The sequence below is a fragment of the Amblyomma americanum genome, chromosome 1, assembly GCF_052857255.1.
Source record: "Amblyomma americanum isolate KBUSLIRL-KWMA chromosome 1, ASM5285725v1, whole genome shotgun sequence".
In the NCBI taxonomy this organism is placed as follows: domain Eukaryota; kingdom Metazoa; phylum Arthropoda; class Arachnida; order Ixodida; family Ixodidae; genus Amblyomma; species Amblyomma americanum.
Genome location: NC_135497.1, coordinates 246,325,626 through 246,393,000, shown reverse-complemented (window position 1 = coordinate 246,393,000; position 67,375 = coordinate 246,325,626). Strand labels below are relative to the sequence as shown.

General features: G+C 45.4%; 1 protein-coding gene across 1 annotated transcript; it reads left to right on the top strand.

The window, feature by feature from the left end:
- Nucleotides 1-7,691: 7,691 nt before the first annotated feature.
- On the top strand, nucleotides 7,692-65,126 carry LOC144114881 (uncharacterized). Its single transcript, XM_077648885.1, has 29 exons — nucleotides 7,692-7,735; nucleotides 8,535-8,588; nucleotides 9,243-9,332; nucleotides 21,898-21,951; nucleotides 23,300-23,353; nucleotides 31,678-31,731; nucleotides 32,418-32,471; nucleotides 33,410-33,463; nucleotides 35,698-35,751; nucleotides 36,241-36,294; nucleotides 37,837-37,944; nucleotides 39,254-39,361; nucleotides 39,895-40,002; nucleotides 43,664-43,771; nucleotides 47,570-47,623; nucleotides 47,800-47,853; nucleotides 47,918-47,971; nucleotides 48,138-48,245; nucleotides 48,359-48,412; nucleotides 49,219-49,272; nucleotides 49,710-49,763; nucleotides 50,825-50,932; nucleotides 53,118-53,171; nucleotides 53,969-54,004; nucleotides 54,635-54,670; nucleotides 54,766-54,783; nucleotides 59,252-59,730; nucleotides 61,101-61,392; nucleotides 64,968-65,126. Exons 3-29 carry the CDS (start codon nucleotides 9,321-9,323, stop codon nucleotides 65,103-65,105), a joined length of 2,415 nt encoding a protein of 804 aa, XP_077505011.1. The 5' UTR covers nucleotides 7,692-7,735; nucleotides 8,535-8,588; nucleotides 9,243-9,320; the 3' UTR covers nucleotides 65,106-65,126.
- Nucleotides 65,127-67,375: the final 2,249 nt, after the last annotated feature.

The window sequence follows — 67,375 nt, the reverse complement described above, 5'->3', positions numbered from 1 at the left end:
AAAGGCGACCGTGTAAGTATGCGCTACTGACTGAATTAGCACTGGGAAGTATTAGGACAAACATACGTTTCTTGAGACGCAGTTACGGCGATGAAAACATACAGCTTTGCATCTTCAATCCTCCCAAGGTTTGTACTGCTTGATGTGCTAGGGAGCGACGCTAAACACCTCAGAAGCGAACCCCTTGAGCTCTACAGCAGGTGCCAATCGGAGCAGAAAGGCAGATAAAGCTGGTCGCACAAGCTGGCCGGAGTCGTGTTTTCAAGGAAATAAACGAATAGAGCGCGCGAGACAAAAAGTATTCACATACCGCAGTGACTTGACAGAAGATAGTGAACATCACGCAGTGCCGTCAGCGACGCGGAGTCTCCAGCGCGGCAAGATTGCTTTGCGGTAACCAAACAAAAGTATGAGATGCTGATGGCAATTTTCTATTGCTAATAACTCCGTTGACACGAACTGCCTTACAAACATTCTTTCGTTAGGCAATTGTACCACATTTTCGCTCGCACACATGGGGCATCATTCGAATTAGCTGTAAGACGTTGATGTTCTGCTAAGTTCGCTGAGAGCTCTATTGTGCGTTAAAGTGATTTGAGCACGCAAGCCTTTTATCTTATTACTGTGTCTTACTTTCATAGCGTCCTCTTATACTAAAGAGCTGAAGTGAAGAATTGGAGTGATTAAATCAATCAACTTTGATTTGCTAGCGGCCCATCGGCTGTGAAAGGTGGTTTTGCTCGCAATAGCAATTGTTAGAACGAGAAGTGTGGTTTGTCAGTGGTAGAGAAAAATCAACCTTACAGATCTAATGCCAGAGGTATGTATGGAGACAGCACTCAAATTAACTGTTGCATGAGGAGCGCCAACACCGCTTCTGAGCTTCGAAACATCTTTTTGGATAGATGTGAAGTCAAAAGGCACAGTAGACCTATGTGTATACATTTACGTGGTAGTGGAGTTTGATAACCTTGATGGCGGTTCACGCTCTGCTGCTTTGGTACACATCTACTGTCCAATATAAGCGCACGCACCTGATAAGCCTGTTTGCTTTTTTCTTTTAGGGACCCACAGGCCCACAAGGGGAGAGAGGCCAGATCGGGCCACGGGTAAAGAGCAAACCAACGATATCTCTTTGCGGTCTAGCAGTAAGCTTTGAACGCGATATTCAGGACGTGTTTATTTTACACTTTGAGTGTGTGCTTTGTTTGTTTATATGTGTGTCCGCGACTAAGACGGCAAGAACACCAACGAAAAAATAGGCTGTTTGCTCTTACTTGTGTCGATTATTTTCAGCCATTAGTGGACTTACGGCATCATGCCTAGCCAGTGATTTTTGTCGGATTTTCGCCTTGAGTGGCGCATCATTTGAGGTTACAATGACCAAGCACGTTGCTTCCTGTTAGTAGAGTGCATCTTGAAACCGCGCAAAAAAGACGGACGAGGAAGAAACCAACAGGACAGAGCGCTGATCTTCAACTGGTTTATTACAACAGTGCGTCGCATTTATACAATCATTGTAATCACGTGGTAACATGACAAACGATCATCACGTAACACTTGTGACCAGGCGTGTAAGAGACATCATGCAATCTAGATATGAATACTCTTTATCGGACAGGTTAACCGAGGTTAACCTCGTCCCTTGTCTTTTTTTTGCGCGGTTTCAAGATGCACTCTACTAATAGTCACCAACTAGCCCGTCTCTCTCTATTGTACTTCCTGTTACTCGTGTTCACTTGTCTTCATAGCCATTTTTAACAGTGTTGAAGCTTAGGCCAGTTGGTAGCAGATGACCAACTGTTTTGTTAACTGACCTGAGGCCGTTTGTTGTTACGATTTTACTTGGAGGTGAAATTTACCGCAAGGCAAAAAAGGCAAAGTGTCGTCAGCAAAGGAGTCCAGCTGTTCTTAGCTGTCCCTCCATGCTTTTAGCGATCCATAGAAATGGCCAGCGGCAATTCGGTGCGCCAGCGGACGTGGGTTCGCCGCCTTTTGCTCTGAAGTAAATTTGACCCTCCACTAAAGTTGCCCTGGTAAATGGTTCATTGGTGTTTTCAATTACTGCATCGAACACTATGAAAGCTGAGCAGTAATACCTACGGTATAATACCCCAAGTTACTGTTTGTGTTCACAGGCCATGTAGATAGTGTCTGCTCTTCATTGAATGTGTTTTCTTTTCTCTCATTTTTTTTCAGGGCAACAGGGGACAGAGAGGAAGAGTCGGAAAAAGAGGGGCGCCTGGAGAGAAGGTGAAGACGAGGAATTCCTGCACACAGCCGAACGCGCTCGCAAAAACAAAAAATATGTCTAGGACCCTACAAATCTGTTGCGTGCACACACACACACACACACACACACACACACACACACACACACACACACACACACACACACACACACACACACACACACACACACACACACACACACACACACACACACACACACACACACACACACACACACACACACACACACACACACACACACACACACACACACACACACACACACACACACACACACACACACACACACACACACACACACACACACACACACACACACACACACACACACACACACACACACACACACACACACACACACACACACACACACACACACACACACACACACACACACACACACACACACACACACGCACGCACGCACGCGCACACACACACACACACACACACACACACACACACACACACACACACACACACACACACACACACACACACACACACACACACACACACGCACACACGCACACACGCACACACGCACACACACACACACACACGCACACACGCACACACGCACGCACGCACGCACGCACGCACGCACACACACAACATACACACGCACAGACGCACGCACGCAAACGCGCCCACGCACATAAAATAAGCCCGAACAGTGAATGTTGCAAAACGTTGCTTCTGCTCGCGGCTTAAACTCAATGTAATGTTGGATATAACGCTTACAGGTCGCATGCTTTTTTTTGTGAAAATATACTATGTACGCGCTGCATCAAGGTATGTTTGCCGTGGCATTGTTATTACTGCGATAGTCTTTATCAGACCTCAGAAAAGAGAGAAAAAGACAGTGTCGCTAAAAAGGCGAGAAAGGGTCGTTAACTATAACAGAATCCGCAACAAACGGACGTGAAGTCAAAATAGGCGTCTGAGCCGAGGTCATGTATGCATTTTATGTTCTTTTTAGTGATAATGAGCATCCGCGGTGGCACAGTGGTTATGGTGCTCGGCTGCTGACTCGAAAGACGGGGGTTCGAGCCCTGCCGCGGTGGTTGCGTTTCGATTGAGGCGAAGTGCTAGAGGCCCGTGTGCTGTGTGATGTTAGTGGCCGTTAAAGATCCCCAGGTGGTCGAAATTAATGGAGCCCTCCACTACAGCCTCCTTCATAGCCTGTGTCACTTTGGGCCGTTAAACCCCATAAGCCGTAATTTCAGCGATGATGCTTCACCTAATTCAAGCTGTAAAAACAGCGCCAGTGATATCTCAAGACACTGTTGGTGTAGAAACTTCGTATCTCATTAACATGAGATAGCGAGCTTTAAAAGGAATAAACACAAAGGAGAGACATACGTGCAGATGCCTTCGTTTTCGTTTTATTCTTCATCTGAAATCCGGGATAAAAAATCTCGCATTTGAGTCGACGTCGGGTACCTGAGTAGGAAATCAAGCGAAATTTTAAATTTTACAGCTTTCACAATTCGAGTTACTTCAGGCATTTTTAGGAATGAATAGAATTAAACAGAAACACTCATTTTATAAGCACGACATGAAGTGCATTGATTAAACGAAGAACCTACGATGGCCGGCTTGCGCCAACGAAGTGTTAGCCTGTCACACGTCTCCGCTTCTTATGATTTGAATAATTTTGCTCCGCTTTCAGTAATGTCGGCATACGTATCATTTGTACGCATTTCATAGTCCTGCCGGGATGTACAACCTTGGTCAAAAGGTAGTTATTAGTTTTTAATCAATTCCCTAGTTCGTGCGTTAGGAGTAGATAATTACATTTCTGGTTAGCGGTTTCGTATAGGATACGCAGTGAACCCGAAGTACACAAACCGGAAAATTCGATTTCGTCCAAAAATGAAGAGCCCTGCATATGTGAACAGGGTGTACTGAAAGCCGTGTTCTTTTTGTTCACCAAAAATGCACGTGTGACAGTGTGCAGATGTGGAGCATCACAGAAGCGGGAAGACGTCTCGTGTTGAAGGAGCTTTTGTTATCCATGTCAGCGCGTACCACAGGTGATAAATGACAAAAATATAAGCGGTATATTACCATGCAAAATGACATACCCAGCAATGGTTGCGGTTGGTGGCAAAGCGGTATTGAGTACAGATACTTCGAGATGAGGCTACGTAGCGCAACTTAGCTCGGTCAACTGAGCACCAGTTCCCAGCAGGTCTAGGTTTGATGAAATGCGTGCAAACGGACCCTGGTTAGTCGGTTGAGCTTGCGCACGGCACGCGTTCGGAGCAAGAGGAGTGCCGTGTGCAAACTTAGGGACTAACGGGGGCTTTTGAGAACTAAACATATCTTTCCTCCCCCCCCCCCCCCCCCCCCCCCCCAAAGGCCGATTTTTTCTTAGAGTGTAGAAATGATTTGTAGGCTTTTGCTCTGCTACTCGTCCGAATCGCTTTGTTCTCTTGCTCGCAATATTCTCAGGCATTTTTGTGTATAACCTCCTGTACATAGTCTTGTTTCCATTCTCTGTCACGGTTGACAATATTTAAAAATTTCGTACAGTCGTCACGTACGTACCAAGTTTGTTTCGTGCAATTCCAGGGTAGCTCCGGCGAGCCGGGACCCCCTGGTATGCCGGGCGAGAGAGGCCCCCAGGGCCCCGAAGGCGCAAGGGGATTCATGGGAGTGCCTGGATCACCTGTGAGTCTCAGCGCTCTGTTGCCTTCATTCGTGAAAAAAAAAAATCGACGTAGAAGAGTGCCGCTAGCTCGCACTTTGCTTCCGTGTTATTCAGAAAAAACAGTAAGTGGCATGCATTAGGGCTGCTCGAGCTTTCATCAGTGCATTCCTCCGTAAAATTAAACACAAACATTACTGTGAGATAAGTATATATCAGTCTTTTTGAGGCCAAATTTAAGGTTTCTCATCCACGCTTGGTGTATTTGCTCACTAACTGAGCTCGAGAGAGTCGTCGATGTCAACTACCTTCGACCGCGCATGATAATCTCGATTACAGTAGAAGAAAGGTGATTGAGTCGAGGATTGGAGTCCATTACGCTTTAAAATAACGTGTAGAGGCGCGCACTGCGCATTCTGTTTGATCTGCATTGGAATCAAGATCGTCGTAACTTCCCCGCATTTCACCGGGCGGGTCAGGATCGTCTTAATTCATGCTGTTGTCACTATGTTTCGAGCGGATGTTGCAATCCTTAAATGATTGAATGAATGATATAACTTTTATTCCTCAACAGAGGTCTTGGCGAGCCTTGTGGCTAGAGTCCCTAGTCTTGAGCCGGTGCGGCTGCTGCAGCAGCGATACAGGCCCTGTCGGTCATCTATGTTGATCTTCCACTTCATCACGAGAGAGCAGTTCCGCCCACTGCTATCTTTAAAGAACAGCATGGAGATGATGTTTTTGTGGCAACAAATTATCTGAGCGCGAGCATTTCGACCCCCCCCCCCCCCCCCCCCCCCCCCCCCCCCCAGCGGTTCTTCTGGTGTGCGTGTGGGCTATTTCTTGTTCATGTCATCATGTAATCGTCATCAACAACAACAATAAGACGGCTTTTTATCTTAACGGGCGCAGCCGTTTCGTGACTGACTCCCTGAGCGGGCTATGCGTACCATGGAGTCCTTAACGAGGCAAGGAATGTCAGATACCGAAACACGGGCAAGCTGGTGAACTGCTACGTCTTAGCAAAACTTCGGCGGTGCCACCAAAAAGGGTTCTAATTGCCGTAGATGACGAAGAAGCTGCCCTTTGTGAGCTGTGAGCTGAAACAAGGGGCAACTGCACCAGAGGCCAGCAACAACAAGGTGAAAAGATCGTCTGCGACGGATAGGCGATAAGTTGAGGCGCAAAAGGCGGCAGTTTGGGAAGCTCAATGACCCAGACGCAGTAATTTAGACGAAAGGCAGAAGGCGAGGGCTTCTGGATATACGAAGGAACACATCAACGCAGGTTGCAAACAGGCGAGTTCAGAGAGATTTTGTGCCACAGATCAATGAAAAAAAAGTGAAAAGCAACGGCAAGTGTCCACTTGGCATCAGTTTTAAACAATGGGCCCTTGGTGACCTCGGCGATCATTCGTAGCGGAAACGAGATGAAAGCAGCGAGGCAAACACCGCAGGAGCGGACAATTGGTTGGGACTTATACAATTGCTCTTGAAACAGGCCATCCATAGATTTGATTCCTAAGATCAGACAGAGAACCACTCACTTTTCATCCTTTTTTTGCCCTTAGCATCACAAAATCTGCACACCTTGTTTGACTGGCAGTGGCTCAGCATTAGGCAGGTAACGGTAGTATCTGTAAATTGTGAAGATGGCAGTGCAGCGGCCTCTGTAACAGCTGCCACTGTGGCGACATCTACGCAGGGTACTACAGGAAAGGACGGGCCACCGGGACCTCAGGAGAACGAGGACCTCCTGTAAGTTGACGGTGGCGTCAAGTTAGATGTAGATATTATTTTCTTTATTCTTCTACTTGGGCTGGTTCTGATCATAATGTTTTACTAATTTCAGGGGGAAACCGGGACTGTAGGGCCGCCTGGACCACCCGGTGTCATCGGGCCTGCGGTATAATATATTTTGTTGTATCCACGGTGTTAATTATCTGCACTAGAATATAATTTGCCACCGAAATGGTCATAGTACTCTGCGGCCCGATGTTAGAACCTCCGCCTCTCATGTGTACGTTCTAGAAAATGATTTAAAGATAGAAAGAGGAAGGGGCTAGCCTCCTCAGTACTATACTACAGACGTTCACTAGCAGCATTTACGGAAAGGACATCTACGAAACGACTAGTTATCACTGCCGTCTGATTGATTGACCTGCGGACGTAGATGGTCAGTCTTGCTCTTTCCTTAAAACCATGAGTTCCGTGCTGTATCACGCTTCTGTTAATTTCTGTAATCAAGTTAATAAAATCGCAGTTTTGCATGTAGAAATCTATAGGAATCCGCACGCAGCAGGCATGGCTATAGTGTTTCGTTTTCTTATTGAGCTGATCAATTTCTTTGGTCTCTGTGTATTAAGTTCGAAAGTTTCGCGTAGTGAATAAATGGTCATTGGAAAAGCGGGGGGCTGTAGTCGTCTTGCTAACTGTTGCTGTGCGTGGGAGTTTTGTTAGCAACTTAGGTTTCTGCATTTCAAAAAGACGAAGAGTAGCGAGAAACTGTCTGCTTTGTAGAGTAATGAGCTTGAAATCTGTAATATATTGTGCTTATGCCCGTGCGGTGTTGTACTTTCTAACATATAACTCGTATTGAAGGTCCCCCGCAGTTGCACCTTGGGGCCTACTGCTGAATATTACTGTTTCATGCATTTCAAGTCAACAAACAATATAAACTGGTTGATTTTCTTATTTTCTTGAGTGTAGATCAGTGTACTCTAACTTGACAGATCATAAATTTCCATGGTAACAAGACAATGTTATTTTCTTGCAGGGTCCTCCAGGTGAAACTGGAGCTTCCGGAGATATCGGACCTCCTGGTCGTCCTGTGCGTACACGATGAGCTCTCCCATTTTGGATAACGGGAATGTGTTAAGTTTCTGTTGATTACACCTGCTTATACTGTGCTCGTGATAGAATTTGCAACGCTGAACATGGCGCGAAATGCTGATTGTTATTATTAGCTCAGCCACCAGCATACCGTGAAAACACTGCCACCAAACAACGCAAATATCACCAGGAGACCTTCCTTCGCGTCGCACACACCTGATTGTGGGGGAAGCAGTTGTAAGAACTGTATGCGAGGAGTAGGGTGGCGCATTAAAAAAAGGAGAGGCGCTGGAAAAGGCAAGGGGCGATGTCACCGTCCTGCAGGAGTTTAAATTGGCAGGCGCGTTAATCTCGCAGTGCACCTTTTCACATAGCCCTGCATATCTGATGGACCATCATAGTGGTTGCACAGACAAGAAAGAGATAACTCTATCGATCTTATCTCTCAACGATGTTGCCAGTGAATGCTTTAATAAAAAAAATGATAAATATGTTTGTGTGGCAACATCTAAAAAAGTGCAGTACATAAATCACCTCTGGCAATATGTTTTTATCATCCTTTTAACGTCTGTTAGAATGTACTACACGCATGCCCATAACGCAAAGGTGATTAAATTTCCGCGAATAGCAAAATGTGCTATTGTGCTAATATCGTTATATTGAAGCTGCCACACTGTTTTATCTGTACTAGTACGTCTCGTGCCTTTCTTAAAGCGTCGTAATTTTTCATTCAATAATTGTTATGATGATACTGATACTATTTGATATCCGTGCCTTTTTTGTTCTTTCATCAACAGGGTGTCCCTGGCGAGACAGGTTTGCCTGGACCATCTGGCAAAGAGGGCTCACCCGTATGTTATTGACATATGTGCTTTCCCTAACCCCTGTGCTAAACATTTGTGAAAAGCTTACCGTCACTGTCCCCCTGTTTATCATTTCAAGGTTTACTAGTGGGCCATTTATGAAATTTAATGGGACACCTGGTGATATTGGCAATGGTAATAATTCTTGTTTGTGACATTTTTTTCAGCACTGATTGATTCAATTTACACTCTTATTTATTATTAAGATATCAACAAACTGTAATTCCTTCCTAATTTTATTGGTATCGTTTTGTTATAATTGGCTCATATTCCAATAAAACTGTATTGCGCCAAAAGAATTAATTGCAACTGCTGCTGAGACATTTTTGTTTCTGCATCGAAGGCTGTGTTTACCAGTGCTTTGTATCAAACAATGCAACGCAAGGAAACTTTCCTTTGATTCACAGAACCAGCGTATATTTATTCGTAGTTTTGTGGTGAAATGCTATTAGTTTGCTCATTTTCCCCACACATATGCCATTATTATGTGTCGTTCCTTCTATAAATACCGCAGTGCTTGTGCTAGAGAGACTATAACATTGCGTGAAAAAGTATACAAACAGGCCCTGTATAAGACGAGTAATGTTTTCGTGATTATTGCACCTGCGCTTGTTTCTTCCTTTCTATTCTGTTCAACTCCAGGGGCCACCGGGTCCTGCAGGCAGCAAAGGTCCTTCCGGTCCCCCGGGTCCTGCTGGCTTTCCTGGGGATAGGGGCAACATGGGGCCACCGGTGAGCGCGCAGCCAAGGAACTTGAAAAGGAATGCGTGTTCTGTGCTGTTCACTTCGATGCACTTGACAAAGACCGCTTATTCGAATTGTTAAATTTTTGATTGCGACGACCACCATTCTTTTCGATGTTATATTTACAGACTTGACGGCACCGAAAATAATAAAGAGAAAGAGAGAGGAAGTGAAAAAAAGGCATAATATTTACTTACACTATCGCGCATAATGTATGTCCACGACAGCTGTGGTTGCAAGTGTGCCGCCCAATAATTAACGCCGCAATATTGTCATGTAGTGGTGACGGCAGTCGAAGCAGCGATGAAGGCGGACGAAAGGGTCTTCTAAAAGAACTGTTTATTGGGCTGACTTGTACCCAAAATGGACTGAATCACTCGGCGGCGGCGAAGCGACAAGCGTTCTCAGCGGTCGTCGAACAGAACGCCCGCCGCTGTCGGCCGTGCTCAATTTAAAGCTGATAGCGAACATTCGAGATAAAGAGCGCAAAGTTACTAGAACATTCCGGAATAACGTAGAATCAGCTCTGCCAGGCTGCGATCAATCGAGATAAATCTAGTCGCGTCTTGCGTCGCAAACAAAGCGATAAAGTGGTGTCGCGGCAGATTTGAAAAACGAACAAACACTGCAAATATTCGCGGCATTACTCCCCTCTCAAAGAAGCATCGACCCGATGCATTAAAACAAATAATGCGACTAGTAAGGAAAAAAACGGATCTTGCGAAAATAGAGCATGGAAATGCAGCGGCCTTTAGCGCGCATAATAGGGCTTCAGACGGACTACATGGACAACTTCTGGTCGTACGCGGCGTCGCTGGGATGCAGTCATTGCGTCAGGGATGACTTCATAATCCAGTTCACCCAGCCGACGAAGAACCTTGTACGGGCCGAAATAGCGGCGCAAAAGCTTTTCACTCAATCCACGGCGGCGAATGGGCGTCCACACCCAGACTTGGCCTGGCTTGTATTCCGCGTTGCGTCTTCGTAGGTTGTAGCGTCTGGCGTCGGACCGCTGCTGATCTTTGATCCGTAATCGGGCAAGCCTTCGAGCTTCTTCTGCGCGTTGAAGGTAGGCGGCAACGTCGACGTTCTCTTCTTCTGTAACGTTGGGCAGCATGGCGTCTAGCGTGGTCGTGGCATCCCTGCCATGGACGAGCCTAAAAGGCGTCATCTGGGTGGTCTCCTGCACTGCGGTGTTGTAGGCGAAGACGACGTAAGGCAGGATGACATCCCAGGTTTTATGTTCGGCATCGACATACATAGCGAGCATATCGGCGATGGTTTTGTTCAGGCGCTCGGTCAGTCCGTTGGTCTGCGGATGGTAGGCAGTTATCCTCCGGTGGCTGGTTTGGCTGTAGCGCAGGATGGCTTGCGTGAGTTCCGCCGTAAATGCTGTTCCTCTGTCCGTGATGAGCACATCGGGGGCGCCGTGTCGAAGAAGAATGCACTCCACGAAAAATTTGGCCACTTCTGCTGCTGTTCCGTTCGGTAGGGCTTTCGCCTCGGCGTAGCGGGTTAGGTAGTCGGTCGCTATGATGATCCACTTATTTCCAGATGTTGACGTTGGAAAAGGGCCAAGCAAGTCCATGCCAATCTGCTGAAAGGGCCTTGAGGGAGGCTCAATGGGGTTCAGAAATCCTGCTGGTCGTGTGGGGGGAGTCTTTCGTCGCTGACAATCTCGGCATGTTTTCACATAGTGTGCGACATCGGCAGACAGTCGGGGCCAGTAATACTTGTCTTGAATGCGGCGGAGGGTGCGAGTAAACCCGAGATGTCCAGCTGTCGGCTCGTCGTGTGAAGCCTGTAGAACTTCTTCGCGGAGACAAGTAGGTACAACAAGGAGGTTGGCTGTTTTGTTCGCTGTAAAGGTCTTCACAAGGACCTCATTCTGCACACAGAAGGAAGACAGTCCTCGCTTGAATGAAGCGGGGGGTGAAGAAACCTTGCCTTCCAGGTACTCGATGAGGCCATTTAGGTTGGGGTCCGAGCGTTGCTGCTGAGCAAAAGAGCTTGCGCTGATGGGTCCCAGGAAGGCGTCCTCATCGTCGTCCGGCGGCGGTGCATCTACAGGGGCTCGTGAGAGTCAATCGGCGTCAGTGTGCTTGCGTCCGGACTTGTAAACGACGGTGACATCAAACTCCTGGGGACGCAGACTCCATCGAGCGAGTGGGCCAGAGGGATCCTTCAAATTGGCAAGCCAGCAGAGCGCGTGGTGGTCGCTGACCACCTTGAACGGCCGTCCGTAGAGGTAGGGGCGGAATTTCGACGTAGCCCAGATGATGGCAAGGCACTCCTTCTCAGTGGTCGAATAGTTAGCCTCGGCCTTGGAAAGGGAACGGCTAGCGTATGCGATGACCTTCTCCAGCCCGTCACTTTTTTTGAACGAGAACGGCACCTAGGCCCACGCTGCTTGCGTCGGTATGAACTTCAGTATCGGCGTTTTCATCAAAATGCGCGAGGGTCGGTGGGGACTGTAAACGGCGCTGAAGTTCCTTGAAGGCTTCTGCTTGCGGCGCTTCCCATTTAAATATTTAAATGGCACGTCTGTTTTAGTCAGTTTGGTCAGGGGCTCGGCGATGCGCGAAAAGTTTTTCACAAATCGTCGGTAATATGCGCACAGTCCGAGAAATCTTCGCACTGCTTTCTTATCGGCCGGCGGTGGAAACTGTTTAATAGCAGCTGTTTTCTGCGGGTCCGGGCGTACTCCCTCCTTGCTAACGATGTGGCCTAGAAACAATAGCTCTTCGTAGGCAAAGTGGCACTTCTCTGCCTTCAAGGTTAGGCCAGACGACTTGATGGCGTCTAGAACAGTTTGAAGTCTTTTGAGGTGCTCTTCAAAGTTGGTGGCAAAGACAACGTCATCTAAACATACTAGACAAATTTGCCACTTCAGGCCTGCCTGCACTGTATCCATTACTCGCTGATACGTCGCCGGTGCAGAACAGAGACCAAATGGCATCACCTTGAACTCAAACAGCCCATCCGGAGTTATGAATGCTGTCTTCTCGCGATCTCTTTCGTCGACCTCAATTTGCCAGTAGCCGCTCTTGAGGTCCATCGATGAGAAGTATTTGGCGTTGCAGAGGCGGTCCAGTGTGTCGTCGATGCGGGGGAGGGGGTAGACGTCCTTCTTTGTTATGTTGTTCAAGCGGCCGTAATCCACGCAGAATCTAAGTGCACCGTCTTTCTTTCTCACTAGAACAACCGGTGCCGCCCATGGGCTATTTGAAGGCTGGATGACGTCGTCGCGAAGCATTTCTTCGACTTGGTCCCGGATGGCTTGTCGTTCTCGAGGAGACACACGGTAGGGGCTTTGACGGAGAGGTCGGACGTGTTGATCCGTTATAATGCGATGCTTGGCAATTGGCGTCTGTCGCACTTTCGGCGATGTCGAAAAGCACTCACTGTAGTTTTGAAGCAGATTGCGGATCTGGTCTTGTCTGTTCCGGTGCAGGGCTGGGTTGATGTCGAAAGTGGGCGAGTTCTCTTGGTCAGGCGAATCTTCTGCGGAGGGGTTGGAGAGGGCGAAGGAGTCTCGTACCTCAGATATTTCGTCGAAGAAAGCAATCGTCGTTCCTCTGTTAATATGCCGGTATTCTTCGCTGAAGTTAGTCAGCAGTACTTCGGCCTGGCCATTGCGGAAATGTGCGATGCCTCTTGCGATGCTGATTCCTCGGTCTAGTAGCAACTGCATGTTCCCCTCGATGATGGTTTCAGTGTTTATGGCTTTCGTGGCGCCTACGGTCACGATAACGCTTGAACGGGGTGGGACGCTCACTTCTTCCTCCAGGACACTTAGGGCAACGAGATTTTCCCGAGTTTTCATCGAAGCGATGGCTTCGTCCGTCGAAAGCGTGATCAGCTTGGATCGCAGGTCGATGATCGCTTGATGATCATCAAGGAAATCCATACCCAAGATCACTTCGCGGGAGCATTGCGGCAGCACAACAAAGTTCGCAGGATAGGTATGTCATTTGACAGTCACTCGCGCTGTACATCGTCCTGATGGCGTAATGAGGTGGCCCCCTGCCGTGCGAATTTGTGGGCCGTCCCAAGCCGTTGTGACTTTTTTCAGATGCGCAGCGAATGTTCCATTCATAACGGAGTAATCGGCTCCTGTGTCGACTAGAGCGGTAACTTTCCGGCCGTCGATAGTCACTTCTAGGTCGGAGGTCCTGGCTCTTGCATTGCATGTCGCTCTCGGCGTCGGGTCACGGCTTCGTCGCGTATGCGAGTCACGGGTTGGGCGTGTGGTCGAAGCTCCTCTGGGTGGCGGCGTCGATTTCAAGGTAGGTTGCGTCGTGGTCGAGGTTCTCATTGTGTGCGGCGTCGGTGCAGCGAGTGTCGGTTCTTCATGCGGCGTCGCGGGTGCAGCGTCTTCATGGGGCGTGGTCGGTGGAGGATCTTCGGCGTTTAGCTCGTGATCAACCTCACCTCCAGAGGTTGCTGCCTTTAGTTTCCCCTACGGGGGCTGGGAGACCTTCCTCGTACCGCGGCTGCGTAGCTGCGGCGTGGGGACGCAAAGCGCGAGGTTGACGGCGATGGTGAGCGCGAAAAGCGGTTCGGCGTGTACTCTTCTCGACGCAGGTACTCGTCGATTTCGTGCGGACGTTGTCCGAAGCGTGGTCGTGGGGCGTTAAAGGCAAATCCTCGAAGACCGATACGTCGGTACGGGCAGTGACGAAGAATATGGCCGGCCTCACCGCAATGGAAGCACAACGGCCGGTTGTCGTAAGTCCTCCAGGCGTCGCATTTCCTGGGGCTTGAGCGTCGGTCATAGGCTGGGCGGGCGGGGGCTGGGAGGCGGCTTTGTGGAACGATTGGCTCATCTCGGGGAGGACGTGGGGGTTGTCGCTGGGGCTGAGCAGTCCTTACTGCAGCGGCGTAGGTCATGGCCTGGGGTTCTATGGCCGTCGGGGTGTCAAGTGCCTGTTGCACTTCTTCCCGTACCACATCCATCAGAGTCGCTGCTTGTGGCTGTGGGGAAGATGGCAGTAATCGGCGTAGCTCCTCTCGGACGATTTCGCGGATAACTTCCCGCAAGCTGTCGCTGGTGGTGGCCGGCGTGTCCGAACGGATTGCACAGGCAGAGGGAGGGCGATTGTACTGCCGTGCTCGAACGTCGAGGGGCTTCTCAATTGTGCAGGCTTCTTGCATAAACTCCTCGACTGTTTTTGGCGGCTGGCGGACGAGGCTTGCAAAGAGTTGTTCTTTTACGCCGCGCATTAAAAACTGAACTTTCTTTTCCTCGGTCATCCCGGGATCGGCTCGGCGAAATAGGCGCTTCATCTCCTCGATGTAACTGCGGACGGGCTCATTCGGAAGCTGGATCCTGGACTCGAGGAGTCGTTCGGCTCTTTCTTTCCTCACGACACTGGTGAATACCTTCAATAGTTCTCTCTTGAATAGCTCCCATGTCGTAAGGGACGACTCGTAGTTTTCGTACCGCGTGCGTTTGGAGCCATCCAATAAGAAAAACACGTGTCCAATCTTTGCCGCACCATCCCACTTGTTGAATGACGCCACGCGCTCAAATTGGTCCTACCATTCTTCAGGGTCTTCGCCTAGGGATCCATTGAAAGTTGGCGGCACCCGCGGCAGCTGCAGTATGATCGGTGTCGACATCTTCGGCGAGGTTGCGGTGCTGGTAGCAGCGTCTTCTCGCTATCTGTAGCGGTCCGGCAGTTTCCCGAACTCAGGCTCCTCTCCCTGGAGACATCGGCTGGCTCGCTGAGCTGCTGGTTCGTCCTCGGGTGTGAAGCGCTTAGGGCTGGGTTCACGACTTGAAGGGGGCGTCCGGAACATGGAAGGCTACCCAGCACCTCCACCAGATGTCACGTAGTGGTACCGGCAGTCGAAGCAGCGATGGAGACGGACGAAAGGGTCTTCTAAAAGAACTGTTTATTGGGCTGACTTTTACCCAAAATGGACTGAATCACTCGGCGGCGGTGAAGCGACAAGCGTGCTCGGCGGTCGTCGAACAGAATGCCCGCCGCTGTCGGCCGTGCTCAATTTAAAGCTGATAGAGAACATTCGAGATAAAGAGCGCAAAGTTACTAGAACCTTCCGGAACAACATAGAATCAGCTCTGCCAGGCTGCGATCAATCGAGATAAATCTAGTCGCGTCTTGCGTCGCAAACAAAACGATAAAGTGGTGTCGCGGCAGATTTGAAAAACGAACAAAAACTGCAAATATTCGCGGCAATATGATCGAGAAGTGAACACGGATCAAAGTGGTGGCGCGAGCGGTAGGTGCTCCTCTAATCGACCTGTGCAGCTCATTTGCAGTGAGAATGCTCAATGGGCAGCCAGTGATAATCAACCCGAACAACCACTGTGGAAGGAAATAAAACATCGCAGATATGCGGGTGCATTTGAAATTAATTTTTCATTAGCTATTCATGGCAGCGACGATTAACTTGCAGTTACGATAGTATGGCCCCACGGCTTCTCCAGGGGGGATTGCACGAGGCCATTTGTTGTCTACGCTTTTGCGTATCTTGCCGCTGTCATCGTTTTAGGCGTCCTACCTTCTTTGTTGTGAATTATTGGAATCACTGGGGTGGGCCATAAGGGTGGGGCAGTAATTTCATTTACAGACCTAACTCGAAGGTGCTGCCGTTATGTAGGGAGAAGCATTTCATGCTCTTTTCGGTTTGTCTTCCTTTGACTACTTTGATTTATTTTCAATCTTTGTCGTGTAGGGTAAGGGTGCACTTGCTTTAGGCCATAACTAAATTACTGCTTACTTTTTGCAAGTTCTATATTTTACGAGTGTGCATATCTTGCTATTACATCGGTCCCCCGCAGGGGGGCGTCTGCAGCTTGCAGGCGTTGGTGAGTGGCGACACCACGGGTTCCCCAGCATCCGCAGGGATATACCCGAAAGGGGATGATGGTGAACAGTGTGCCACCATGGACCCGAGCACCCGCGCTTCGTCGTGCATGGCATCGCCGTGTGCGGGGAAAAGGGGATCCTGGTGGTTGAGCCAATGCCGAACGTTTGGACCTTTAAGGCCCCTCGGCGGAGGCAACACACCACTTTGGCCTCAGCTTCCTGTAGATGGCACCTCAGGCCTGACCCGACCGGGGGGAATCGGCAGTCGCCTTTTCCTATCCTCCCCTCTATCTTTCACTTTCCTACCCCTTTCTCACAACTCTCGTGTCTCCTGCTCACTTCTAGTTTCTTCCTTTTTTTCCTGGTGGCGAGGGTTAACCTTGTGTGACCAACCACCCTGAGTTGCGTCATATTGGGTTATAGTTGGGGTGTACAGCTGGCGTGGGTAGGACTTGTTTGCAAGTTCCTGTCCTGTCCCCATGTTGGGCTCCATGGTGGTGGCTGGCACCGTAGCCGAAAAACACACGTATCCTATGGCTAACCTTCTCTCAGCAACTGATCGCCCTCACAAGAGAGGATGGACCGAGGTAACTCAAAATTTCATGAAAAAAAAGAAAACGTTTTCCTAAATTTCATGTGATTCATAGTGAACAATGTGACAAATCTGCTAGAATAATCTCCCCATTCATTGTAGAAAAATGTTTGACGGGTGTCTTGGGCTACAAGGTTACAAAAATGGCCAGTGGAGACCTCTTACTGGAACTCCGAGATAGCATGCAACACTCAAAACTTTCCAACATTGTGTCCATGGGTGACATCCCTGTATCCATATCTGCCCACTGATTCATCAATACAGTCCGGGGTGTAACTCCAGGGAATGATTTTCTGCACCTCACGGAACAAGAAATCAAAGAAGGGCTTGCTGAACAAAACGTCGTTGATGTCCACAGGATAAAAATAAGAAAAGAGGGCAAAGAAATCCCAACAAAGAACATAGTCTTCACCATTTGCACATAGTACTCTCTCAGACTCACTTGAAGTGGGTTATCTAAAAATAAATCTGAGACCATACATTCCTAACCCTCGACGATGCTTTAACTGTCAAAGGTTCGGCAACGGCTCTGTGAGTTGCCGCGGTTGTAAAACTTGCATAAAATGTGCTTCAAAAGATCACTCTTCTGATGATTGCGACGACGCCACACGCTGCGCAAACTGTGAGGGAGACCATGCTGCATACTCCAGGGCGTGTCCGTCCTGGAAGAAAGAAAAAGCACTAATCACACTAAAAACTACTGAAACCATTTCGTTCAAAGAAGCAAGAAGGCGATGCACACAAACAAGCACGTTCTCCTTCACAGCAAAAACAAACTTTGCCGATGTGGTGCGTGGGCGCGGCGCACCACAACAGGCTTCGGCACCTGCCCAGGCCACTCGCAGTGAGCCTGTGGTGGGGCCATCCATGCCCCCAGGTAGAGTCGGTAACACTACCCCGCCAACCCAAAAAGAGGCCTCGCAGACCCCCGGGTCCGCGGCCCCCAAGACCTCCTCCCACAGGTCGAGGTCCAAGTCTAACGTTCACGTGCTCTCTGCACGGTCGTCCAGCGCCTCTACAGAGGCGATGGACACGACCCAGGGCAGCCCCGTGCCATCCACGTCGGGTGGTCTCTGGATTGGTCAAAAAAGACGCCCCGAATCAAGGGGCCATAAATCACTTAATCTAGTTTTAACTACATAGGAAAACAAAATTAAGATGGCTTTCATAATGCAATGGAACTGTAGAGGACTTATGAATAACTACAGTGACATAAAAGATATCCTAGGAGCACACGCTCCTGTTGCGTTATGTCTACAAGAGACAAATTTAGGGCCTCAAAACAATAATTTTCTTAAGAATCATGCTGTTTTCCGCCGCGACCGAGAAGAACAGGCGAGCAGGCTGTCAGGTGTGGCAATTATAGTGAAAAACGGTGTCCTGGCTAGTGAGCTTAAACTAAAAAACAAGACTTGAGGGTGTAGCAGCCACTCTGCTTGCACATAAAACGATTACAGTGTGCTCTGTATATATTGAGCCACAGCTGAAATTATCACTCCTTGACTTAGAGGGTCTTTTAAAGCAGCTACCAGATCCATACCTGGTAGTTGGCAACTTTAATGCACATTCTCGTTTTTGGGGAAGCGAGAAAACGGACACTAGAGGGCAGCTCGTCGAGGATTTTATTCTATCCACTAATGTCTGTTTGCTGAACTCGGGTAAACCCACATTCTGTTCCCCATCCTCAGGAAGAATGAGTGTTTTAGATTTGTCTTTTAGTTCACCGTCTGTTTTTAGCGATTTTAACTGGAGTGTTTCAGACAATCCATATGAATTGTCATAATAGGCCTGTCATCCTCGCCAACAGTGATTCCAACAAAACCGCGGCGTTGGAAACTACATTTAGCTGATTGGGCATTTTATAGAAATGCAAGTTTACAGGATATAATTTTAGAAAACCACAGCATAGATTGGATAAATGAAATGTTCACAACATGCATTCTTTCTGCTGCACATGTATCAATTCCTAAATCCACAGGAGTGGTGCACCAGAACCACAAAATTTGGTGCACACAAGAATGCAAGGAGGCAAAAAACTACAGAATAAAGCCTGAGGAGTCTTTCACTGATACCCAACTCATGAGAACCTTATTTTTTTCAAAAAGGCGGGAGCACATGCGAGGCGTATCCGGCGCAAGGCCGAGAAAACATCATGGCAAACTTATGTCTCTTCTATAAACAGCTCAACCACATAAAAAAAAAATGTGGGAGCAAGTTCGAAAATTTAATGGCCACTACTCACCTTTCACAATTCCTCTTCTCACAACACCCGGCACACAAACGAGTTTAGAGGAACAGGCAGACATACTGGGGGAGCACTTCGCTGTAGTTTCCGGTTCAGCACAATATACGCAGTCATTTCTTAAATGCAGAAATATAGCCGAAAAACAAAGGCTCCCAACAAGTGGAGGTACTAATGAAAAATATAATAGTCTTATTACACTTCAAGAAATCAACACTGTACCGTCTGCCGGTAAGAAAACTGCTCCACGACCCGACCAAATACACTATAAAATGCTTGCCCATCTTTCCAAGCGTGCTGTAGAGGCACTTTTAAGATTCTTTAACAAAGTATGGGTATCAGGGCAAATACTCGAAGCCTGGAAAAAAGGTATTATTGTACCGTTCCTTAAGCCTGAAAAACCCCCAATCTCCCCTAGTAGTTACAGACCCATAGCCCTGATTAGTTGCCTCTCAAAATCCTTTGAAAGTGTCCTTAATATAAAATTAACGTTTTTCCTTGAATCCTGTGAACTTCTTGATGCCCATCAGTGTGGTTTTAAAAAGGGATGCTGCACAACAGATCACCTAGACCGTCTTGAAAATACTGTTCGAGTAGCTTTCATTCATAAGCAACACGGTCTCGCTGTATTTTTCGATTTATAAAGGGCATACGAGACGGCCTGGCGGTTCGGGATTCTTCAAGACCTTGCCGAGCTTGGCATCAGAGGTAGAATGTTGAACTGCCTAAAAGACTTCTTATCTAACCGTTCATTTCATGTCCGCCTGGGTACGACCCTTTTGAGAAATTTCATTCAGGAAAACGAAGTACCTCAGGGGTGCATTTTAAGCACAACTGTTTTCGTTGTGAAAATGAACTCTCTTACGAAAATAATCCCAAGATCCGTTATGTACTCGGTCTATGTAGATGACCTTCAAATAGCTTGTACATCCTCCAATGTATCAAGGTGTGAAAGACAAATAAAATTGACAATAAATTAACTAGCAGCATGGACGGATAAAAATGGTTTCCGGTTTTTCCCACAGAAATCAGTGGCAATTCTGTTCTCATTAAAACGAGGATTACAGGCAGATCCGAACCTACATCTGAACGACACTGAGTTGCCCGTAAAAAATGAGCACAAATTTTTAGGTATAACATTTGACAAAAAACGCACTTTCCTGCCTCATATTAATGCATTAAAAAGAAAACTTCCCGATCACTGAATATACTCAAAGTCACCTATAAGCAGTCTTTATGTTGAAACCAACGAGCCGTCACTTACAGACAGAAGAGCCATGCTCACATGCTCGTACATTCTAAAAATTCGTTCACTGCACAATCATATTTCTTACCCCATCGCTACAGAGTGCCGATCTAGAGTACTCTTTGACAATAAATCGCAAGCTACCCGTCCACTGCTCTTACCATCCGAAGACATATGTCAGAACCTTGGCGTATTAGACATATTGACAGGCATTTCTCGAAGACGAGGCCCACTTCCGTCATGGTACAATTTTCCGGAAATGTTTGATCTCACTCTGACAGACTTCCGTAAAAACAAATTCCGCAAGAACATATCATACAAGAATTCCTCATGCTTGAACAAAAATACAGTAATAACACAGCTTTTTATACAGACGGTTCAAAGACAGACGCTTACGTTGGAAGTGCCGCGGTACACGGGAATGGGAATAAAATAGTAAGACTTCCACAGTGTGCTTCAGTCTTCACTGCGGAATGTTACGCTATCTGTGTAGCCATAGAAAAAAATAGTAAATGAGAACCTCGCCAACAGTATTATTTACAGACTCGCTATGTGTGCTCACTGCCGTTCATTCTAGAAATGCAATAACCCCGCTACTTGGCGACCTAATACACAACATTACAAAAGCACTAGCTCAAGGACATAAGACTCTGCTGGGTACCAAGTCACGTCGGCATAAAGGGCAATGAAAGAGCAGATTTGTGTTCTGCTCAAGCTTGTGGCAAGCAAATAAAGAATGCAATTGTGCCCTATAAAGATTGCATGAAATTACTACAATGTAAGGCAAGGAAAATTTGGCAGTCCTCTTGGGACAGCGAAGTAAATAACAAGCTACACTTAATAAAACCAGTGCTTGGTGAATGTAAGTCATGTGTGCATCAGTAAAGTTTCAACGAAGTCATTACCTGCCGCCTCCGTATAGGCCACACACACTTTATTCACAACTTCCTGCTAACAAAAGAAGACAAACCAGTTTGTACATGTGGAGCTGAACTTACAGTCAGTCACATTTTAATTTCATGTTCGAAACTGGAAAAGCTACGGAAAAAGTGCTTCTCTCCGTTTTATAAGCAACGCATCCCTTTTCATCCATCACTGCTTTTAGGTGAAAATGCAATTGTGGACATGTCCTGTGTTTTTAGATTGTTAACAGAAGCTGGTGTTCTTAAAAATATGTAAAACATGACCCAGTACTTTGCCTGATGCACTTCAGCCACTTTCGCATTTAGAGAAAAGGGCTGAGGTTTTTTATTTTGATTGGTTGGGGGCCTCCAGTCCTTGCCCAGCCAAGGATGGCTGAGGAGGGTACCCAGCCTCCTTTGAAACCTTTAATATCTTGTTTTGCTCTCAATACTGGGCAGAAGGGTATAACCTTTTAGGCATTCTACACGGCCATATTTTTATACCTTTGTAAAAATCTACAGAAAACAATTTCTTATACCTTGAGCTTGGCGCATGATAGCCTTAGTCGCTTATGCGCCATCAAACTCAACTCAACTCAACGCTATTACATCGGTGCACTATATCTTTTTTTCTGCAGCAACATTATGAGCAATTTCGTGCATAGCTTTCACGCTTTCGTAATAATCTGAAATATCTTTAAAAGTGGTCATGTCTCATTTGTGCATGCACAGGGTTTTCCAGGTCCTAAAGGTGAAATAGGGCTGCCTGGAGCGCTTGGACCACGTGTGAGTTACAGTTCTTTCTATTCTGCGATGGTGAGCCTAAAACCATGCGCCATTGTTTGCAAAGATCCACCGAGTTTAACAAGTTCTACTGTGTAAATTCCGCTCATAAGACAAAGTAGGCTGCATCAGCCAAAGAGAGAATTTCTTAAGTACTAATTTACGCTAATAGAAATGTTCTGTGCATTTTCTCGGCTCACACGGTACTGTTGTTTGACTAAATCATTCTGCGCCATCTCCACATCGAATATTATTAAAGCGCTCGTAACATGCTTTCGGTGTCCTTGCCATGTTAGTGCTAATACTGGCATATAAGCAACTTCGCGTCATTCTGAATTGAAAAGGTGAGAAGGCGCTAGAGCGAGGCTCTCGTTGCAAAAAGCCTCGAATTACTCCACAATTGGAGAACTTCTTTGTATTGATATAATTGAAGCATCATGTGGTCGGGTAAGGATGCAAAGAACATTTCCACTAAAACAGCGAAAACATGCAAAATCTTTCTTATGGTTGTAGTCTTCCTTCGTTGTCGTATGCACGATGCGTTCATTAAAGTGACATTTTTTCATAATGAACTGATTATTATTTGAACAATGAAGTATATAACTGTATGGCATGACAAGACAAGCCAAGTTGAAAGAATGCGCTTAAATTATAGAATTGCTTTTGAGAAAGCCAGCATTAACAGTATCATCGCAAGCTTGTCAGGCGCCAGCTTGTTGAACGTTTGGACGCTAACAAGGGCGATAGCGTTCTCATTATGCCTTCGAACACTTAAAGATCCCGACGAATTCTAAACAACCTTACGGACACTCTTCAGTAAACCTAACTCAGCAGTGAAATTAATACCGTCTAAAAGCCCCAGCCTTCAAAGTGTTATAGCCCATGCGCAGAAGCTAACACCTTTTATAATAGTTGAGACTCATAACCTGAATGAACAACTGAGGAATGCATATTTCACAACCTACAGGTCACCTTTCTCATTGCAGCAACAAAATACCTATAGTCGACGAAATAGTCACACGGGAGTGTACGTACATACTTCGCATAACTCTACACTGCGTAGTAGTTTAAGCCTCATAGGTTTTTCTCTAAAAATAGCTTTTAATCCTAATAATTATTGACGCTAAGCAGTTCTTGGAGACGAAGAAGCTGCAACATATTTGCCATAACCGTTTGTCTGGAACACTGCGAAGTGATGATGGTCTTTTATATCTCGTCGCAAAGCCATTTCCTGCCGTCATATGTTGTGAAAAATGTTTTAAACGCCAAATCTTTTCGGCAGGCAGGGATCATCGGCAAATGCGTGCGAGTGAAACGATAAAGAAAATATGATGCGCCCGCCTTTTCGCAGGGCGATAAAGGAGACATCGGCTTGCCCGGTGATCCAGGACCTGCCGGTGAAAAGGTGAGCATTTTGACTGACACATTTAAAACCGCGCTTGAAACTCAGGGTCACCAGTTTAATATCGTAGATGAACTAAACGAACAGCATTGACGAGTCGCTGCTAGTGAAGAGGCAAAGACAGCCACATTTTTGTTGCTTACGGTGAGGTAATGGAAAGAAAAAAAAAATTAAGGGGGGGGGCACTTTGTTGACCTTAAGTGCGATGAGGCGAAACCCTTTAGCGCGGTGTTGATGCTAGTGTCACTGATCTGTGGTTAAGGTGTTAATTAAGTACACAAGTGTTTGTGAATCTTAAATACTGGAGACACTCGATGGCGTTTGGGAGGCATCCGTCTTATCCGACGCCTTTCTGCAAGCACTCTTTAGCGTCCTAGACAAGGAGAACCACATATGCGTTGGGAGGAAGTAGCGTAGTCGATAGCACGCTCGGCTGCGGAACGACAGGATTGTGGTTCGTATCCCAACGTGCAGGAAGATTTTTTCTTATTGAGTTAAGAGCGTAACGGATGGACGCGAGCATGTGCCATTAAAGGCTTTCGCCTTAAAGAGAACGGGGCAAGGAGTGATCAACCACGAAACGCAGTAAGCGGAGACAGCTTCTAAACGCGCTCGCGTTTGGTCTTAATGTTGTTTTCAGGAATCTTTTTACGCTTTCAACGGACAAGTACAAAATCATGTTTGTACCAAATATATAATTGCTTCAAATAAAAGTGCTTTGAACGGTTTAGGGCGGATAGCGATTGGGTGGGTTTTCGCAGTACCTTCTGTTTTTCTGAAACTGTAAACAGCATTGTATGTGATTGCCCGTCACTATTAATTGAGTACTGAAGTTTCGAAGACCGGACGTATGCTCACAAGCATATAAATAACACACATCGAGTTGTTCTTAAAAAGCTGATGCTATTATTTAGAATAATAGTTGCACTGATTCCTCGATAAGCTTTTTTATGTTACGGTGCATTAGGGTCATCCAGGTGGTCGGACCATGATGGCTCGGAATGAGGATAACGTCAGCGTCATCAAATATATTGGTTGAAAGGCTGGAGAGCGAAGTAAAAGAAAGGTGAAGGTTTACTAAGAGGAAGATTGCATTTGCCTACAGTGTACCATGGGAGGGAGAAAAGGGATGAGGAAAAGAAATGGATAAAGAGGAGGAGGAAGTAAGAAAATGAACTATTCTAGAAGTAAGCAGCAGTATCTCGACCTCTAGCCGCTGCAAGACGACGTCCCCATGCAACTAAGGTGTATTTGTGGCAGGCCTTTAGGGATGACAATAGCCACGATCTTGGTCGTTATAATTATATATATACCGAGCCCATGTGGGTACCCGTTTCAATTGTTTTGTTTGTATGTTGAAGAGTCAGCTGCGATGGCTCGGTGACTTTGCCGTTCCGAGTATTGTATCTCATGATTGATCGTCGTGTGCACCTTGAGCAAAACCTCCACTGTTGCCTTAAGATATCAGCTGAAGCTTAACATGTATTTGTTACAAACAGAGGTGGGCAAATGCCCTCATTTTTGCTTTTCCTGCCTTGGCCTCAATTTTGAATCCATGGCCCTCCCTCACCCTCGCCCTCATTTTGAAAATGCATCCAGCCCTTCCTCACCCTCATCCTCACTTCATCAAATTTGCTGGTTCTCCCTAGCCCTCACATTGTCGGCCCTCCCCCACCCTCGAGTTATTTTTTGTAGTCGGCAGCTTCTGGCGATATAATAAACATATAAGAAAAGCCTTCAAGGTACTATTGGACGAGAGGCTAGATGCTTATATTATTGCGTGTGTGTGCGTGTGTGTGTGTGTGTGTGTGTGTGTGATTGAGCTAATACGTGAGATAAAACCAAGACAGTTACGAGTTGAGCCCCCCAAAAATAACACTCTGCCTTTATTTCTGGCAGGCACTGTGTGGATGCATGTGCACTGCACTTATAAATAGGGGTGTGCGAATATTTGAAATTTCGAATACGAATCGAATATCAAACATATTCGATTCGTATTCGTATTCGAAAATTGATATTCGTGAATTTCCGAAAAATCGAAAATTCCCGAATACTCGCGAGCGATCGTATACTGTGCATACTTTCATAAATTCCACCGTGGCAAAAGCACAATATCTGGGCAAATTAGCCGATAATTGAGTTAAAAATTCCAGGAAAACAATTAAGAGGTCCTATCCGCTTCCTTCTCCGCCGTTTATCACGCGGACCGACCGCGTCCCGACACCGCAAGGATTTCATCTCGTGAGAATTTCTCCAAGTGGGCTTTTCCACATATCACCCGTGCCGCGAACAAGATGGCCGACGGCCCGCTTCGAGCAATCGCAACGCGAAATCGCGTTTTTTTTAATCCTTCGGTAATACGTTACATATTTGATGCCCACATCCGAAGAATGCGTCCTGTCGCCTTCATAACTCTCCGAGCGTGACTTCCGCCATCCCGTGTTGTCAACCACGCTATGCGAGAAAGCCTACTTGCGGAATGCCGCGGGAGCCTCCTGAAGGGACGCGTCGCGTAGTCACAATAGGGCAAGCGATCCTGTTAAAATCTCGCCTATTGCATGGTGCATTGTAACCTGCACACCTCTTTAGCGTGCGTAACGGCAGGCGTGGCAACAATCGGAAGGCCTCTGTCGCTAGGGCAAAAAAATAGCCTGGCTGTGTAGTTTCGGTTTCTGAGCTTCACCGCTGCCCCGCGTCAACGTCAATTGTCGGCCCGCGCATTCGGTGATAGTCCACTCCCAGCTCCGCGCGGCTTATCACTTTTTCCTTTTTAGAAACCGCCTCAACGCTCCGACGCCAGTGTGTGTTCCCCGGCCCCTTGCTTGCATTTGTGTTGTTCTTCCAGCACTCCAAAACGGGTGGCTCATCACGGGCTTACAGGTGTTAGCGCGATGGAGCCGCCTCATAAGGCCTTACTGCATCTTAGCATTTTCGGCAGCATCTTTTTTTTTTCGGTAGGCGTGGGCAATTTTGTTAACAGAGGCCTTCGGATGAACCGGGCATTTCTTCCAGTCCCTTGAACTCCGAATGAATGAGGTTTAATAGTCATCATGTTATTTTTTTGTTGCCAGTCTTGTCACTTTATGGATTTTGTTTTGCATGACCTCATTATAGTTTGGATACTGTTATGCTGTCTAATAATGTTGTATACATTTCTGTGCACATCTTGTTTTTTTATATGGTACTGAGGCAGTCTAGTTTTGTTTATTTTGGTTGCAAAGACCATACACTCTTTTGAAAAAAATAAGGGCAACAACGTTTGCTTGCTCATCGTTTTCTGAATTTTTTTTGTACTGAACAGATATTCGATATTCGATTCGATATTCGAAGCCATGTTTTCTTCATATTCGTATTCGATTCGTATTCGAAAATTTCAATACTCGCACACCCCTACTTGTAACATTTCAGTGCTATCTATATGCACTGCTAAATTGAGTTAACGCGTTGTTGTGTCTTCGTACAAGAACTCGTGTACCCCATGAATATTTAGGAAACGTTTGCCACGACCGTTAGAATAAGTGCTAAGCACAGAACAAACTCAGAACAAGGAAAGTTCATAGTCGCTTAATTACCATTCCCCGATGACGTTATGATAGCGCTGGGCCTTCTGAATTTTACTGTTTCTAATCTCCCGCAATTTCGTGTGGTTTGCTGCATGCTCGTTTGATGACGCTTCCACGCTCGCGGATGGAAGGTGATGAACGCTTTCAAACTAGAGGTACTGGCAGTTTAACACACGTGAATGTGGGTACTTATGTCACGAAGACGACGACATTGAAAGCACAGCTCAAGAGCTTGGCACTTCGTACAGGCAGGATGTTAAGATTTCTCCCAACTGATTGTTAATCTGAGGGAAGTGTATGAACCTACCTACTTTACACCGGAGTGGCACTCCCTCTTGGTGAAGTGCTCAGCCTTACCTCGCGTCTAGTGCCTTGTTGCTCTGTCTATTTTCGATGTGTTTCCTGGAATTTCCTAAATGTTTTGTAAGTAATTTAGTTAATGTAAATAGAATGTCTTTTTAATATAGTAAACACCATGCTTAAAAAAGCTGAGGCGATGGCGTAGTGGTCTGATGCAGCGGCCAGCGTGACTGATTGTTCAGCGCCGCCGCGGTGTGTCGGATCCCGCTCCACAAGCTATGATTTTTTTATTTCTTTATTGTCTTCCCTTAGTGCGATGCCGGGTTTCCGCTGCAGTGAGGCTCTTTGCAGTCGCTTAAATTTAATAAAACTTTATTCAAGCGACTTCAAAATCAAACACGTCGCTAAAATGCAGCATTTTGATCAATAATGCCAATCACTAACTCCCCCAGTCTTGAGTGAAAAATTCCTGTGGTTGCCATTTTAGTGCCTTTAGTGCCCTAGCGCTTCCACTCCGCCGAAGAGTGTTCACGTGTGCCACGTTGGTCACGTGACATTGTGACGCCGTCACAATCTGCCCACTGGACAAACTGCCCACCCTGGAAGTTCAATTAATTACTAGTCGCGAGATATTCCTCAGAAACAACATATGTCTCACAAACCCCACCTATGGCAGCCCCTGTCATCGCAGGGCAGTGGCGCGTAGCTTAACTGTTGTACTTCTGCGCCAGGAGCGGAATCGGGACTTCCAGGGATCTGGGAATGTAGAGAATGACCAATTCTACCGCAGCGCAAGTCTAAAATGATGAAATATACACAAACTTAAGTCACATGATATATCAACCAAAGTAAGGCAGATAAGCTCAAGAAAACGTCAAGCTAAATCGCCCGTGATTTTTTTTTTCTTCCACGTCTACGCATTATCAAACACTGAGTGTCAATTCCCTACCATGCCTGCAAGGAATTTGGTTTTTGTAAAATCAGCCGCGCCACTACGTGACCACAGGTCTCTCCAGGGACAGAAATAAACCAAGCGATGTTCCTGTTATTTGGAGAGCAGTACATATTTTTTTTTTACCACATTGTACACTGCAAGTCAGAGCGAGCGATGATTCAGACCAAGGTGGTTAAGCTGCTTCTTTATTTCCATGCTAAGATTGCAGTGGTTGGCTTTGCCCACCACACTGCGGCACCGCTTTGCTACACTGGAATTTTAGCGAAAATAGAAAGAAAATACGACTGTGCTGAACTACCCACAGGGTGAATGAAAAAAATTCCACACCACTGCCACCAACAGGCTTTGATTTCGCCGTGAAATTTCGTAGAAGCATTTTTTGCGCCGCAGCTAGTTCTTTGAAACCTCACTCAGCTGAAATTGGACTCCGTTCTTGTAAACAAGGCCCAAACCTGGGAATTAAGAGCATTACTAGGTATAATTTCTACATGTTTTAGTCAACACTCTGATCATCTGACACTAGGGGTGATAATGAACATGATGACTGCGGTGCCACGGTTCCCGTTGGACCGGCGGCCACTCGCACGGCCCAGCCAGTGCCCCCTTATTAGCGCACTATACAGGGTGTTTCACCTGAGACTTTACACAATTTTAAAAATGTGCTTTTTGAGATAGAAGACCACTTTTTTCGGCGTAGCATTGCCAGCGGTGTCGTACATCGCGGCGACGGAGAAGACGTGCGTCTCCCCGCCTTTCGTGTTCGCCTCGTGTACATCCCGACTGCAGAAACTGCGTCTTTCCCACGGAGCTTTAACCTAAGAATCAGGCCTTTGAAATGGGTATTCATAACGGGCTGTACAGAAAAAAGAACGTTAGCCCGGAGTACGATTCCGGCCACCACCCTCGCCCTCAGACAGTGCAGCTTTCCCTCTCACACCCTCACCTCATCATATCTTCCTTCCCTCACCCTCTCCTCACCATTTCTTTCTTCCCTCACCCTCGTCCTCACGAATTTTCATGCACCAATCGTTTCCATCAAAAGGCGATCAAAATCAGTTAGCGAAAATACCTTAAAGACATCAGAATTAGAGTGAAGGCGTAAATCATAGCCAATACTTTTTATATTTAGCAAATATCATAGGAGAGAGTTGATCCCGTATTTCCAACAAACTGCACAGTGAACATAAATCGTTATGCCATAACGCAGTACGCTATAACCAAGAGCGTTTACTATAACTTTGAGTATTGAAAACGGCATGTGGTACCTAATGTTGTAAATCACACAGGAGACGGTTCGGAGCTTTTTACAAACGTGGGATAAGTGATCTTTCCATGAAAGAGCACTATCAAAGTATACTCCTAGGTATTTCACTGTAGTTGTATAGCTCAGGGGTACACATTGACATTGAGAACAATCAGATCCGGACAAGAACAGCTGATGGTTTAAATCTACCTTCTTCATCGGGCTGTGAAAGCATATAAGTTGAGTCTTAGAGCTGTTAACTTTGGTTAGGTTTTGTGAGAACCAGTCCATAGCAATAGTTGCTGCAGCTTGAAGAGAAGAAAGTGAGTCAAAGTAGTTCGGCTATTGGGATACGAGGAGAGTATCGTCATCGTACTGAGACAGGCCGACAGGCACAGCGTTTCAAAGATCATTCACGTAGACGTTAAATAACAAAGGACTAATTATGCAACCTTGAGGAACGCCAGCTTTTATTAGCAAAGAAGCGCTCTTTGCCCGCCCAGTCGAGACATATTGCGTTCTCTGCTGTAAAAAATTTTCAAAAAGCGAAAGAAACACTCCACGGAAGCCTAACCTGGACAGTTTACACAATAACACACTGTGACACGCGCTGTCAAAAGCCTTGCTGACATCCAGAAACAGTGCACACACCACTTGGTTACTTTCAAAAGATCAATTTAACATGTCAGAAAATTCCTCCAAAAACATCTCCGTCCCTTTACCTTGCACAAAACCATACTGACGCAGTGACAGGATTTTGTGCTTATGTAGTGAACTTGTCTTTGTAAACAGCAGATTTTTTTCTAATAGTTGAGCCAAACAGGACAAGACTGAACTAGGACGATAATTTTCATACCTATCATGTGCACCACCTTTGTGAATTGGAGTAATTCTAACCGCTTTCATGTTCGCCGGGATCATGCCACTTGAGATAATGCTGTTGAACAGCGATAGCAACATGCCTTTAGGTATGTCGAACAAGGTTCGCAGATCATCAACTGAAATGCCGTCTATTCCCACAGTTCTATTGCGTTTAACACCAAAAATAATTGAACTTAGCTCATCCTCACTTACCAGAGGTCGGTGTGCAGATTCGACTTAGCTGTTCTTACGAGTACAAAATAAGGGATGCTGTTGCGCACTACTCGAAACTTGCGAAAAAAACTTGTTGAATTCATTAGCTATCTTTTCTTCATCAGTGCCGAAATATGACAGAAAATCTTTTCCATCATTGCCGCGCCTTTTGACACCTCTTAGGTTATCAATCAAAGACCATGTTTTTCTATGGTATCACGGAGAACTTTTATCGTAAACTATCTGACATGACGTTTACGTAATATATTCTCCCTTGACCAAATTAACTAGACTAATATTCTTCCCTCTTCAACTTTCACGTACAATGTATCCTTGTTTGACAGGCCAATGGTTGTACTCTACTCTTTACCGCCTATGGAATTCTTAGGTATTTTCGGTTAAACATCACATTTCTTTTCACAGTCCGTACCTTCCACAGCGGCCCCTCCGAAACAGTCCGCGTCCTGACTGGCCCACTATCTCCGAGTAACCAGCTTTAATGCGGGAGCCACTGGAAAGATAAGACGCCTTATATGATTAGAATGCTGGGCTACAGAATTTTTCACGGACGTTCTACTCTGCTTTATCCTGGATCTCCCTTTACTTCAGCGGCTTCTGTGTGAAATCCTCACGATCACATTAGGGAAGCAAACGATTCTTGACAAAATTCCATGGAAAATATAGCGCCGTTATAACCACCCCTCGTAGGATTCCATCACTGCAGTGCGGAGATGGTTCCCATCTGGTCTGCGCTACTTCTGTCGTCAGTTTCGTTTTTGACCTCTCGCTAAGTTAGTCTCTTTCATTAGAGAGGGATTCCATGCGGGTTTCTTATAGCCGCTTGGTGCGGTACTGACTCAGAGCTTTCTTACTACTTTGCAGTTATTGTGCCTTGTAATAAATCATTCGGCGGGCTTCTCTTTATTTTCTTTTCCTTAATCTACATTACCTGTTCCTGTCGAGTTGAACTAGTCTAGTTAACACAGGTGTCGAACATTCGTTTTTACTCACTTGCTGCAGTGCCAAGGTTTTGTCATATGCTGTTTCACTGCCGGTGTATCTTTGATTGGGGGGTGCATAACAGTCATACACATTCAGCGGTGTGCACCTTGCTCCTGAGTTTTATAGCTAAAATGACTGTTCTAGCGAAACTGCTGACAACGTGTTTATATTCTTTTTTTCCCTTCTCCAGGGGCGCAGCGGCCCTGTCGGCCCAGCCGGGCCTATAGGTCCCAAGGGAGATAAGGTGAGCGGGCGTGTTGATGGCGCTTTTGAACTGCTTGGTTACTTATGCACGTAGCAGCGTGCACTTTCTTATCGCAGTCGTTTTCTGTTAAGCCTGTACGAATATCGTGAAGTGCCTACTCCAGATACCTTATAGTCTCTCTTAATGTTTGTGTACGCTCATTCAAAAAGCTTGATTAGTAAAAAAGATTATAAATGCTTAATATTTGGTCTTGCACGCATAATTTTTTGCTAGATCTCTTCTTTCCGAGTGTCATGCTAGTACGACAGTATGTGCGTAACCCGTAGTAAGAGGCGATCTGTTGAAAACCAGCTGCATTTAAAGATTTGATTTACGTTGACAGCCAAGGTAATGGTGTTCGGCTGCTGACCCGAAAGATGCGGGTTCGATCCTGGCGGTCGAATTTCGATGGACGCGAAAATCCAGAGGTCCGTGTACTGTGCGATTTCAGTGCACGTTAAAGAATCCCGGGTAGTCAAAATTTTCTTTGACCTTTACTACGGCGTCTCTCATAGCCTGAGTCGCTTTTAGACATTAACCCCAAATAAACTAAACTAAACTAAACGTTCACAGGCAAACTGTAAGGTCTCTTTGCACATGTAGTCTGTTGGCAGAAAGTCGTATTAATTACGCCGCAGTGTCTGGGCGGTATGACAAGCCGTTTTCTTTATTTCATTACATGAAAGGGTGACATCGGCGGTCCTGGTCCCCTTGGCCGTGACGGACTCCCAGGGGCAAGGGTGAGAGCTCATGACTATGCGTTATCTTCTCATTGATCTACTGCTTCTGGGGTGATTTGGGCTCCATTGGTAATATTTGCCTTATTGTTAGTATTTGATTCTTAAGCATTATTTTCATAAGTTGGGACCTTCAGTAGACATTTATAGCACGTAAATCAATGGTTTATCGCTCTGCAATATACTTGAGCGGATCATGGCAGCAACACAACAAAGTCTGGTCTAGAAAAATTGCGCGTTGTGTCCTTCGTGTCAAGCTCTTAAATAAAAAAAAATGAAGTTTGACTTTGCTATTTGCAATATATTTAACGACATGGTATATAGAAGAGAAGCTTGGTCCTTTGCATCAAAGGCGGTCAGTGCTATTCGCATAGCTTAGAATCTTTATTGGCAGCGTAAAGCTCACAATTGACCGCAGATGCAGATTCTTTGCTGACCCTTCGAAAGCGAGTGGCAGAAAGGTTTATCAACACAGTTGGTGTGCTACGTCTTATGCCACTTTTTTTGCTGTAATGTTTTTAAACACTTCAGATGAAAACAGCCAATGCATCTCGAATTTCTTATCATGCTTTATGAACTCACAACGCTTTACGGGTTCCAGCTTGTTAGCCGTGGTAATAACTGGATACTTAATCCAACTTCATTCAAATCTAAGCACCCGCCGCAGCCACCGCGCTACGGTGGCCACAACACTAACGTGACGCTACTGCAATCAATGACGAAAGGCAAAAATCGTGGCGCGGGAAGAGAGGTATAATATGTTAATGATGTTTTCCGGTTTTTAAGCATGGCTCTTAAAGTCTTGTGATGAAGTTGAGCGCAAGCACATTGATATGGTATTATGAAAAAAGCAGAATTGCGCTTTAAACTTCATTCGAGCGACAGCAGTGAGTTGGGTGTCACGGCTGTATAGGTATAGAGTCCTTCTCATCCACACCCAGGGGCTTCCAGGTCCACCGGGACCCGTCGGACCACCAGGAGAGGATGGCGACAAGGTGAGCGGAAAAAAAAAGAGCTCGAGCTGCTTTTGCGCAAGCGCGGAATTTTTGAAGAAAATCTTTATGGCGCAGCCCAGACCCCTGAATCCATCAGCCCTTGGCTGTTCGTTACCGTTAAGTAAATCATTTCGCGTGCAAGCTTTCATTCCATAAGAAAAAAGTGTTCCCGATATATTTACATTCTTGTGGGGCAGTTACCCTGGATGATTTTTTAAATATCTTTGGTGCTTCATTTTGCATTAAGTAATGTTTAAATGTACACCGACTTATTTGATTAGACGGTAATTCACATGGTATTGTCGGTCCCCGCTTGATGTGTGCAGGCGTCTTTTTATGTTCATATGAATTTGTAGCGATAAATACGTTGGTAATGATTCAGGGTGATGTTTCAGTTAGAAACTTTCGAAGTCTTATTCAGAGTTTTGTTCAGAAACCCCCGCATAGCAAAAGAAGAAATGCTTCCTTGAGACAAACGCCAAATACCGTTATTTTCAGAAAGTACGCAGCCTTGTGAACGCTTTTACTAGCACGTACTTCCGGAACCCCGCATGCTGCCGGTAGTCTGGCCGCTCGAAACTGCTGGTAGCTAATGAGGCTGCGTTATCTTGCATGCTCCACAACAGCGAGAGTAAATCGGTGCAACACGATAGCTACGCGGGCGAGTTGGTGACACATTTTCAAAAATAGCCGCGCGAAAAACGGGGACGGAGGGTATAAAAACACAGGACAAGCTTTGATTCTACACTAAACTTTAATCACAGGAATCAGGCAGATATAAGGGAACAGGCTACAACCGAACAACAAAACCACAAGGCACGTGCTACTATGTCGGGCCAAGATAGGTAACCTCACTGTCATGCAGGAGCAGGGATGGTTTGCTGACGCACCAATAGAGAAAAAGGAAAGATGGTTTGCTGACGCACAATCTTGTATTTTTTTTCTCGCGGAGCCTACCAAATGAGAAAGAAAATCAAGATTGTGCGTCAGCAAACCATCCCTGTTCCTGCTTGACAGTGAGGTTGCCTATCTTGTCCCGGTCTAATAGCACGTGCCTTGAGGTTTTGTTGTTCGGTTGTTGCCTGTTTCCTTATATTTTCCCATTTCCTGCGATTAAACTTTAGTAGAGAGTCAGCGCTTGTCCTGTGTTTTTCTACCCTCCGTCCCCGTTTTTTTGCGCTGCTATTTTTGAGAATCGGTGCCCAAGGTGCAGGTGTCTTAAAGCTGGCGCTCATCCTGGTACGGATGGCTCGCGTCGACGTCAAAGCAGCCGCCATGATGCTGTACCAGGACTATGTTAAAATTTTGTGCGCTTTTTAACATGCTTATGGCTACCTGTTTTGATGTAGGTGGAAGCTATGCTTGGTCCACTGCCATGGCGCCTGGGACGTCATGTGCAAGCCATCTATAGTCTATTTTCACACGTATTGTTATGAGTTCTTAATTTATTTGCGCTCGAAATAAAACTGCCGATAAAAAATAGCACCACTGAAATCTCTTACCGTGCTGTGTACAATTTCAGTCTTCAGATTTTCAAGGTTTTTGAACACTTAGAAATGCTGAGTATTATAGCTACTGACCGCCTGGTTAAGTAGGAATTGTTTAACCGACCGTCAGCGATACTGTTCTAGCGTTATTCTTGGAAAATCCAGCGCTTGTTATTCTTAAACAATGCAGCAACTCTGGTCGAAGTTACTTGAAACGCTCTGTACATAACGCAATTACCGCAGTGGTGGCTTATAGCGGTTAGAGCATATGCCTCGTATGCTGGAGGTGCGGAGTTAGGTCTCCACTGCCTTCGGGTACCTATCCTTTTTCACTGTTCACCAATGTTTTCCTGGCCTGGTGCTCGACTTCTCTGTGGTGAAATACTCAAGAAAGTTGATCTCTGACCCCTCATCGCGCGTACCAAACATGTTAGGCAAAGCGTTGTTGGTCAAGTAACCCGGTCGCTGTTGAATCAAATTTTCAACATCACCATAAAACACGCGTTCTTGAATTCATTTTCTCTCAAAACGCGTTTTGTACTGCACTGCTGTGAGGTAACGCTCAAATGTATGTCGGTAACAATAAGTGTTGAGTTTCTTGCGGCTATGTAAGGCATAAGGCAAAATTTGAGGTTTGTTGCCTTGAGGTTTGTATGCTGGTCATTGAGCGGAAGTAGCACTTGGCACTTTTCCGACAAGCATGTTGGCAATGGCAGCACAAGTGTTCGTTGTCTTTAATTTATACAGGGTGACTCTGGCCTTCCTGGACAGAAAGGACTGAAAGGAGGCAAAGGAGATACGGCAAGTTGTTTTGTTTCTTAACTGTTTTCTGCAACACACTGCTTAATGCAAGCAGACTTTATAACTGACTCCTTATTTCGTTCTTGTGAATGTTATACAATGCATAATCGTCGCTTTTAAGCAGTGGTGTCCAATGTAACGTCCATAGTGATGCCAAAATCTTGCTCCTATAGTTGTTATGCCTTGTGTATAACTATGTGGAGCACGCTTTCACTAGGTTGGCTCACATGAAATTGTACTTTATATATAGCGTACTTTATATAATCACATTGGTCCTATTTATGCCGCTCTGTAACACCAGATACAGAAAACACCAGTATTTAGGCACGAAAATAAAATGCCTATGTGGACCGTCGATGTTGTGGTCAGTAAACAGAACCGAATGTTTGACCTCTGGAAGAAGCGGCATGGTTATTATGTACTATATGTGTTGCTGACAGTGGCCCGTATAGCAAACGCTTAATTGTACTGCTGTTGCAATCCTTCCAGGGTCTTTTAGGTCCGCCAGGACCTCAAGGACTGAGGGGAGAGCCTGGCGTACCTGTAAGTTCACAACGTATTTTTAGTACGCTTGTAATGTGCCTTTGCAAACGCGGGACAATACTCTAGATATTGCGTCTATGGAGATTATTTTAATTTGCTGCCGCAATAATGTGGAATCTTATTACTACATGTTAACTTCAGCATTCTTAAGTTGCGGCCTTGGAAATAAGCTTAATGAATAGATTGAGCAGGCTTAAGGAATAAATGCACAGGCATTAAGAGGCCTGTGAGTTGAATGAATATTATGAATTTATTAGCGTAAACCCTTTTACACTATAGACTTCTTTTTTATCCAGTTGGCACCTTGCGGTTGTGGTCTGTGGTTGAAATAATGAACTTGTTCAATGCTTTTGTTTCTGCTTGTATATATAAATGCTGGATTTATATTTTCAAACGGAACTCCGAAGGAGACGGGAGGCACATTTAGGTTGGTACAAAGAGAAGACAGACGGAACAGGGACTCAGCACAGCTTAAATGCACTCACTACCTTTGTGTTTTTGATCAGAGCGAAGAAACTTGGTTCTGACGTTCTTCATTACGATGCATAGTCTTAAATTCAGAGGAGGGGCCTTAAAATTTTAGAAAAACAACAGCTCAGTGACATTATCTGTGCTTTCAGTAAAATGTTGGAAATTTAATCTCTCAATGCAACATAAAATATTAAGCATTAGGTGACGTCGCCAGACCATTGCAGTACTATTAGTTCTCTTTTACATCCAGAAATTTCCTGATAATTCTTTAATCACAATGGTATAAAACGCAACTGCATGAAGCTCCACATGTACCAGTCGCGTAACAAGTAAACAAAACGTGCTACCGTGACCTAACTGAACTGGCGTCCAAGGTATTCGAATTTTTGTGTCCGTTAAAAAATTTGGCACTAAAACGCCAAAACATGGGCGCAGAACTCCTCACGAAGTTTTCAAGGTCGTGTGTCACGTAATGCACATGGGATACCGGCCGCTGAAGGCTCTGTATCAGTTTTTGCATGGAAACCTTTAAAAGGGTACTAAGGACAAAGTGAACTTGGGCTGTATCGATTGGTTACTGCGTTCTATGGAAAAAGGGGCAACTCTAACTGAATACAGGGCTCTCATAGGTTAGAAAAGGTAAAAAATTAAATGCAGGTAACGCCACCACCGCTAGTTTGTGGAGGCCAATAACGATGACTTGAGGTCAGTTTTTGTCATGCAGATACCTGACGCTAGTCTGCACCGCCATTCAGACCCAAATGGTGATCACGAAGCCTTTTCCGGTCTTGAAGTCATGAGTTTCAATCGACTGCCAGGAAAAATGTGTTCAATTGCTAAGTCTAACTTTCCCGCAATAAATACGTCGTTTGCTGCTGCGCAAACGTCCATATAGCCATAAAAAGCCATAGAATCGATTTTTTCTCCGAACAAAGTTGGCTGGAGCCTCTCCTCAGTGTTCCTTTAACAGCGTCAGGGTATGCGCACTTGCAGGTACTGCTGTGTTGCGCAAACCATGAAGTATGTAGGAATGTGCCTGTTACTGGATGTAACTATATCATTCCTCTGCAGGGCGCAGACGGTGAGCCAGGTCCTCCGGGGCCCGCAGGACCACGAGGAACTAAAGGGGAGGACGGCCCCATCGGCGCTGTAGGTTCGGCCGGGGCCCCGGGACCGCAGGTGAGAGCGGCTGCACTCTGCGATGAGTTAGCCGCAAATGCCGCAGACGGAGACTCTGGTTTGAATGACCGTGCGTATGTGTATTAATACTGATAGCAAAAACTCGAATAAGGGCTGCGCTCTTGGTCACTTCCGTAGGTCGCAGCGCACCGATGATATGAGTAAAAGTGCAAAAGGTTTGAATAAACTGTACTTACAGTGCTGCCACTGTCAACGACCTTCACAGACTCTTCAACGTACAGCAATTCGTGTGGAGCAAATACGCATGCTGCTATGTCGCTCACAGCGCTTCCAGTCAGTAATTCCCTGGCGTAATCGCTAACCTGTGCTCTTGTTGAGACTGTAGCTAGGAACGAGGCACGTTTGAGTAATTCAGGTTCGAAACTGGCTGATTTGCTCCCTGAAGTATAGTTGTGAGGATCGTCCCCTCGAAAAAAACCTGTCATTGGAGAATTCTAAAATGCCCATTACGCCGCACTAACGCAGAAAAGTTGAAGAGCTTAGTGTATCGACGAAAACCACAAGAGATACTGTCTCATGTTTGTAGTCAGGTGTAGGAACGAAGCTCTCGTAACGCGCGACAAGTTGTTCAGCGTCACCGTCTTTATAATGTTATTGTTTTCTGCGCCATTCATGCGTTCACATTACTCTCATATCCCTCTGACACGTCTTTTTTTGTACATAGCCTGTCAAAGGGGATATTTATCGCCGACAGATCCTGCGAAACTCTGACACCTCCACTGGAAAGGTTACCTGCTACAACATCCCCACCAGTCATGTTTTCGGAATCTTGATTTTGCGAGACTATGCGTGAACAGCTAATAGTAGAGTTAAGCAGCACTGCATATTTTAAGAACTGAAGCAGATGCACGGGCTTGAGTGAGCCACGAAGTGAACCTTGTGCTGCATACACGATCATAACAGCCGTTGGATTCATTTTTTTCATTCAGAATTTATTTCAGACAACGAAGAGGTTGTCCAGGGTGACGTGGCAAAAGGCATACATTGCCTGACGAGGCCACGCCACCCGGATGACAGGCGGCACCACTGGCTACACAAAATCAAGAAGAGCATTACATAATAGAACACACATTCAGTATTTTTACACAATATATTAAGACATCTTTACAAAACACTGGCTTTACAAAACACACACAGCAAACATTAACCAGAATTCGACCAGAGCAATATTTACAAAACATACACTAGTTATAGGTATACGTTAAGTTTTTATCTTTAAGGTTCATGTCGGGGTAACCTATTATCAGCAAGCTTGCTCATACTGCTGAATTTTGGCGTGCCTGTGCAGGGTCTTCCTGGCCCCCGAGGAGTGAAAGGTGACAAAGGGGACGTTGGCAAAAAAGGGCCTCCAGGACTTCCAGGAATGACCGGTGAGCAGGGTCCTGTAGGAGCCAAGGTGAGGCAGGAGCTTGCTTAAACTTCAGTTTATGCCTAATGTATGACTCCTAGATGCCTGACTTTATGTAAATCATAATGTTCGAGAATGCCAGAAATAATGTTGGTATTTCTTACAGAAAGATGCTTTAAAACTTCTCTATTTTTGCGTTTGGAAGGTTTTATCTTCATCGCAAAGCCGCCTGACATCGAAGAATTTTATTTTAATTCGAGAAAACGGAGACAAGGCGAAAGTGTGTGGATATCGTAATTACTTAATGCTTGCAATCAACTGAGCTGAGCCAAAGACACAGATCTCTTTCGTGCATATATAAGTTGATAGAAGTGGTTGTCAGTGAGATCTATTCACAGATATGGTTGACCCTCTGTGCTTAGCATATTTTAAATCACGAATAAGCGCAGTGACGTTCATGTCACATAATTTTAATGACGTCATGCTCATTTTACGTTACCTTAGCCTTGCCACTTGCAGCTGCAGCATAAATTTGCAACACTGCTATTTGTTGAAACCCGCGTACCTTAAACGTTCAACAGGGCGGCGAAGGTATCCCCGGCTCTCCAGGACCCGAAGGCCCTCAGGGTCAGAAAGGCGACGACGGTCCGCCGGGTCTTCCTGGACCAACGGGTAAAGATGGCGAACCAGTACGTATGCACAGATTCTGCTCAGGGTGGCCGCGCATGTTTCGTTTTTTATCATATTTGAAGCATAGCAAGGACGGGACACAGTAAGGAGACACCACGAGCGCTTACTATCAACTGGTTTTATTCCAAGAAGCTCAGGAACATATATAGGTTTGACATAAATAAATATATTTGAGATAAACATATATATTTTTTGTTGTTATTAGCTTGTCAAGCACAATAGGTTCCTGAGCTTCTTGGAATAAAACCAGTCCATAGTCTGCGCTCGTGGTGCCTCCTTACTCTGTGCCATCCTTGCGCTGTTTCAAATATGATCGGTAACCAACAAGCCCAATTTGCAACACTTGCGCAGTTTCATTTGTTTTTTGTTCATTGATCAATGCTTTGTCTATGTCATTCATTCCAGTATTAGTCAGAAAAGCTTATGTTTTTCTTGCGCGTAAAAAAGACAAAAGATAATTTATTCTGTATTCGTCGTATTACTGTATCAATTTCTTTTCCTCAGTTCCTGCCAAGCAACTGTAGCTTCTGTGGAGAAGTTAAGAACTTTCTTTATGCTAGCCAAGATTTCTACTTCGCATATTATTTTTACTGCAGTGAAGTGCTCTGTCATCAGCCCATTTTGAATCTCTTGCTGTAGAAAAAGGTTAAGTCGATCAGTAGAGCATGTGCGCGAAATTTTCGAATACAGACATGCTTATTTTCATGATGACTAGAGGGAAACGTTTTTGTTGTTGTTGTTGTTTAAGTACCCAGCCGCTAATCCTCACTTATTGTTTAGATACACTGGTAGGCTGGAAGCAGACGTTATTTTTCAGGGATGTCTGCAGATGGCGCTTAAATGGACTGAACACTGAACTTCCAGCACCGAATTTCTTTCGGTGCAACGAAACGATTGCTGCCTAAGGTGCTGGGTTCCTCAACGATTTTTTTGAAAATGCTGTGGATGATATTTACTGAGAATTTTTCAATCAGTGCATGCACCCCTTTTTATGTATCTCGATGCTGAAAACCATGATCAGCGAGCGCGATGGAGATTGGGCGTTGGCAAAAGTGCTGTACCAAAATCTATTATGAACCTCACCGTCAGAGAGTAATTGAAAATATTTAGTGCAGAGTGGCGACCATTTTAATTGCTCTACACACAAAGCTGTTACGTCGCAGTGATGTACACCTCGTTGACGAAAATTTTAGTCGAACGTAGTTGCCGCTAGTTATAGGAAATAAAAACTCTGGCGCCATCTAGTGAAAAAAGCTAAAAACACATGGTCGACGATGTGAAGGAAGCGTTGTTTTTTGTCCAAGGGCGCACTGGAGAGTAAAATATAATTAAACAAGCCGAACAGCCCTGAAAAAAAAAAGGAGTTTGCACTCAAAACAAAGCGATATTTTACCGATATGTGGTCACGTGGTGGGATACGCTGATTATAGTGGGTTTCACAAGGTGGCTGTAAGTTGCGAAAAGTCTAAACAATTCAATTTGTAAAAATGGCTAAGAAGCGCGCTGATTATGATGAATGACTGTTTTCAAAATATTGTTCCGTGGCAGCCAGCCGTAGAGTTGTAATCACTGATGGCAATGAGATGATTTTTAATGGCCTCCGGAATGTCGTGAGTGCTCTGTTCCGCCCCACTGCCAGATTCGTCTTTGTCGTGAAAATATATACGTAAAAAAGGCTGGGTTAAAACGTAACATTTTGTTGCTTAGCGTCCCTAACGTTTAAGCTTGCGCACGTAAAAAATGGGCCGGTGGGATCGGCAGGTCGGGTCATTGCGTCGACCGCAGTTCGTCGTGTCAGGTGGTTAGGACAGGGAACGTGGCTGGGGAGCAGCAGCAAGGTCGATTCGGGTCTGGCAGGCTGGGGCACCGCCGGGCGGCGCGGACCAGAACCTTCCTCCCCAGTCTGCAACTGAACTTTCGGCGGACGATTCTAGCCTCTTCTAAGGACAGAAAAAGAATTTTGAAGTGAGCCTTGGCGAAAAAAAGCATTAAAATGCTCAAAATTCTGTTCGTCACGTTTTTCAAAACTGTGTAGCTCAACCGACCAAGCATCCCAGATTTCTGATTACAATTGGTTCTTCGTGTTGTCTCATGCAAAGTTTAGGAATGTTTGCACCTCACGTTCTTGCGAAGGATTTATATACCCTGCAGGCTACACATGGGGTGAAATTCGGTGTTCTGCAGTACCCGAGGTAACGATAAAGGTTTTATTTCTTGCCGTAAAACTCTAACTCTAATTTCTCCCTCTTTAGGATCACCTGAAAATTCAAAATAAAAGCATTAATAGCCTAGTGGAACGAAGAAGACACGAAGAAAGCTCTGGAGAGAAACTAGGAGGGCCTATATGCCACGAATCGTTTTAGTATTCCTTAAGACACCGACCATAGAAATGAAAAAAAGAGTGAGGAACTATGAGGGCAAGAAAAGGTACGTCTTCTGAAGAATCAGCCCCGTACATTTTATGGCGAGCAAGCACGTCTGCATTAGATCATAATGGCAGTGGAACAAGTTTTGTTCGTTTTGACATAAAATCCCGTGCTGTAGCTTATGTTCACATGCAGCGAATCGATAAAAATCGTATACCCCTTAGACAAAAAGCAGGTGAAAGAGAAACAATCGTGACGCTAAAACAGAAAAATGTTGCGAAGCAGGCAGTAAATTGAAAAATAATTGCATAGCAAGGCTACATGCAAAAAAAAATAAACGTGGCTGTAGAAGAGCCTACTCTGTAACGGGGCCTAGAAAGAAACAGTTCTGGGTTCTGTTTGGATGCGTGGATGCGGTTGTTTTCATGCGGATAAACTCGTGAATATTGTGTTGGTGCCCAAGATTCCAGTATCCTGTGGACTGGCTACCATACTGCAAACTGTTAGTTTTGCAAGGGCGCATGGCTTTGCCCGGACAATGTCTCGTTTTTTTCCGCAGGGCTGGGGCAAAATACGCATTTGAAGGTTTTTTTATTAAATTTTACGCAGTTCCTCTGCAGATAGCCTTTCTTAATTAGATGAGTAAGTTGCCTGGGCGACAGCAGTTAATTTGACAACGTTTGTTTGTTGATATCTATGAACGATGAAAAAAAATCGAGATCACTGCTGTAACCCGCATTGGAGTAATGCGAAAGCATTGACGCCTCCTCGGCAATCGTCGCCTCTATTTGCTCCTCTTTGCCTCTATTGCTGCTATTTGCCTGAGAATTTGGGCAATTCATCCAAGTCCCACCACGCTTCGTTCCAAACTTTCAAATTTGGCGCCGCGCGTTGGCTCCGCCCACACTTCTGGTCACGTGGTACTGCAATTCCTGTGTTTTAAATATGGCACCACTTTTGCTCTGACCACGGCCACATTTTGCACATTTTTGGCCCTTATTAATCAACTATTCATCCAATCGTAACCAAATTTGTTTTGCGCCGCATCCTCACATCATCCTCCTTCGATCATAACCACTTTTTAGACGTTCTATCTTTCTAGTTCTCCACAATGGCTGCGGACACGTTTTGCGGACATGAAACCGCCAACATAGCTTACTAAACGTTCCCTTTAATAAGGCAACGATTTGCTAATTTATGTCACGCGTTTCCGCACTCTCTCTTACGATGACTGCAACATACCCCTTGAACGGTTTTTGTTGTGCTGCATCTAATGGCGGTCCTTCGGTTTCAGGGACCGAGGGGCCCCCCGGGACCGAAAGGTGAGGAAGGGAAGCCAGGTCTTCAGGGAGTGCCGGGAGTCAAAGGACCGCCAGGGCTGGAAGGGCCAAAAGGATCGCCCGTGAGTCTCTTCGATTGCGTTACCTGCACCACCTGTGCCAGCTTATGGCAACACGCACCACGCTTTGCCAAGGGAAGAAGAAAGGCCTACTTTAAGTGTTTGGCTTTTTTTACAAGTTGCCTGAAGATTAAATCCGACTTCAACAAATGGTCTCACATTAATCCACGCCACACAGGAGGCCACGCAGGAGAAATTTCTCAGCCGTGCACGCAGACAGCAATAACAGATTCTCCGCCACGTGGGCTTATTGCACTATTTGTGCGTTCTAGTAGTGACACCCTAGCCAAAAGGCTCATAATCAAGACTAAAGAAGCTGAGGGCAGGCTGAAAAGTTTCGTAGAAAAAAAATTGTCTGCTTCTCGTTGAACGAAATTTTAATGTACTGACTCTAATAAACACACTGGGTAAAGACTTATCGACAATTGTACGAATACCAGGCAGGGAATACCTTGAATTTTACAGTTGAGGGAGCACGCTGAAGCGAACATGAGAAATGAAGTTTTTAGCCGCCGCGGTGACTCAGTAGTTTCGGTGCTTGGCTGCTGACCCGAAACACTCGGGTTTGATCCCGGCCGCGGCGGTCGCATTTCGATGGAGGCGAAATTCTAGAGTCCCGAGTGCTGTGCGATGTCAGTGCACGTTAAAGAGCCCCAGATGGTCGAAATTTCCGCAGCCCTTCACTACGGCGCCCCTCATAGCCTGAGTCGCTTTGGGACGTTGAAACCCCATAAACAAAACTGGAAATAAAGTTTTACTTATAATTACGGTTGAAGAGGTCCAGGCCACAGAATGTGCAAAAAGCTCTTATTGTCAATCCAAGGCGCTCAAATTGGTTATGAAGAAAAAAAAACGGGTATATAAGGAAGATGTTCATTTTGTTCCTGCACACTAAGTTCAGGACATCTGGGCTCTCAGCTGGCTTAGTGTGAGGAACACTACAGCGTGATATAGGCTGCGCCCGTTGCTTCGGAACAAAGTGGCGGCAAAAATGCTGCAAGTATGTAGAGCACGAACGAATGTGCTCGTCCTTGGCAGCATTTTTCCTGGGATGTGCGACGAATTGTGATCCTAACTGGAAGTCCGTGATCCGCTACTGCAGAGATTTTAGATACCTATTTTTGGTTGTCGTGCTTTCAGAGCAGTCCATGCTTTTGGCTCTTATTGGGGTTGAGGTACACTCACAAAGGTTTATTTCTTTTACAAAGGGCAAAATGCTTGCCTAGAACATGTTCTGGATGGTCTCGATGTAAGCATGCGCAGTGAAACTCAGAGGATTTCATCATCGTTTTTTGCTTTCCTGGTCGCAGAGGCTCTGGGAGCTGCGGAACACAGAGTTTGGTCATTCTAGACATGTGTTTTGCCCTCAGTACGTGTGTCTTCTCGTGGCTGATTTTTCTATTGATCTTCAAATGAATCATTCAAAGGAACACTACTCCATCCAAATTTTTTCCTTTGCTTTAAAAATTGATTCTGTTGTTTTTCCTTTTTGCGTTGTTTTCCGGTAGCAAAATACGCATTTATTGCTGCTAAAATTGGATAAAAATTTTCCTGCCACTTAGTTAAAACTTGTAACGTCTACACCGAAAAAGGCTGCTCCGTGATCACCGTCTTGAAGTGAACGAAGGTGTAGCCGGTCTCAGCGATCCTCGACACGAAACCCCGTCGACGCACCGCAGTTTAATCTCGATACTGGCCTGTTGTGGTGACACTCAAATTTAGTTTTTTGATCTTTTCAAGCTTATTAAAGCTCCGTTTTCGGCGAGAGTGGTCTGTTTGAGATTATAAATTGGTGACGTGTGCACCGGTGTTCGCGGTGCCGTACCTAATATTGAAGAGCGTACAGAGGGAATTCTGGGCATCATTTATCGCTGTTCGGAAGAGAGAACAATGCCGATATTCTGGAACGCATTGCTTGAGAAAGCCTTCTCCCGTGTCTTACACTGAGCGCTTTACTAGCAAATAATAGTTGCAGACATACTGTGGCTTTATGCTGTGTCTGATTAAATTCCGGTTGAGCTGTGGATGCTGCAACTGTCTTGAGGAAGCCAGAAGCCGAATTCTCGAAACCGTTCGCATGTTGGAATGGCTCGTGACTGATCACCACCTTACTTGGCCCTTTGCCGCAGTACGCTCGGCTGTCGTTACTGCTGTAATCACCAGCGTGAAGCGCCCACACGACTTTCTCATTTGCGACCAGTATTGAGACTTCAGGCCTATATTATCTGACGCCAGCGGCTGCATTCGCAACGCTTCCATATTTTAGCTTGGCATATTATAGACAAACTTCAGCTGTTTGTATTAGCCTATGTATATGTTAGAGCAAAACTGCACACATAAACATACCACATGATTGGAATTCTTTGTTACAGTGTGGAAGAAAAATAGGAATTGAAACACCTCTTGGAACCTTTTGAGGCACATCGTATACGTCGTTAGGTGCGGAAATAATTGCATTGAACTTTCGTACGCGTCTGCACCAGTCAGCCGGAAGTTCTTCAAACCACAAAAATTCATGTTAAATGTGACTGTTACACGCCGTGTCTTTCAGCGAACAATTTAAGAAATGCTTGAAAGTCTTAAAAATGCGAAGTTGCTTAATAAAAACAAAATATTTTCTGGAACAAACTACCAGCTGCTGCGGACGTCAGTTACAGCGACAGGTATACCTTAAGTACGACGCCACTAATCACACTCACTAATTTGCTCGTAAATTGCCACAGTCTGCAAATCAGTGCCAATGGCGAGTTTTAAGCCATGGACAAGACGATGCCGCATCAGTTTTTGAAACGAAGAAAACGTCTTTGTGCAATTCCTGGAGCACGAGAAAATCCGGTCCAGTTTTCCGCACAAAGCTGAAACAGCTCATGAGGCGTGTAACGTCCGCTGGTGACACGTTGCAGTGACTACAGCGCCATAGTCGAACTTCCTTTTCCGTTGTATTATGTCATGCAGTTTCTTCAGCTTCATTGCTTGCAAAAGTAACGTACGTGATAATGACCACGCAGGTCACGAATGTTCCTTTTTCCTCGCACCGAGTAAAAAATCCGAGTAAAAATCCGAGTATTCCGAGTAAAAAATCTCAGTTTGTCGTGGCCTTTTTGTCAGCGTGAGTAATTGATTTGCGTATATTGCATTCAAATCACTACTAGAAGCAGGAAATGCTGCCGCTGTTAAAAAAGAAATAGAAGGTAAGTGATAGAATTTTCGGACAAAAACGGAAGTTAAAAATTGTATTGTCATGTTTTTATTGGGTCGCACTGGTCGAGCGAGAGGGCAAATGCATCTCGTGGTCTGCATGTTGACGCAGCGATGGAATTGGCGTCGAACCATCGTGGTAGATAGAACATGACAGTTTTTCGTGACGTCTCTGCGTAGTTTCGTGTTAACGTCCTTACCTGCAGGGGAGGAACTTTCTTAACTGCCCTATGCAGATGATGACTGAACAGAGTTAATGTAGCTGTAAGAGACGGCATTTGACGAGGAGTAATGTAATGTAGCGGTGAAACGCTGAAAAAGGTACAACCGCGCTCCTAATCCAGCGCTATACCATCGTCTCACCGGACCCTGCTTTCATATTTTGCGAACTTTCTCCTTTGACTGAGTGCAATTTCTACTGAGTAGACAGCTACGTTTGCCGTGCATAACAAGGATACTGACCCTTTTCGGTTAAAACCGAATTTCAACAAATAAATTTGGCTATCATTTTTTTTCTCGGTTTAAACTGAGTAGAATACCGATTCCCGACGCACAAGAAATCTTCATTTACGTGACAGTTACTTATCGAATCGAAAATTTCAGGGTCCACCAGGTTTTCCAGGGCCATCGGGTGAAGCCGGACTGCCAGGAATAAAGGTAAGAACAATGATCAAACGCATTGTGTCGAGTTTACGCATGCAAAAGCAATGCGAGTTTTACTGCCTATCAGACCTCATATCTTGAAGTTTTTAGTTGTACGTTGCCTGCGCACGCCGTTTTTTTTTTATAACTGCAGATGTACTTGTTCTTATCTTTCGCCTTTCTCTTTGAAGGGGGAAAGAGGAGCTGATGGAGTCGACGGTCAGCCAGGAGAGCCCGGTCCAATGGTATGACCTGGTCGTTTTTGCGTGACATGCAAAACAAGTTAATATGTGACCACTCACTTTGCAGGGTGCGAAAGGCGAAATGGGAAAAATGGGCATCCCTGGAGCCGCCGGAAAACCCGTGAGACTTCCATATATGCATATGAGACCTCCTCTTGCTGCTTTGAGTTTTTCACCTGAACTTCGGGCAAGATTTGAAGACCCGTTCTTTTACTGTTCTTATGAGAAATTGCGTTGAATGCGTTTGTTCATTTTTTTCATGACTGCCTATTCCCACTGTCGCAAAGGGTCCGATGGGTCCAGCAGGCCTCCAAGGGGACGTCGGTCTTCCAGGAGAGAAAGGCGACAAAGGTCAGGTTGGACCAGAAGGACTGCAGGGCCCCACGGGACCGCCGGTTAGGGCCTTTTTGTCGTTCCTTTACTCTACGCTTTCTCTGCGCTAGTTTGTATGTGTGTATGTTGAATTCCCTGTATAAGATTAAACATGCGCTATACTGCCATTTCGCAGGGCCCACCGGGACCGACAGGACCGACAGGACTGAGAGGGTCGCCTGGCCCTGCAGTGAGTGCGATGATGCGTATATCGTATGTCAGCATGGTTGATCGACTTGAACGGTAGCGCGAAAACTAGGGCGCGGACAAAGGGACACTAAACACAGAAGAGTACTACTTAAAACTGGTTTATTTGTTGAAACACGTGTATAAAGAGCCGTTGGTTTCAACGAATAAACAATGTGGAAGAAGCGCTCGTCTATGTACGTCGTCACTTCGTTCGTGCCCGATTTTCTGCGCTTCTGAGATGTATATGGAAGCAAACTGCATGCGGGAGGAAAAAAAGAAGGAAATATTTTTGCAAGGCTGAAATGGGGCTGGAATGGTAACTGATGCCATCTGCAGGTGGATCGAAGAAACGTGCCTCAATTTCCGACAAATCATAAGTTCATGTTTCTTTCACTACGCTGCGCTAGCGTCTTCGGGGATGCATATTTTCGAAAACGTTCAGCTACAAAAGCATTCGATTTTCTTTATATATAGCTGGTGCTAGTACGATTAAGACGGGCTTCTGAATAGTTGAGCAGGGATCGCTACTGGGCAGCACAGACTGCGGCAGTTGGAAGTTAACCGTAGCTGCGTGTGGGCAGAAAACAAGGTTCTCGATGGCCTATCTCGACGGGCCAATCTGCGATGCCGTATCCCCCTGTCTGGAGGACAAGCATTTGGGATGCTAACAACTTTTGAGCTACATGATGCTGGACGAATAAATGGACATGTGCCGCATGCATTCACCGTATGCATGGCTATCCAATGACGCATATGCGTGTACTGAAAAATAGATATTTAATTCTCCAATACACCATATTCTCCTAGGGTGACGTCGGACCCCCGGGCTTAGTGGGAGCACCAGGCCAGCCTGGAAACGTGGTATGTGGCGCTAACATTTATTTCATGTTCAATGTGTAGAGTGTAGTGTACTGTAGTGTAGTGTAGTGTAGTGTAGTGTGGAGTAGAATAGTGGAGTGTTGTGTAGAGTGGCACGTACGATTTAGATTGTCATGCTTGGTACGACAACTTTCACTTAGGAGCAGCATCTGGAAAGTCTGAGCCCATAAGCAGAGCTGCATAGCGTGGGACCTCTCAGAAACTGTACGAATAGCTTGGGACTGATCAATGCTTGAGTAAAATAAACTAGCATCATGAACAACGAACTACTTATTACTTCCCTGCTTCACAAAAGCTCACTGAGTTTTGAGCCAATTTGCGACTCTGGTATCATTGTATGTCTTGTGTGTACCTGACTGTATCGGGTTGACGCTCAATGGACCACCAAGAACGTTTGTTTTTCTTTTTGCTTTATTTAGGGCGCACCAGGCGACAAGGGAATGAAGGGTGATCGAGGAAAGCGAGGACTCAAGGTATGCGTCTCATCTAACCTTGCTTACATGCTATATTAAGGAACCCGACAGTCATCCAAACCAAGGAAATGTTGGGACAATTTTTTTATTATTTATTTGTGATGCTGAATAAATGAAAATTAGTATAGTGTAATCAAATCACTTCATGGCTGAAAATGAACTAACGAGAAATTAGAAGAAAAAACAACCAAATGCCGCCTGTGAGATCATGTAAGGTAAGACGAGGACACGGTTCTCAAGCTCTTTTCTGTCTCCTTGTAGGCGTGTTTCGTATTGTTCCTTTTAAAAGAGCTTACATGACTGGGAAACGAAGAAGAGCGGCAAACTACTGCGCAGTTATTATGCATTACAGTCCTTAAGCTACCATAAGGCTCTTTTATTGTTTGAGAATTATTCTTGGACAAAGAGGGGATGCACATTAGTTGGTCGAAACTGAATTCGAGGCACTGAGATGTCATACGCACAACGATACCTCGCTGAGGTAACCAAATACGCTTCTTCAGGTACGAAAATAAACGAAGCCGAGAAAGAAACTAGAAGAATTAAGTAGGTTAACTTGGTGTTCCTCCTGTTATCTGTCGTACATATGGGGACGGCAGATAAACGTACCGAAAGATAAAAGGCAGGTAAAAAAGAATTGCTGCGCAGCACCCAGGCGAAGGATGTCACCAAACAGTGAATGGCTTCAGCGGCATATTGCTCAAACGAAATGCGAAGCTGCAGTCAGAGGACCTTGGCTTCCGTAATCGCTGCAGCTAGCGTTCAAACTCCTCAATGCCGCTCGCGGAGTGTCTTGGATCTAGAATGGACGAGAACTATCAGTGACAAAACTACGTTGCTCACGTATGGGCTGCGGCTGCGCTAGCCTTTCATATAAACTCTCTGCTGTTGAGTGCAAATACTGGAAATTCGATGTATAAGCCTGGAACCAAGCTGCTTCTTAACGCCAATCTTAACGCCTCCAGACAGAGCGCACAGCTCTTTCACTAGAGTAAGGATCTCGCGCCCTTTGAACAATGTACGCTGTGTTCGTGTGTCTAACCCACAGCTCTGATGCTCAGGGTCACAGCGGCCTCTTGGGTAGGACGGGCGCCAAGGGAGACTCTGGCGAAAAAGGAGAAAAAGGCCAGCGTGGTGACACCGGTCCTCCAGGACCTCCAGGAGCGCAGGTTCTGCCGTAGTTCTTACTTGCGTTATCGCATCTTTTCTTTTGTTTCCTTTGATTTGCTGTTTGTCTTTCTTCCTTTCTGATTTCGCGCTCTTCTCACTGACCTAACACAAGGAAAGAACCGTTTTATTTAAACCACTTGTTTCATATGTGCGAATCAGCCCAACTTTTTCGTGTTTTTTTCTGCTTTGAGTATAAATATTTAGATTTTACTGCACTGGCTCAATTTTGAGCATACTTTTTCGATCAGTGCTGTCCTTTAGTTCAGTCATTACTATCTGAAGTGTTTGCCGTCTTAAGTGATGCACGGGACTGGGCCCGTGTAAACAAGAGGAATGAATTTGCCAGCAGCTTTTCAGATGGTGGAGGTTCCCTCCCGTGACAGCGTCAGTGTAAACATGAAAGCGAGGAAGAATTTGCAGTTAAAAGAAGGGGAGGGTTGTATGAAGGGGGCCCGCGCTCGGGTCAAGAAAATTCGCAAATCTAAGACGACCTAAAGAGCCTAACTAAACGGTGTCAAGACTGGAAGATGCTATAATTTTTAAAAAAAGAAAACAAAGCCTGTGTGTTTCACAATGCATAACCAAGTAACCAAGAGTTGTTCTACAATCTTATCAGTAATCTTGCAAAGAGCTTACTCAGTATTAAATGCCTTGGAGTGTCCCTTACACCTAACCTGTCTTGGAACGCACACATTAATTACATACTAGCCAATACTAAAAAATACTTGTGTTTTATGTGACGGTCATGTCGTAATGGTAACAAAGAAACAAAACTCCTTGTTTATGCGCCTGAAACTCCAATATGCCTCGCTTACCTGGAATCCTCATGAATCATATCTAATATGCAAACTAGAACCTCTTCAAAACACAGCTGATCGTATTATTGCACTTTATCGATTCCTCGTAATCCAGGATTAAGCGCTGCTTAAATCTTGAGGTGTTGGAAACTAGAAGCGAAGCCCATCGTCTCTGTTTTTCACCTCCCACTCATATTTTCCTCGGCTCGATCTTGAACGTGGGGTGGAGCCATGCATTTGCACGAGCGTATTTATTACGGTTTTGGTTTCTTTATCTGGGGATTAATGAATGAAATGATATTAATGAAGACATTGTTTGCATCGCCAGCAACGAAAAAATTTCAAGACACTGTAGCCACGCAACTACGAGTAAGTGGTTAATTCAGGATTACTGACTTGAATGAGAGAAGTTTCCCGCCCTCACTTTATTTCTCCCTCTCTGTCGTTGCTTTTATCCTTACTTTTTTACTTTAGCTTTAAATACATCATTTATTCTTTGTGTGTTTATCGTAACCCGGCTGCATGCGCATCGCTGTATATACTGCTTGTGTATACCGTATTTACCGTATATTTTCTTCAGTGTCGCCTAAAAAACCTAATAATTTTTATTTGTTTTTTAAATAACTGGTATTGTTAACTTGCGATGACGATGCAATGCTTTGACGAGTTTTTGATCATGCGTCCCACCCTCCTATGTAATGCCCTAACGGACACTTACGGTATTGAAGCAGAATGAATAACTATTATTCTATTTATTTTTTAGCGGGAACTGTGTGCGGTACTTTCTCCAGGGTAAACAGCTGCGGCATTCGCGTCATAGAGAGGCGTAACCAATAAATGGGGCGTTCATTGAAAGACAATATTATCCCTGTGAACTCGGGCCACGAGGACTTGTGAGCCTGGGAGAGGGCGCTCTTGGGAGTGCGGCGGCTTCGGTCATGTGATATAGGTGCACAAGGAAGTGAGTGCAGAGGCAGGGCGGTGGTTGTATGCTGCAGATGTTTCACTGCTGCTTCGCCGGGTACTCCGAAAAATCTGGAAGTATTTAAAGCGACTTTAACGTCGACTTCGCAAGCATCCGCAAGCCCGGCCAGGTTGTGCCTTTATGCAATTTTCGCATCATAATTGAGATTTCTTCATATACCTTCATTCACCATTTAAGTAGAACTCTTTTTTTTAAGTAGTGCATTTCTCGAAGTACATTTCTATTTGCATAAAGGATCTTTACAGTGTACATTGCTCGCAGACGTGCCTTCGATGCGAATGAGTTGGCACAAGTATATTTTTTTTGTTTTTTGCTGTCGCTGTGGCTGAAAGTGGGGCTATCAAGCGAGGAGAAGCAGGGAAAGGTTTCAGTTCAATCCATCAATCCAACTTGCTTTTACAGGGTCCTGTTGGGATGGAAGGGCCCAAAGGCTCGGATGGACCACAGGGAGAGCCGGTATGTATTAAACAGCTAGTTCTGTTAGTTTTTAATGTTGACTATAGCCTTCCCTGTCAGTTCGAGCCGACGTTAAACGTTTAAAGAGCGTTAGCTCTTACTCATCACGTTTCGAGATTTCGTGAGGTCTGCTACCACCGTTGATCCCAGCGCCATCTGTGGCAGGAACTACTCATCACGTTTCGAGTTTTCTTGAGGTCTCCTACCACCCCGAGATCAAAGCGCCATCTGTGGCTGCAACTAGAAAACAGCGCATCCCACATTGAGGCTTGTAGCGCCATATAAAATAGCATTCTAGAAACAACCACCTGCCGCGTGCCAATGATGACGTCACGGTCCAATATGATGGATAGTGATGGAACTATGTGAGTATGACGTCATGGGACGAAATGGTTTCGGTTTCTGGAATCCAAGATGGCGGCCATTAAAACTGGTTGTGCCCCTTCTCACCCCCCCCCCCCCCCCCCCCGCTTGAAATCGCGCAACATTTTATGAGACTGTGGAAAGGGGCTTAAATAAATATTGGTTCCAGAGAATTGTAGCGTGTATCATTCTGTTTTGAAATGACAAGGTGAATAATAAACGCAAGAAAACGAAGAATAATTCCGTCATCCTAGTTTTTGCAGCACACATATAAATATCTCAGTTAATTTGTCGCTCTGCATTTTCCTTACTCGAATGCAGATTTTTGTCTTGACTCTTTTTTTTCGTACGCATGCTGCGTCTTGTGTGCAAGTGCCGTTGGTTTTTCGAGCAGGTATTATATCTTTATTTCTTTGGGGGGCGTGTGACTGCAGGGACCCGAAGGAATTCCGGGACCTAAAGGCGTTCAGGTAAATAAATCCCGACTGTTTATTGCAGGCAAAAGTGGCATATTTAAACATTCAGCTCAAGCATGAGACTCATCGCATACTCGCTCCGAACCCAGCATGTGGAAAAAAAAAGCAGCAACATCAGGATAACGAACAAGAAAATTTAGCCCCTGCAGATAAATTAACAGATAAGAGATAAAACAATCTGAAAAGATAAAAGGAATAAAAAACTAAAAGGAGGGGGCCATCTCTTAGCAAAAGCAGTGTCAAACAATCGTAACAAAAGTTTCAAGAAATGAAACTTCAATACTACGGAGGGATACCGAATTGTCGCTAAAACAAGTGCTTCCCTTATTTTGAATCATAAAAGCGTCAAGATTTTCACGTGCCACCTGATCGCGACTCCAGCCCAGAATCCTTGCACTCTTTACAAAGCACTCTTTACATTGGGGAGGCAAATTCGACTCGCCTCTGTTTCATAGCGATTTCTCTATTTCTTGTTAGTGTCCTTGTAAGCGCCGCCGTTCATTTCATCATGCACAAACTCGCCCCTTAGGCTGTTATTCTATACAAATACAATTTTACCAGCAGGAACTGCGGAACAGCAGGCACTACGGCGCAAAATAATGTTATTTTCTTTTTTTGATGCAGGGGCCAGCCGGAATGAAAGGTGAAACTGGACCTCAGGTAAGGAAGTAAAATATCTTTAGCGAAAAAATACCGCATTGGTTCTCAGACCATAACCGGTAATTTGAACTTTCTGCTTTTTTTATCTGTTACAGGGACCCGCAGGTCCCCCTGTGAGTATACCGTTTAAGAAATCTCTATTTGCAAGTTAGCTATGCGTGATGTGATTTCTTACTCTTGCCAAGAGAAGTACCTTTTTTTGCTTTCATCTGCTTTTTGTTCATATATGTGTGCATGGCCATTGTCACCAATAATGGACTTCACTCAAAAGATTTATCATGATGCTGACAATAACCGAAAGGCAAAATCTATTATTTAGGCGCGCTGCTAATATGTCCTCAGACGAAAATGCATCTCGGAAGAGAGAACGGTTACGTAAATAGTATCTTGAAGGTTATACTAACGTAACATCTGGAAGCGAACAGGGCATTCAAAGAAGTACAATTGCCTCTCAAATCATTTCACCCATTTCACCAATTTCACCTGGTAAACTCGCCGAAGTTAACTTCTAAAGATGCCTAAGTGGCTATTATTTCTAGACTCCTGGAGCTTCCTTAAATACTAGGCCATATCATTACAAAATGCAAACCGTATTATTCTAAAATTCCACTGTTCGTTGAAAGGTAGCACTGTTTGAAGCCGTTGTCTTTCTTCGAAATGGAAACTGTGGGTGCCGGAAGGTTTTGACATGAAGTGAAAGTGGAAGCGTGAAGAGGAGTGATGTATCCTGGTTGCATTTGCGGTATAACGAGACAAACATCACAGTGTAGTCAGTAGGCGACCATAATGAAAACTGTTTATACACAACTAATCACTCCTGCTCTTTGAAAGGTCTGGAGCTAGAGTATGGCTGAAAGCGACCATCTCTTGGCTCTCACGGCTAAGGAAAGCACCTACTCAGTATTCCTTTAACGTCCCGAAGCTTTTAACCAGACGTGAGATCGCAAACCACACGAGTTTGCATTTCGACCCGCCACGGTGGCTCAGTAGTTATGGTGCTCTGTGGCTGTGCCCGAATGAGCAGGTTGGAATCCTGACCTGGTGGCAATGGGGCCGAAATGCAACAGCGCCCGCGTGCTGTGTGATGACAGTGCATGTTATACAAACCAAGGTGGTCGAAATTAATCCTTGGCCCTCAACTTTGGCTTCCCTTCAATGCCGATGTGTACCACAAAATACTATTTTTGCATTTACCTTCCGCCGAAATATGGCCGCAGCAGCAAGTATTCTGTCCCGCGAATGTAGGCTCAGCACTAGAACGGCAAAACCACTGAGCCACGGCGGTGGCATCGAAAACATCTTGTGCAAGGTCAATAACCGCTGCCACCTTTATTTTATGACGTCAGCCCTTTTCAGTGGAGGCAACCATTTTTTTTGGTGTGCAGCGGCACTTCACTATGGCTAAGTCGAAGGGGGTCCAAGATCATTTCGTTACTACCGCTACCTCATTACAGCCGCATTAACATTGGCCGCAGCTGTCACATGTCAACGAGTATCCTGGCACCGTGTTGACCGAGGACAACATATGTGGCGTTTAGTCTGCCGCTGATCTGTGTTTAGGCAGTCTCCAACTCTCGCACAAAACCCTCCCGACGCGTCCCAATATAGGTACGCAAACTAAACATGTCAGCCTTGCCATCGCAGGCGCATTTTTTCCCCCACGGGGCTTAGCAAATGAGTCTTGAAGGAATATTGTCATAGAGGACGGGATGAAACTCATCCAGAATTCCAGAATATTTGGCCCAACGTCCTCGGTTCTGAAGCAGATACGAACACAGGTGAAAGAGGGCGCGGCAGCGATTCCGGGTCTAATAATAATAATAATAATAATAATAATAATAATAATAATAATAATAATAATAATAATAATAATTGGTTTTGGGGGAAAGGAAATGGCGCAGTATCTGTCTCATATATCGTTGGACACCTGAACCGCGCCGTAAGGGAAGGAATAAAGGAAGGAGTGAAAGAAGAAAGGAAGAAGAGGTGCCGTAGTGGAGGGCTCCGGAATAATTTCGACCACCTGGGGATCTTTAACGTGCACTGACATCGCACAGCACACGGGCGCCTTAGCGTTTTTCCTCCATAAAAACGCAGCCGCCGCGGTCGGGTTCGAACCCAAATGGCGATTATAATATATAATCTTTAACGTGCACTGACATCGCACAGCACACGGGCGCCTTAGCGTTTTTCCTCCATAAAAACGCAGCCGCCGCGGTCGGGTTCGAACCCGGGAACTCCGGATCAGTGCTCGAGCGCCCTAACCACTGAGCCACCGCGGCGGGGCTTTGTGTCTAGTGCGCGATTTGGTTTTCTTCCATGAGCTCGCAGTCTTCACTGCATGACAAAAATGTATAGCAGGGGACGAGTACACTAGACTGAGGTCTACCGCAGAACCGTTTATAATTTCTGAAAGCTCCCTCAATTGCTTCGGAGACATATGTCTCTTACATTATTTCTTGTTCCTTGCATACTGCGGGTGACGGCGCTAGTGATTCGTTCTTTGTTGCCGAAGATTGCAGACGGCTGGCGCGCAGCGACGTCAAAGCCCCTTGCTACCTGACACTTTGTACCCGATGCGACCGCTTTGATTGTGGCCGCGTTCTGGTGAACGGAAATCATCTTAGGACTTTTGTTTTCCGCCGCTGTCACTGATCTTGACCTTGTGAAACAAGCGGCGTGTCGATATCGTCAGGCCGCGAAAACCGAAACTGGTCTGCACACGGCACCTAAGAAGCACCTCGCGCTCCCAGCAAGCCAAGCACATCTAGTGGGTTGGAGAGCGGGGGAGCACCAATGACCTTGGCGACTCTGTGGAAACGCAGCATGCAATGCTTGCCGTGTTAAGTGGTGTTGTTCAGTGGGCCGCGGGCTTGAGTTTCGGTAAAAATGGGTGCGTGGGCATCTCGCGCCGAAGCCGACGAACAGTTCAGAGAAACGCTCGTGCGAGCGTCATGGGAAAAGTTTCGCGTATGTTTGTGTGGCTTTGTAGCGAGCCCGTTTTTCGCGGCCATTTCGATTTTCCGCATTGAATGGCTACGGAACTGCGGCGTGTCGTTAGAAATGAATAAACTCAGCATGAAATGGGAACCAGTGTTCAGTTTTTATTCATGATGTCACGTCGTAGGAAGTTTTGCTTCGTAAAAATGAGGTATTAAATACATTGTCTCCTATGGGAGCTTCGAAGGGGAACCGGGATTCCTTTGTTACATCCATTATTTTGTTATAAACCGTTTTCTTATAGCGAGGTTTGACTAAATAGCTTGAATTTTCTATGCGTGTCAAACTCAATGTTTGCCGTGCTTTTTCTTCAAGAAGCGTTGTGTAGTGTGGGAAAGGGAAGAATATCGGGACAGCTGCGAAGCGCTAACCGCGTGTGGCAATAATTCGCGGCGACACGGTCGCTCATCGCGTCGCTAACTTTCTGGGTTTGTAGAAAATTTCACTTATAGCCCGAAAGTAGCTCGCGAGACTAGCCAATAACAGAATGCTTTGAGGGTACATAACTTCCAATCTAGATATTTTGAGAGTAAAGTTTGTTTTTGTAGCATAGTTTCAGCGGAGAAGCCGCTGATGATTACTGCGTCTGAGCAATGCATGAAAATAGTTCAGTAAATGATTGGTAGGAGTAGAACAAGAAAGCCTGTTGTGTTGTATGTATTGTTCTTTATTATGCAACGAGAAACGTCACTTATTGCAAGTCTCAGCACCGTGCAATGTGGTTTGCACCACAGTGCCGTGTCTGTCAGAAATGCAATGTGTTGCCGGAGGAATTCTCATCAGGGCTTTTATCGTAGTTTAGTCTTAAAAAGGGGGGTACTAGCACCGTAATACTCCCCTGATGACTTGAGATGACAATGGTGAGGCGATAACAACATAGCGGCACTGAAAATGTGTCGCTCTGTCGCCAAGTCACGTCGCTTCGTGCGGGTGTAACAGCGGCCGCGGCATGCGACAACCGTCGCCATCGTATGTCACGTCGCCAGGAACACCGCTTCATGCGGTTACCACTTTTTTTCTGTCTCGGTGATGATCCCACTGTGATGAGACACGCAGTGTTACCTGTTGGATGAAAATAACGAAATAGTTGCATTCTGCTGAAGCTTGTGTCGGCAAACTTTGAAAGTAATCCTGAAACCAAACTTCATGAAGTTCATGAATATATAATACTTTTAAGTGGGCGCACTTTCCTGCAGAACATTAAGCCACAGCACCGGACAAACGCTCCGGTGCAGCATGCTGCACTGTGGGAATATATGCCAAGGATCTGCGTTTTCACCGGAACAGATAGATAATCGACGTGGTCTCAGGGTTGTTCATACATCTTTCAGTAATGAGCGCTGCGAATCAGTAAATACGGTGCGTGTGTAAGAAGTATGTCTCTCTCTTCACGAACGTTGCAGCATGCAGCAGTCAAATCCTATGGAAGCAAACTGTTGTTTGCAAGCATAGGGAGAATTTTGGGGGTGCGAAAAAGAGCCCTGAACACAGCACTCTGTACGGCACTCAGTGTAACGGACAGGTTAGTCAAACAAGGTGAATTGATTTCTTCCTAACTCGCATTGCGTGCGTGATTCACAGGGTCCGCCGGGCGAAGGCCCTCAGATTCCCCCAGAGATGCTGTTCCAGAGGGACCTGCACAACAGGTTCAAACGTAGCCTCGAAAAAGTAGACAACGCCAGCACGGAAGAAGACTATGCGGTCATCACTGGAGACGACGGCAATGACGACGATGACAAGAACTCTACGGCCGCCGCGGAGCCAGTGGACGAAGTGGCGTACGAAAAAATCAACCGAACGTTGACGCACATCTTCGCTAACGTGTACATCTTGCGGCGCGAGATAGAGCAGATCCGGCGCCCTGTGGGCTCCCGGCCCAACCCGTCTCGATCGTGCCGCGACCTGCGCCTAGCGCATCCAGACTCCCCGGATGGGTGGTACTGGGTGGACCCCAACTTGGGCGTGCCAGACGACGCAGTGCGTGTCTTCTGCGGCATGCGCGCCGGCGGAGAGACCTGCGTGTTCGCCGACGGGGACACGGACTCGGCGCGCTTGTCCAGGTGGGTCGGCCGGAGAAGAGAGTTTTCCAGTGCAGCGCATAACAGTGGCCTTTCTTGAATTAGTTTAATAAGGTTATTTTTCCTTCGCCTTCTATCCATAGGCTCTTTTTTTCAGAATGACGAACAGCTTGTTTAATTTTCTTCTGCTGCGACATGTGTGCTCCGAAATTGTTTCGGTGTGCGAGATAAACGAATGTGCCTCATATAGCTGGACCGAACGTTGTGGTATTTCAAGATGGCCTTCTAATCACAAGGAGACCAAGATAACATAAATGCAAAGGTTTCATCTTGAGCACTTTTCTTTGGTAGTGGCGACAAAGAAAGTGTAAAGAAAACAATGACAGGAAAAAGCGAGAAGCAGAAAAGACAGTCATTTAGAGCTATAGCTGGCCCCTAAAAAAAATAGATAGAATGTGTGAAGTGGTTCATTATTCCCGACTAGACATTCCCCACCAAAAGGGTTTCCGTGAGAGCGTAGATTTCAGTATTTAACATATTAGTTAAATAACACTAACGAATAAACTTTTTATTTTTGATTTTAGGAGCCAAGATTATATTGCGAAATTGATGTCCGTCAACATCGAAGGGAGCTGCGTTTTTAAATTTTCTTGATGGGCAGTCTCTTTCGAAATAGTATATGTCGAAAATACGCATTCGAAAGCTTGTTGAGTTGGCTTTTGTGCATTGCATACTGATAAATTTGCGTCTCTTGCACTTCTTATGCATCAAAACAGCCGCATTTTGCGTATTTCATGATGTACAAGAAGTTAACTTTTCGATGACGATATACCACGCGCAGCGCCGTTATTATATAACTATGAAATGCGGGAATGCCAACTCAACGTGCTTTCAAATGGATATTTTCACGTTGGATATTTGAAACCATGTTGCTGATTTAGAATATTTAAAAACAAGGCTCACCTTTCATACTGATAGCCATGAATTTCGCAGCATAATCTTGGCTCCTAAAATAAAAAAAAGCTAGAAGCTTATGATTATATTTGAGCCAATTAATCGTCGAACTATTGATCCTTGTGAGGTACACAATGTCCACCTTGCTGTACAGTCTAGCTAAACAGACCGCACCGATGTATCTTTCGCAGTTCTTAAAACACCCCAAAAATATCCAAAGGTTAATACAATCGCCCTGTATGTACGAAGAGTATGTTGGGCAAAACAAAAGGAATAAAAAATAATAGGCCCCCTACCTGCTGAGGGAAGCGAAGCCCGAGTGTTGCCAGCTAAATGCCGAAAGTTGAGAAATAAACGACAATACTTCAGCGGCTAACATTGCACGCGATAACTTGTCAGAGTCTCTGAAGGCAGCGCGTATGATTGCAATGTCTCCTCCATGTTACCACGGCGCGCAGGTGGGAGAAGCCAGCGTCCGCCTCCGCTGCCAGCAACACGTCCTCGTGGTTCAGCAGCCTGAAAGGCGGCTTCCGGCTGCGCTACCGAACCGTGGGGGACGTGCAGCTGCGCTTCCTCAGTTTCCTGAGCACCAGCGCGTACCAGAACTTTACCTTCGTGTGCAACAACGTGAACGCCTGGTACAGCCAGCGTACCAAAGACCACGCACGCGCTCTTCGCTTCCGGGGCCGCAACGAGGCGCAGATGAGCTTCGAGAAGGACAGTCCCACGGTACCCGTGGACGATTGCCAGGTGGGAACGCCTGCCGCGGACTTGAAGACGCTGCTTCTTTGCATACCTCTTCAAGGCGCCGTTTTATTCCGAATATGCGACGAAGTTTAAAGAAACGCGGCAGGATGTATACGCGTGCTCAGCAGCGGTGGCTGGTGCTTTCTGTGAACGTTCAGTCGTGCTCCGAAAGGAGTCAGTGAAAGGCATGAACAGAGTTGTTATTTTCTTTCCTGGGCATTTAAAAGGTATTAGGCACTGCAAAGGCTGTAATTTTCAACTTTTACTCTGACTGCTTGCAACGATAGAGATAGGTGCATGCCCGCTCAGAATGGTGGAGACCTGCATTGATAGATATGAATGCGTGGTTATCATTTAGCGCCGTCCGGAAAGGCCCCAAACGCTTTTTCAAAAAGACAGAATTATACGCCTGGGACATCAAAACAAAACACTATCTTAGGCTACGTTACAAAGGCGCATGCAAGATATTATACCTCGCACGATGCATTTTGCTTTTGGTCTGTTAGGCAGAGTTTTTGCCCTTACGGCTCCTATGATGTGCGGCGGAGTTTGTAAGTGGCGTGGATATGGAATGTCCATTGCCAGAGCATTCTCCGGAGAATGGGAAGACGCGGACAATAAAGAATAAGACTCACACACTTCGAGGACTTTCGCTATGTCCGCTACAAAGCCGGCTTGATCTTTCACTACGCGGCATTTAGGGAATAACCAAGGCGACATCGAAAACTAGGCCTTCTTGTCGCAATAAGAAGTGACAGAAATGTTGAAGACGAACTTTTTCGTGCTAGTTATTAGTCATCAGTGAGAAAATTCACGAATGAGTGCCTCGTTGCACGTGAATTCATAGATTAGAAAAATCCAAAATATAGCCACACGAGGAACGTTGTGAATTCCCCCCTATACATGGAATGCGTGCTCTCGTCCTTCACATATGTGATGTTGGTCATGACGATGGCCATTTCTCTGGTAGCTGTGGAGGAAGTCACATTTGAAAATGGTGGGGGTGTGAAAGGGGATGGCTGGTGGAGGGGGAGGGGGTGTTAAGACGGTGTTTCACAAGGCCACTTCGAGCAAGTGTATGCTCCGCGTTCAGCTGCACATAGCAGCGTGTGCATTTGTTTAATGTGTGTCTGTATAGCGGTGCTAGACAATCGCTGTAGTCTCCCTGATCCCTGCTTTGCGTTCCGTCGCTCAAAATGTATCTGCAAACAGGCGCAGTGAGAACTGTTCGGATATCTAAATTACATTAATATTTTTATTCTTTTATTTCCAATACTGCAAGTCTCATTATGAGGCCCTCACAGGCCGACAATCATTCCTACTTTGACTTGAGAGTAACCAGAAATGCATCATAATTATATATTAGAAATAATCTAGTCAAGATTTATAACAAACTAATTAGCAGGTTAACATTCAATAACATAAAACTGAAAACCCTGCGTGGGAAAACAATCGTAAACTGATAATGTAATAATGGTGGTTCATTGTAGCAATTAGTCCAGCAGGTATAATATTTTACATCTGTATCTATGAATAAGACAACATAAATAAAAAAAAGATAGCCACTTCGAGCAGCACACGCACATGCACGAAAACGAAAAGAAAAGGACATGGGGATGGAACGTGAACAGGTTGCACTACCGGCTGGAAGGATGGACGACGATCACCGGGTTACCGCTTCCTGACATATTCCATTGCCTTGAGGTTGAAAAGGGAACTTGAGCTGGTGATGTATGAATCCAGTTGGTTCAATTTGCGAAGGACTAAAGCTGAAAATTAATTCTTGAAGGCGTCGGTACGACATGTGTATTCGTTCAGTGTGTGCTCGTGTTTATGCCCTGTTTGCCATGACTTTGAAAGAGACACATATTTAGCGGGTTTATGTAGTAAAGATTGTGTAGCAACTAGAATAAAAATTAAGGCAATCTTTCCTCGCCTTAGATGATGATTACAGAAGGCTGCAAGGTTGATAAGGGAATCAGAATATTTGTATTTGTCATGGTTGAACCTTACTACTTTTCGTTGAAACCTCTCCAGGTACATGGTGTTTGCTAGTAACTGATTGTAGGAACTAAACAATGTTTGCATACTCAAGACCGGTCTTACGAACGCAGTATAAGCAAACGTTTAGACGTTTTTGGTGCTAGTCGTAGGTAGTCTTGTACACATTACAGAAAAAAACAACCGATGGCAATTGCCGTTACTACATCTGAATTATAAATGAATACAGTGGTCAATTACAGCCACAGAATAGTAACTGAAAAATTACAGAATACTAATTGATTATGGTTGCGTTATTTGCCTTCGAACGGTTATTGCTATGGCACATATTTACTGAGATTACATTGAACTACTGAAGCTTAATTGCTCAATATGCTAACGCGATAGCGTTAATGCTCCAGTTCCGCAGAAAATCAGGTGTCATCAGCGTCGGCGCTGTGAGCGAAAAATCACCGGAGACGCAACCTAATTCGGCCACGTAGGTCACGTCACCTTGTGGTGTTATCGCAACCTGCCCACTGGATTGTGAGCCAACTCGGCACCACCGCGGCAGGTGGCAGATAAATTAATGATAGATCACGAGAGGTTGCTCAGGAAGACCGGCCCGCGTCGCAAAAGCGCCACCGGTGGCAGCACCTGCCATCGCAGGGAAGTGGCGCATCACTTAACCGCTGCAATCCCTGAGCCGCGAGTGGTATGCGCATTCCGAGGGATCTATGAATGTTAAGTCGAGAATGATTAATCCCGCACACATGAGAATTAACGCCCCTTGACGCTATCGCGTAATACCCTTAAGGATGAGCTTAAGTGTCCCCTCCAATATTTGTTAGAAGTTAATTTTCAATACGAGTTGTTTTTTGAAGTTGTACTATAGAAGACAACTTCGAAAAACAACTCCTTAAAAATAACGACTTGGATCAAAAATTGGAGGAAGCCGCCGAGTTCGGTGTAGTGGGAGGTAAGGACGGGGAGTGCCTACAGAGTGTTCACGTGATACTTCTCGGGGCGAGAATTGCCGTAGAGGACGGCGGTCACCCGGTTGTGGTAGGAACATGATGTCGCACGATGCTCCTCCGAAGCCAGTTGGTTCTCGCTCTTTCACGAAGGAAGCATCCCCGCTAGCACCAGTGTTTGCCGTCATGTTGAGGTTCTCAATACTGTGCCGTTGGTTACTAACACTTAGGGAAAAAGTAAGTGATTACCGGCAATCATTCACAGAAAAAAAGTAACTGAATTATCCGAAACGTTACCGTTTGAAAACATAATTGATTAATTGCAAAAATACAAAAAATTATAATTGGTTACAAGTAATCAAATACTTCTAACGCGTTACACACAACTCTGGTTGCAGGCACCGTCAGAGGAAAAACAATTTTTGCGAGGCAGCAAAGCGACATTTGTGATATGCGCGTCCAATCTGGGGTCACACGTTAGAGTTAAAAGAGGCGCGTCCACCTGTGGCATATAATTCGAGCTGGCGCAAATTCAGACGTTCGGGAGACTGTTCATGTGGGAGAAGCTCTGCCCACCGAGATTTATAACCTGCTTTTGCTTTGCTTTGTTTGCCTTTGTTTCAGTTTCGCGACGGCAAGACTGTGTTCGTGTTCAAGACCAAGCAGACAGCCACACTGCCAATTGTAGATTTCCAGCCATTCGACTTCGGCGGCGAACACCAATCCTTTGGTTTCGAGATTGGACCCGTTTGTTTTCAATGAATAAAGCCATGTTTATTTTTTTCTTCTTCTGTTAACGTGTTCCGTAAAAAAAATTAGACCTTAATATGCACATGACATATACTCATGGAAATAAATATTTATCGCTAGAAACCATGCTGAAGAACATGACTCCGGATTAGTGCTTGCTGGTGTTATCGGCAGCAGTATGATCAAGGAGGGAGAATTCTTATTTTGTTTTTCACGTGCACTTTTTTATTACGCCTGCTCTCTCATTCTAGATTCTCGCAAGACAGCAAGATCATACATTTCTTCAATTCCCGAAGGTAAGAAAACGCCCAGATGTGGTCGGTGTGTTTTTCAGCCAATGTAAACCTGAAAAGCAGGTACACGCCTAAAACGCTTTAGAAAAGGCACTTCTTGACTGCGTCTGAAAGGTTGGGCGTGTCAGTAAAGTTATCTGAGGGGAACCAGCGCAGTTCTTGAACTATGGTTGACACGGTTGGTAATTTTCTCAAGTCTCGTGTTCACTTCATGCAATTAAATCCAGACCCTTAAATTGCACTCATTACTAGTCCAAGAAAGCTCTTTTTTTGCCTGTGCAAATTAGTATTATCCCAATTCGAACGCAATTCCGGGAATGGGCACTGTCAACAACCTACTCCCTGCGATTCTCGTTCTTCGAGCGAAATACATTTTAATGCACACAATATGGATTTTGGCGGACTCTCTATAAATCTCTTGGTGCCATTTTTTACTCTGATGAGAAAGGAATTGTTGGCAGCTTCAGCGCGGTGACGGTTTGCAGTGATCTCGTCCAAACATATCAAAACATTAGAAATGCACAGTGTATTTTAATTCCTGAAAAAAACATTCTGACAGGCCTATTAGTGCTGCAGCGGCTTCACGTTTTTTTATCTCAATGTAATGAATTCATAGTTTTTCTTTCTTGAACACTGCTGTGTTTACATCCTTCTGAGACCTATGATTAGAAAAGTTCTCCATTACATTGAGGAAAATCTCTTGGTGCCATTTTTTACTCTGACGAGAAAAGAACTGTTGGCAGCTTCAGCGCGGCGACGGTTTGCAGTGACCTCGTCCAAACATAGCAAAACATTAGAAATGCACAGTGAATTTTAAATTCCTAAAAAAAACATTCTGACAGGCCTTTTAGTGCTGCAGCGGCTTCACGTTTTTTTGTCTCAATGTAATGAATTCATAGTTTTTCTTTCTTGAACACTACTGTGTTTACATCCTTCTGAGACCTATGATTAGAAAAGTTCTCCATTACATTGAGGAAAATCTCTTGGTGCCATTTTTTACTCCGACGAGAAAAGAATTGTTGGCAGCTTCAGCGTGGCGACGTTTTGTAGTGATCTCGTCCAAACATATCAAAACATTAGAAATGAACAGTGAATTTTAAATTCCTGAAAAAAACATTCTGACAGGCCTATTAGTGCTGCAGCGGCTTCAAGTTTTTTTTTCTCAATGTAATGAATTCATAGTTTTTCTTTCTTGAACACTGCTGTGTTTACATCCTTCTGAGACCTATGATTAGAAAAGTTCTCTATTACATTGAGGAAAATCTCTTGGTGCCATTTTTTACTCTGACGAGAAAAGAATTGTTGGCAGCTTCAGCGCGGCGACGGTTTGCAGTGATCTCGTCCAAACATATCAAAACTTCAGAAATACACAGTGAATTTTAAATTCCTGCAGGGTCCAAACATCCTGACAGGCCTTTTAGTGCTGCAGCGGCTTCACAATCATCTACGTAGCGGTAAAAAATCTTGGGTTGCGGTGTGAATTTACTGATGACTTCCGTTTCTAACGCTTCAATCAATATTTGCTGTCGTTACGGAAATGGAGGCGCCCATGAAAGTGCCGTGTGTTTGGGAGTAAAACTTCGAGCAATATGTAAAATACGTATTGCTGAGGCAGAACCGGAGTAAATTAGAAAGGTCTGGGACGTCAAACGGAGTGCGTTCAGCGAGAGCGGTGTCCCTCTGCAAAAGCTCTTCGCACTTAGAGACTTCCAGGCTGACCGGCACGCCAGGCTGACCGGCAGTGGCGTGACGTCGAAGGACACCATTATATCTTCTTCGTCCAGTTGTACGTTAATTGAAAAACTTACCCTATTATATCTGCTTCGTCCAGTTGTACGTTGTACAACGCACCCCATTATAACTTCTTCGTCCAGTTGCAACGTAAATGAGGGGCCCGTTTGACAAACATATGAAGGGAACCAACAGTCACCGAAACCCCTATGCACCTTGGTTTCGGTGACTGTTGGCTCCCTTCATAAGTTTGTCAAA

Bases quoted from the DNA above. Each gene is read 5' to 3' on its own strand.
- LOC144114881 (XM_077648885.1), top strand. The intron at 43,772-47,569 runs GTGAGTCTCTTC...CGAAAATTTCAG, and splicing joins AAGGGCCAAAAGGATCGCCC to GGTCCACCAGGTTTTCCAGG. The intron at 47,854-47,917 runs GTATGACCTGGT...CTCACTTTGCAG, and splicing joins CAGGAGAGCCCGGTCCAATG to GGTGCGAAAGGCGAAATGGG.